The sequence below is a fragment of the Python bivittatus genome, unplaced genomic scaffold (genome assembly GCF_059951505.1).
Source record: "Python bivittatus isolate LINGU-HERP-01145 unplaced genomic scaffold, Pbiv_v1 ctg000700_np1212, whole genome shotgun sequence".
NCBI classification, from domain to species: domain Eukaryota; kingdom Metazoa; phylum Chordata; class Lepidosauria; order Squamata; family Pythonidae; genus Python; species Python bivittatus.
The window spans coordinates 99303598-99375686 of NW_028277098.1; the positions used below are offsets into that span (position 1 = coordinate 99303598).

Below are 72089 nucleotides of genomic sequence, written 5' to 3' on the forward strand. Positions count from 1 at the left end.
TTTTTTTTTTTTTGGGACTAACAAATTTTATTAAAAGGCATAAGCGTTCGTGAACTGCAGCTCCCTTCACCAGATACAGAGTGGCTTGACTCATGACGGATTTAAATTGGGATGAGGTGGGGGAAATGCAGATGTAGGTTGCTAAAATTTGTTAATTGGAAAAGGTGCTACCGGGATCCTTCTGATTCCTCCACAAAAAAGCTTTACAGTGTGGAAGTGATGGATTCCCATCTTCCAGACAAAGTGGTGACATCTTTTACTTCAACAGACCATCTTCCGGGATCTTCTTCTGAGCCTCCAACATCACTTCACGTCACTCTGCAAGTGTTGGCAAGGGCCAAGAGACACTGCAATGGGTCTGCAGAGGAGAATCCAAGGTCTTCTGCCATGCAGCCTTCAAATATTTGTCTCCCATATTTCAACCAGCTGGAAATGAAATCAGTTTAGAAAGCTTTTTCCAGATGTCAATTCTTTTCTTCACCTGAGGGCGTGATGTTCTGTGTGACTGTGTTTACAAAGGCCCTGATCAGTGGATTCCTCTGCTTCTTTGTGCTTTCTAATCCAGGAAAGAAAAGAAGAATTTATTTATTTACTTAGAACACTTATATGGCCTCCTATCATATATGTGAGAATCCTACAGTACGTGGCTCACAAGGACATGAAATAAAAACAGAATCAATATAACTGACCAAACCCCACCACAACACCTTCTAGCCCAATCACAGTACCATAACATCCCACAAACTCTACATACTCTTGCATTTGCTGGGCTTACTTCCATCCTAGCCCAAAGCCTGAGTGAAGACCCAGGTCTTCCAGAAAGCTAAGAGGGTGGGGAGTCCTCCAAATCTCAGGGGGGAGGCTGTTCCAAAGGGTTGGGGCAGCCATGGTGAAGGTGCATCTCTGGGGGCCCACCAGATGGTAACATTTAAGGCAGTGTTGTCCAAACTTGGCCACTTTAAGATGAGTGGACTTCAACTCCCAGAATTTCCCAGCCAGCAGGGCTGGCTGGGGAATTGTCAGAGTTGAAGTCCACTCATCTTAAAGTGGCCAAGTTTGGACAACACTGATTTAAGGGAAGGGACCTGGAGTGTGCCACCACTGTCTAACCTCATATGATGGGCAGATACTGTACCTTCAGGGAGAGGCAGAAGAAGATGAAAGAGGAGAAGGAAAAGGAGAAGGATACCATTTTTTACCATTTTGGTTGGTTTTGATTGTTATCATTGGTTGGGTTTTCTCAGCTGCTATATACTGTTATATGTCTTCATCTTTTCTTAAGTACTGTGAGCCTCCCAAAGTCATGAATTTGAGATAGGTGGCTGTGCAAGTTGAATGAATGAATGAATACGTTTTTCTTGAAGCTTGGGCTAGATGTCAGGTTCGGTCAGCACGGGGCTTCGGGGAAGCTCGTAGCCAGCGAACTCCACCGGCGGCAGCTAGCGAGGAAAAGAGGAACTGAAAGCGCCGCTAATTAACGGGCCACCTGCGCCCAGCCAAACAGGAAAACCGCAGCGGAAGCCAGCAATGAACGGGGCCGCAGGCAGCGAAACAAGATCGCGCGCAGCACAGAACCCGCGGGCTTGCACGTAACGGGGAGGGACCAACCCAAGCCGGGGGGGACTGCCCATCAAGGACAATGGACCCTGACCGAACCTGCCATCATGGACAATCAAGGGGGATTATTGGGGGGCCAATAATCCGCAGCAGCAACGTGATCGCGGGGCGGAAAAAAGCGGGAAGGGGGAATATAACAAGTGATGCAACTGTACCAAGCCAGTCCTGGCTTTGCTTGTGACTACTACGTTACGCATGAGTAAACCTTCTTTGTGAACCACACGTGTCACGAGAGTTTCTCTGTCGAACGGGGCAAATCTCACATAAAGCCAGGACTCACATTGAGTGCTACCCGGTACACACCGAGGAGCGCTCACCTTTCTTTCCCTGCAGCCAAGACCGGAGAGGAATTGATTAACGGCACCAGGAGATGGCAAGCGATGGGGAAACCGCGTGCCAGCTGGGCTACCAGGAGCCCAGATCCGAAGGCGTGATGGCGGGACCAGTCCGGGGCGAATGGCGCACGGACACAGCCAAGAGGGCGCCAGAGGACGGGTGGTCGTTCAGCGGGGGCAGGAGCCCCAACGGGTCGCCAGCATGGGGGGTCGCGACGAGTAGTGACTCAGAACCCGAGGCCCGAGAGCGTGAGGAACGATTCACCCGACTGGAGGCCAAGATCGAGCAGCGGATGGATGCTGTCCAAGTGATGTTGCAGACCATCTTCCGGCGGGGCAAGGCCCCAGGGGCAGAGTCGCAGGCGAAGAAGGAATCGGGCGATACCGGCAGCAGTGAGGATATGACCTCAAGAAACTGCACGGAGCCTAGACCAGAGGTTGCGCAGATGACTCCAGTCCCTAGCGTGAGGAAGAGGGGACCCACAACCACGGCCAGTTCGCGGGGCGCCAAGCGGGCGCTCAGCAGCGGGACAGAGCCAGAGGGCTTGACGGGACGTGCGGTTCCCGGGAGCAGCGGCGCGGGGTCCGGGAGCCAGGAGCCGGAGGAGAGGCTGGACGGGCTGGAGGGCGACCTCCAGCAGCAGACAACAGCTGTACCGGGCATGCGGGAGGCATGGAGTGGCGGACCCAGGGCCCCGGCTGGGGCAGCCGCAGAGGGCGGCGTGGAGACCAGGCTAGCAGAAGTGGTCAGCCTGACGGGGAGCGCGAAGGGAGGTCGGCGGCCAGCAGAAGCGCCCCGATTCAGGAGCTCAAGGAGCGAGCTCTTGGGGCGCCCCAAGCCACTAACCTATCTCCCTGTGCAGGACAGGCTCCACTCAGAGATCCAGGGGGGAGCACCCACTAGGGACGACCTGGAGGCTCTAGTGAAGTGGAGCTGGCTGGTGGAGACGGCGGGGGATGCCGGAGACCCGGGGAAGCGAGAGGCGCGAGCCCCGATACCAGCCACAGTGGACCAAAGTGAGGCAGCACCGGAGGCGAGGCGCAGGAGCCGACGGCAGAGGATCGAGGTTGGAAACGCCCGGCAGACTGCAGGGACCTGCTACCGGTGTGGAGGCAAGGGGCATCGGATGGTGCAGTGCCCCTCGAGGCAGGGGGTCTTGGCGAGCTGCACAAAGGACGGGGGCCGGCGATTCCCGGCTATAAGGGACCCCGACCGATCCTGGGAGGAGACAGCAGCTAGTGGAGCGGTGTGCAGTGGAGCCGGCTGGCTCACGAGGAAGCCCGGCTCTGCGAGGAGGGGAGAGCGAGCCAGCGGGAGGCGATGGCCGACGACGCTGAGGCGCACCCCAGAGCAGCCAACGGAGTGGCAGCATGAGGAAGGGCGGGACAGAAGAAGCTACTCGCCCATGAGGATCAGGGTCCACCTCAAGGGGGTGAGATCAGAAGCAGAGGCGAAAGTCGATGCCTTGCTGGATTCGGGATGCACCCACTGCCTGATCCACCCGGTACTGGCATCCGCGCTGGGGCTCAGCGTGAGGAGACTCAGGAAGCCCCTCGCACTCAGCCAGTTGGATGGATCGACGGCAGGGGGGGAACTGGCGCAGTATCGCACTGAGCCGGTCGGTTTGACAGTGGGGACAAGCCGGGAGGAGCTAGGCTTAGTAGTTGCCCCGGGGGCCGGCCATGCACTAGTGCTGGGGCTGGCATGGCTTACGCGCCAGAACCCGCACATCGATTGGGTGGCCAAGACGGTGCGGTTCGGCGGCACCACCGAGCAGACGGGGTCGAGCTGCGGAGGTGGCACGAGAACAGGGGGCCCCACAGAACCCGGCGAGGTGGCGGCTGGGCGACGGCGAGCCGAGGGCCAGCGAGCTGCGGCAGCGGCGGCAATAGAGCCCGGGAAACCAACTGCACACGCGGCGAGGGCGGCGCCGAGGGAGACCGGCAGAGGAGCCGAGGCGGCAAGCGCACGAGAGAGCGTGGCAGCAGAGACGGTGCGATTCGACGGCACCACCGGGGAAGCCAGGTTGAGCCGCGGAGGCGGCGCGGGAGCTGAGGACCCCACGGAGCTAGGCGAGGTGGCGACTGCGCGACAGAGAGCCGAGGGCCGGCAAGCCGCAGCAGCGACAGCAGCGGGGCCCGGGCGACCAACCGCCCGTCAGGCGAATACGAGGACGGCGCCGAGGGTGACCAACAAACGAGAGGGGTCAGAGACCGCCGAGGTGGCGGGGGCATCGACGACGAAGGGCCCCGCAGCAACGCAGGGGTCGGCTACAGCAGAGACGGTGGCAGCGGGACCCGAGGGCCCCGTGGCAAAGCAGGCGGCGATCACACTGGCATCAAGAGCGGGGGCAGGAGCGGCGCCGGGAGCCGACTGGTCCGCGCCAAGCGTGAGTGAAGCAACCGGCGATAGACCGGGACCTGGCCGCGGCCAGGGGAACCTGGAAGGTTGTAGGACACTGAGGGAGCCGCCACTCGAATTGACAGACCCAACAAGGACGACCCAGCTGGAGGCGAAAGGCGGAGCCCAACCCCCAAGGGAGAAGCAGGGGAAGGGAGCCGAGCCGGAGCTGAGGCGGCGCTGTGCAGAGGCGAGCGAGGGAGACCCCTGGTTAGTAAACAACAAGGACTCCCTGACGAAACAAGGGACCTGCTGGGAGCACAAGGGGAGGCTCTACGTTCCAGAAGCTTGCCGGGTGGATGTGCTCCGGAGAGGGCACACCGAGGACACTACGGGACATATGATGGGCAGATACTGTACCTTCAGGGAGAGGCAGAAGAAGATGAAAGAGGAGAAGGAAAAGGAGAAGGATACCATTTTTTACCATTTTGGTTGGTTTTGATTGTTATCATTGGTTGGGTTTTCTCAGCTGCTATATACTGTTATATGTCTTCATCTTTTCTTAAGTACTGTGAGCCTCCCAAAGTCATGAATTTGAGATAGGTGGCTGTGCAAGTTGAATGAATGAATGAATACGTTTTTCTTGAAGCTTGGGCTAGAAAGGGAAAGTGGCAAAACTCTTGTCAATTTCACCTCGTTTAAGCAAAGGCAGCTCTACAGGTAGTTCTCACTTAACAACCACAATTGGGACCAGAATTTAGGTTGCTAAGCAATGCGGTTGTTAAGCAAAACATCATGTGACCCAACCCGATTTTATGACCTTTTTTGTGGCAGTCATTAAGTGAACCATGTAGTCATTAAGTGAATCACGTGGTTCCCCATTGATTTTGCTTGCTAGAAGCCGGCTGGGAAGGTCTCAAATGGTGATCACGTGATCCCAGGATGCTGCAACCATCTTAAGTGGGCACTGGTCATAAATCACTTTTTTACTGCCATCGTAACTTCAAACACGCTAAATGAATAGTCGTTAAGTGAGGACTACTTGTATTGTTGCATTCTTCAAGGAACTTATTTAAAAAAAGCCAACTTTTCACTGTTCCACCATTTACACCTAGGAGACAAGCAGCTGAAGGATGCAGTGTGGAAAAGCCTTTAGAAACCAGAGGGCAGGTGTTGCTTCATGATCCCACGTCAAGGCCCAGCACTCCCTCAGACATCTGTGGAACCTTCTGCCAAAGGCTAGTAGACCTATCACTAATGGTGATATTGGAAAACTATACCCTGACAGTAAGATAACAACCTGCTAACTCATATTAGACGGTCTTGCTTGGGTTTTGCAGACAACTTCATCTGACGTGGCTAAAATTCCCCTCTCTGTTGCCTTGCCTGTGAATTTCCCTTTGGGCTTCAGTCCTCTTGATGTTCAGTCACCCAACAAGGTGCCTCCCTTTCCATCAGCCTACCTCTCCCCTTTCTGCACTCTTGGTCCCACTGAGAAGACAGTGACAATTTCTGTCCCCAGTCGTGCTTGCTCCTAGGCACGATGAAATGGGATGTGGGAATAGCCTTGAGGAGCAGGAGGAAGAGCCGCAATGAAGACCACGGTCAAATAAAGGAAATTTGAGTCACAGGCAGAAATGTAATTTGAGAAAGCCTCTCAGGCTTGACCCTTCCTGGTTCTCATGAAGATAAAGGGAGGGAGAGGAGAAGTACATTCAGACTGGAAAGATTCTGTAACCTTATAATAACAGTAATATCAGCATTTGCAACTTTGGTTTCCTAGTCTGGACTATCTTGAAGGGCTGATATCAATCTTGTCATCTTCATGAGACCTAGAGAGGGTCAGTCCTGAGACGCTTTCTCAAATGATATTTCTACCTTGGACTCACATTTCTTTTATCTGACCATTGTCTTGGTGGTGCTCTTCCTCCTGCTCCTCAAGGTTATTCCTACAGCCCATTACATACAACCCCCTATCCTAAAATAACCAGACAGGAGGCAGAAGAAGAGGCACAGAACAAAACAGTAGAAGAAGCTGGAGTAGTTGTAGTGGAAGGTGCCTCTGGCGATGCCAGGGAGCCCCTCTTTGTTTTCCCTTGGGGGTGCTGGTTAGAGGAAATGCCTTTGTGTGACTTCTGCAGGACCCAGGGAGGGCTGGAAGGCTGGCACAGGGAATCTAGGAAAGCGAGAGTTGCTTCCCTGCCCTTCTTCCTCTCTCTGCTTGGCACTGGAAAGAATCCAGACTTCTGCCTCTAGGAGGAGCTCTTATACTGGTGGAGACCAGCAAACAGCAGCTCTGTTTGCCGATGACCAACAAGTGGCCTGCTCCATTGTTCGGGACAAACGTGTCTTGGGGCATGCCTGGTGCAGGATGATCCACCAGCTACGTACCCTCCTAGTTCTTCTCCTTCATACCAAAATGTTTTTCTCATCCCAAGAGTGCCAAGGAGGTCCAGCAGGCCCAATGCATCAATTTACCAAGGAATTAAAGTACACCAAGACTTTGGGCTTCTTTTGCATTGCCCTCAATAGGTTTTATTTCCAGGGCAGGATGGGCTGCCTAAGGTGGCAGTCTGCCACCTGAGAATGTGTGTTGCAACCAGGGATGGAACTGGAGGTGAAACCATATCACCTGTTATTGTCGCCTCCCTCCCTCTGGCCAAACACATCAAAATACAGGTACATGGTAGGGTTAAAGTCAACATTCACCAGTCCACTTCCCAAATCCCTTGACATTTGTCCACCACACTGGAGGAGAAACTTACAGCTCGAGCCCTCCTCTTCCTCATTGCTGCCAACTCCATTCCCTGGCACTGCCAGCTTTCTTAGAAAACACATCTGTAGAAGGAGAGACTCAAGGCTGCTGCTGTGAGTTTTCCTTCCTTATGGTTTCAGGTTCCCTGGAACTTTAAGAGAGCAAAGGACCACTTCTGTACTGCAGGGAGATAAAAGAGAAATGCTGAAGGCACCAGGTGTGGGTGTTGGTGGAAGAGAGAAAGGCGACTGAGTTGAAAAATTAAAGGAGGCTAGTAATGCATGGAGGAGGTGAAACAAAAACGGTTGGGGGAGTGAGCAAGGAGGCTCAGAAGCGACTATGGCTGAGAAAGAAATAGCAGAACCTCACAGCTTCACAACCCCTCCAGAGATGCAGACCACCTACAGCCAGCCACAAGTCATTGTTTTCCCCCTCCTACAAACAGATAAGGGCTGAGGGCTGGAGAAGCACCCCATAAAAAGAAGCAATTGCCAGGTGACTTCAAACTTCAAAGGACCTCCTGAAGGATACGGGCTGGTAGATGGAGGATAATAGAGGGCTGAGTGTAAGGTAAAAGGACATTCAACCCTGGGTAAAAGCAACAGAATTCCCAGTCCTTAAAGGTGGAAGCTTGGAAAGAGTTGTGGTGATGCTACATTTATTGCTGGAAAAGGTGGGCAGTTAAGAACACAGGGTAAAAGGGAAACTGGTGATTGAGTCAAGTATTGTAGCTTGTCCCTTACCAATATAATGTTTGCGATGGCTCCCTTATTCATGTTATCCCCTCCTCTTTTGTGTGCTTTTATTTGTAATTATTTTTATATATTTATTCTTTTTCATTGTTGTACACTGCCCAGAGTCGCTTTGTGTGAGATGGGTGGCTGTATAAATACGATGAATAAAATAAAATAAATAGAAGAAATAACATTGTCACTTACAAATAGGTCATGAGGCACAGATAAGTAGGTATAGTGTATATATTAGCCTGAGCACATCAGACATGTATGTTTTGTGTCATGAATCCACACTGTAGACTTATCAAAGGAATAGCATTCAGCCTCCTGGTCCATAGCTTGCACCATAACTTTAATGGTAACCTTGTCACCCCATCCTTTCAGAGCCTTAGCTAAAAAGCACGTTTCTCTGGGAGTTGCATTCACCCAAGGAAGGGAACCTTCTGCTGATTTCTGTGGGTTGGATCTTCACTTGATCAGAAATGGCTTCCAGGAGGCCTTGGGCTGTGCTCTCTTCTTCCGTTTAAAATGACCTTCTGAGCAGCACAGAACTCACCCTTTCTGCAGAGCGTTATACCTGAATGTTCGACACACTGCTCTAGCGCTCTTTCAAAAGAATGCTAAACCCATGTTTAAGATGCTCATGCAAGACTTGATCGACACTAAGAAAACAAGGTTTCTTCATAGTTTCTGGAACAGTCTCCCTTCAGAGATTAGGATGAGCCCGACCCTGTTGGCCTTTCGTAAGGCCCTGAAGACCTGGTTATGTGCCCAGGTCTGGGGCCCTGAATGTGATAAGGGCCCCGTTTCTTGACTATACTGATAATTATGAGATAATTTTTCTCAGCAGCCATATATATTTATTTTGTGCTGTATTGTACTTGTTTTAATTGTTTTCGTGATTGTTCGCCCCCGAGAGTCACTGGGTTGACATGAGTGGCTATAGAAATGAAAATAAATCAATATAAAGAAATAAGTAAGTCAGGAATTATGTGGACAAATGCCTCCGCAGAAGCAGTGTCTTTCCTGTTTTGAATTTATTAAAAATAACCCTGATCACATCAGTCGCCAACTGTCGGTGAAATGTTCCAAATAGATCCACAGGGAAAATTGTAAGAAGAGAAGAGAGAAAACGCTATTATTTTTAAACTGGGATTGCTAAAGACAGCTAAGATGCTCCACTGTGGGTCTGAGATGAGATGGAAGCAGCGTCAGAAAGACATATATGGAAATTCCTAGCCAGGTGGCTGGTGTGGGTCTTCCGGGCTGTGTGGCCATGTTCTGGAAGTTTTGTTTCCTAACGTTTCGCCAGCACCTGTGACCGGCATCTTCAGAGGGCAGGAGCACAGACAGGAGCAGTTCTCTCTGTGCCCAGGATGATGTGACCCTTTTGTGGGTATTTATAGAGATCTGGGGGAGTGGGGTGGGGTTGGGTTACTGAGTGGTTGCTTGTTTTGGTGTCAGAATCTGTGTGTATCTTCCTGGGAATTAGGCAGGGTTTTTTCTTCTATTGAATTGTTAACGAGGGGCTGCTGGGGGTGATTAGCAAGTTCATTGTGTGAAGTGTTCACACGTCCTGGTGGTTGAGTTGAGTTCGTTGACCTTTTGCAGGCTGTATTTTTCAGGATTGGTAGCCAGGTTTTGTTGATTTTTAGACTCTCCTCTTTTTTATTGAAGCTGTGCTGGTGTTTGTGAATCTCAATGGCTTCCCGGTATAGCCTGGTATAGTGGCTGTTGGTGTTGTCCAGTATCTCTGTGTTTTCAGATAGGATTTTGTGTCCAGTGTGCTTGAGAGCATGTTCAGCTACTGCAGATTTTTCTGGTTGCTGTAGTCTGCAGTGTCTTTCGTGTTCTTTTATCCTGGTATGGATGCTGCGTTTTGTGGTCCCGATGTATACTTGCCCGCAACTGCATGGTATGCGGTATACTCCTGCGGCGGTGAGGGGATCCCTTTTGTCTTTTGCTGATTTTAGCACTTCTTGTACTTTTCTGGTGGGTCTGAAGATTGTTTGGAAATTGTGTTTTTCCATCAGTTTTCCCATGCGGTCTGTGAACCCCTTTGATATAGGGCAGAAATACTTTGTTGGTGGGTGGCTGTTTTTCTTCTTCAGTCGCATGTTGCTTTCTTGGTTTGATGGCTCTTTTTATTTCATTCTTGGAGTAGCCATTCGCTTGTAGGACCCAATTAAGGTGGTTAAGTTCAGAGTTTAGGAATGGGGTTTCACAGATCCAATTGGCACGATCCATGAGGGTTTTGATAATGCCTCTTTTCTGACGTGGGTGGTGGTTGGAGTTTTTTTGTAGGTACCGGTCTGTGTGGGTGGGTTTTCTGTAGACTTTGTGTCCTAATTTGAGGTCTGGTTTGCGTATGACCAACGTGTCTAGAAATGGAAGTTGGCCGTCCACTTCTTTTTCCATGGTGAATTGTATATTGGGGTGGACGCTGTTTAGGTGGTTCAGGAACTTCTGTAGGTCTTCTTCATCCTGACTCCAAATTGCGAAGGTGTCATCCACAAATTGGAACCAGACTGTTGGGGTAACGGGTGCGGTTTGTAAAGCCCGTTTTTCAAAATGTTCCATTCCCCCCCCCCCCCAGATCTCTATAAATACCCACAAAAGGGTCACATCACCCTGGGCATAGAGAACTGCTCCTGTCTGTGCTCCTGCACTCTGAAGATGCCGGTCACAGGTGCTGGCGAAATGTTAGGAAACAAAAATTCCAGAACACGGCCACACAGCCCGGAAGACCCACACCAGCCATCGTATGCCGGCCGTGAAAGCCTTCGACAATACATTCCTAGGCAGGTTTGTGCCAAGATGAGCCTTCAGGTTTTCTAAGAAGCCTTTAACCTGAATAAATAGGGCCTATCCTTTTAGATCCTAATAGGTCTTTAGATGTTCTTAATGGGCTTGATGTTATTCACACCTGCTGATGATGGGCTCCCATCAGCCAGCTGGAGGAGTTCGCTTAGCCTTCCTTCAAAATTTCCCCCACCAAGACAGGGAACTCATGTTCTCACATTTCCTTGCAACTCCACCAAGTATGAAGGAAGAATGCCAGCCCAGCTGGCAGACACAGGCACTGATTTCTCCACTTACCAGGGAAGAGAACCCATTGAACTTAACGGAACTAACTTCAAAGTAGGTACAGAGGTAGGATTATGAAGTCAGTGTATTATATATCTGCAAGGGGAAAAGGTGCCTTCTGTGTCTGAGAAAGCTTTATACTAGGCTGGCCTTCTAAGATTTGAATCAATTCTCTTGCACCCTCAATATAAGGTTTGTGTTGGCCATGGATTCCATACTAGATCTTTAAATATTTAAGTTAAACTCCTTAAGTTTAGAATGTCATAGAGCTTCTTCCAAATGAATTGGTTCTTGGATGTGTGTATATGTTTGGGCATGTATGTGTGTGTTTCTTAGATTTATATCCTGCTTTTCTCTCAGGAGCTAAAAGCAGTGTACATAATGCTCCCTACTCCCATTCTTTTCTCTGCAACAACAGCCCTGTGAGGTAAGCTGGACTCAGCGAGAGTGACCCAAAGTCCCCCAGGGTCACCTGTGGCTAAGGGTGGACTTGGACTAGCCCTAGTAGACTCGCGCTCAACACCTAAATTAGTACATCACACTGGTTGTCCTAAGATTAATGGCAGAAATGTGGTGTATTTGAAGCCTGTTGGTTTTGAGATGTAACTGCTAAGCCTTTAAATTGTTCACCACTCTGGAGATTTCTTCTATGGTATAAATCTTTCCAGCGGTAACCAGCCTTGGGTTTACACTTTTACGTGTAATATTTCTTAGAGCATTATGGAATAGTTTGAAACTCTGCTGATAGGTATTATGGTTCCAAAAAGAATTGTGTTTAGTATTTAGATCAGTGTTTCTCAACCTTGGCAACTTTAAGATGGGTGGACTTCAACTCCCAGAATTCCCCAGCCAGCCATGCTGGCTGGGAGATTCTGGGAGTTGAAGTCTACCCATCTTAAAGCTGCCAAGGTTGAGAAACACTGATTTAGATAGTATGCTGTGTAAATTTGTAACACTCTTACATTTATATTAATGAATATCACAATGAAAAGAAGTCCTAAACAGAAAAAGGTCAGGACTGATATCTATATGAGAATGATTTAGTGCTGAGCACCAGGCAAATTTTTCAATTTTACTCTTCTTTCGAAGAGTATATATTCTTCGAAATAATACGAAGAATAACTGGACATTCTATCGATGATGGCTAATAATGTTATATAATGATGCAAAGATAACCCCAGTTCCCCAAACACAGGATTTTATTTGTCTCACAGCACAAATAGTTGCCTAGGAAAACAGCTGTTTGCACAGAGCAACAGTCATAAAAAGCTTGGTCATATCATATCAAAATCACAGATGTTTCAGTACATAATTAAGAATATTGCAATTCAACCAGCTAGTCAAGCACAGTCCATTTAATTCCATAAACATAGAGCAATAAAGCTAGGTTTTCAATCTTTGATGTGTTGTTGCAGCTCCTGGGAAGGGAAGGGAGAAGGAAGAAGAGAAGGGGGGGGGAGGCAGAGGAGGAAGGGAGGGAAAGAAGAATAGAGGAAAGGAAGAGGAAGGAAGAAAAAAAGGAAGGGAAGGAAGAAGGAGAAGAAAGAAGCAGAAGGAGAAGGGAGGGAGGGAGGAGGAAGGGAGGAGGAGGAAGGGAGGGAAAGAAGAGTAAAAGAAAGGAGGAGGAAGGAAGAAAAGAAGGAAGGGAAGGAAGAAGGAGAAGAAAGAAGCAGAAGGAGAAGGAGAAGGAAGGGAGGAGGAAGGGAGGGAAAGGAGAGTAGAAGAAAGGAGAAGGAAGAAAGAAAAGGAGAAGGAAGGGAAGGAAGAAGAAGGAGAAGGAAGAAGGTGAAGGAGGAGGGAAGGAGGGAGGGAGTGAAAGGAGAAGGAAGGGAGGAGGAGAAGGGAGGAGAGGGAGAAGGAGGAGATGTTGAAGGAAAGGCAAGAGGAAGGAGAAGGAAGGGAGAAGGAGAAGAAGAGTCCATATCTCAGAAGGCAAAACTTTCAGGATGGCCTCATAAATGGCACCTGATAAACTATAAGAAAAAGCCGCCCGCTTGCAACATGGTTAAAATGCTCCCTACCATCTCCAAATATGCCCTTGCTTTAGTGTCCTTTGCAGGCCATCCTTCTCAAGATGATCAAGGTTCAGACTGAGGCTTTTGTAACTTCCCAACAGTCCTGTGAAATAGACGAGGCTGAATGCAGATGCCCAAGCTCAACCGCTAAGCTTGCAGGCTTCGAGAAGGATTTAGAGCAGTGTTGTCCAAACTTGGCCACTTTAAGAAGAGTGGACTTCAACTCCCAGAATTCCCCAGCCAGCCATGGCTGGCTGGGGAATTCTGGGAGTTGAAGTCCACTCATCTTAAAGTGGCCAAGTTTGGACAACACTGATTTAGAGGGGAGGCATGTCATGCTTCTGTCTGTGTGTGCCTTGGTGCTTCCTGTCCAGCTCTGCAAATTTTGAGGCAAGTCTGGAATAATGTTGGGTGGAATGGACAATCTTCCCAGCAGACAGTATCTGCCATCAGGGAGTGCAAATTTTTATTGGGCATCACCCATCAAAAGGGAATATTTTTAAGTCTCCCTCTTTTCAGAGAGAGACAACCAACCCCGTCCTTCACTTTCTCATTTAAAACAACAAGCTTTGAAAACGTTCGGCTTCCAGAGGGCTAGAACCATTTGGAATTTAGCTGGATAAATACATTTCAGAAAGGAAATCAAACATGGATTTGGCAAGTTTTACGTATCACGGAACGGGCGTTTTTGTGAAAAACAAAAGAAAAACTCCCACACATTGGATTTAAGATTTGGCATTTTAAACACTGGACCTCGACATCAAATTTTAGAACTGAAACCTAATTATTTTTTAAAAAAATATCGGACTGGGTTTTTCAAACTTCCAGGGCATGTTAAACTAGGGAGAAATCAGGGGGACTAAAATAAAGGTTTAGATTTTTTTTCCCCCAGTCAAAACAGGCAAGGTTGTGGCTGAACTGTGACCCCTTCCATTGTTAAACCTGCATCAGTTCACAAACTAGTTCCCTTAATTCCATGTGACTCTAGGCCAGTGTTTCTCATCCTTGGCAACTTTAAGATATGTGGACTACAATTCCCAGAATTCCCCAGCCAGCCTGGCTGGCTGGGGAATTCTGGGAGTTGAAGTCCACTCATCTTAAAGTGGCCAAGGTTGAGAAACACTGCTCTAGGCCAGTCTGAGGCAGGGGAAAGAGGAGGAATTACAGATAACATGGGGAATAGGCAGGCTTATAAAAACCCGTATAGAGGAGCCATTTTTAAAAAACCAGCTTGCATCATAAGGCTTGCAGTTAGAAGCCCGTTGGTTTTAAGTTTCTTTCTCAGTTCTTACCTAGACCCTCTTGCTGTGAGCTCTTGTCTCATCATGTCTGATCGATCTTTGCTAACTGAACGAGATGATGACTTCCCTGCCGTTCATCAGCCGCAAAGTTTGCACTGCGTTCTTTCTCCAAGCTGCAGTTTTTAATGTCCCTAGCCCCAAGTTTCCCATAAAAATTACAATTCTAATTAAATTGGTGAACAAGAATTAAATTCTCTCCTCCCCCTCCCTTTCTCTCTACCTGTACACGTATACTCTCCCTCTTAAGAGGAGGCTTGCATTTGCTAGCAGGTAAAAATATCTGATCCTCCTATGCAGAAAAAGTGATTTTTGCAATAATTTGACCTGTAAGCTAAAGGATACATTAAGCATTGGCAAGAGCCTCGTTTCCTTGGCCTGATTTGCAATCAGAAACTGCCCTGAATATCTACTTAATGGCTCATACTGAAGATGTCCAGCCTTCCCCCACCATCCCACTGGTCTTTAAAGCAAAAAATATTAAATTCTCAATAAAGTACAGGATTGGTGGAAAATTACTCGGCAAGCATTGTCTTCTGACAGATAGGTAACTCAGAAGCTCTACCAGCCTGGAGATCTTTAAAGGTTCACCAAGGGTCATGGAAACAAGGAAAACGTTGATTGTATTTAAAATCTGATTTCAAGCAGATTGGGCCATATCCCCACTTGCATCAAACCAATACAAACCCACTTTGGAAATATCTTTTGTTCTGCTGGATCCCCCAATGCGGCCTTCATCTCATCCCCAGCCCATGAACGGGACGGGGCCAAGCCATCCTTAGCTGTATGTGTTGAAGTAGTATTTTCCCTCTTATTCCATCTGAGCTGTGTCAAATCTGTTGCGTTTGGTCACTTTGGAGGAATTTCAGCCCCTGGGGAAAGAGGCCATTGAAGCAGGAGAGGAGCTGAACATGGACAGCACATTTGATGCTGGGATTTTGTTTTCGGGCAACTGAAGGGTGGGTAGAAAGCACTGTGTGTCTTGGGAATGGGGAAAGTCCCTTAGAGTTTTAATTCTGAGGCTCAAGGCTTACTGACGTGCAATAGCTAGGAAGAATCATCTTCCCACCATTACTGTCAGAGAGATACCGAGTGACATTCTAAGGTACACTCACGTGCATGCCTTATGTGGAAGTTCTCAATGCTCAATCTCACTGTTTGTTTGTTTTTGGGAAGACAGCAATAATCTTAAACTTGCATGGTATAGTTGCTAAAGCAGTGGAGAGCAGAGATTTCCTCCACTGAGGAGCCTGGAATCAAGTCTGCATCTCAGCCTGGTCCACCACACAGGGTTGCTGTGAAGGGATACCCTCAAGAACACCCATGACATTGAACATCCATGACCAGGGCTCATTTTGTAAAAAAAAAAAACTTTGTAAAATAGTTAGATGATGGTGACAGTAAGAAGATGCACATATGTAAAAATAATTGTAGGGATGTGCAGTGCTTGGGATGTGAAGGCCAAATGGTGTTTCAGAGGGCACAAGAGTACCTATGTAGCACCTTACCCCAAGCACATCTTTTTGTGGAACTGGGAAAGCCACACCCTCCTGGGAAAAGATACAGCTGCTTTAAAGAGCCGCAAACAGGTCTGACATGATCACCCCAAAGTATCTTTTCATCTTCAAATCCCAGGCACTGCCCAGTCATATGAATCACTTCTGTTCAGAAATAATATTATTCATTTAATTCCAGGTAATCATGTGTAGCTAGCCCCAGTTTGGCATTTCCAAATATATGAGGACTGCAACTCCCAGTCTATTTTGAAGGATATATTTCCCTGTGGAAAACCAATGGTGAATTCTGATCAGGGTAACTTCACCTATGAAAGCTTCCAATAAAATGGGGAACAGCTCATTCTCTCCCCTCCTTTCAGCTCCATGCAGCTCCTTGCACCTGTCTTTCCACCTCTCTTTCCTCCCTGCAAGTTGGGGGTCTCTAGAGCCAACTTTGGGAGGCTCAGAGGCTGGGAAAGAAGGGAAGAAAGGAAATTGAGTTGCCTAAGGAGACTTGTGCTACATTGGGTGGAAGGTATGACAGCTGAAGTCATGACCCACTTATTCTCTTGCTTTTGAAAAGATCCACATTCAGCTGAATTAGGTGGGCTTCACTGAACTGGCTTCCTCCCAATCTGATCTTCTGCAGATGGGTTGGGACTTCCACTTGAAACATGGCTCCTGGTGAATGTCATTTAGGAGATGACAGATCAGCCTCATCCCAACTCAGTGGAAATTTAATCTTGTTGGAGATTTCTAATTTTCTGGACACGGAATGACTTCTCAGGGCAAGTTCTGCCTTTTGCCTTCCAAGAAATGAGCTATTCCCACACCCAGTGTTGACCATTCCTGAAAGTTGGGTCAAAAACATGGTTCCTTCTGCTCCTCCCCTCCCCTGTCATATTTCACACAAGGGTGAAGTTGCTCCACGTCTCGCGTGCAGCCCTGGCTCCTTGTTCTTGAAGCCCACTGCAAGGAAGAAGATCTACAGAACACAAAACACAGCAGCTTGTAGTCCGATGGTGGATAGGAAGCGTTGAGACTTCCAGCAAAATCAACGTATTCAGTGAGTGTGGGTATGCGTGTATGCATGTATGTATATATGTATCTCATTTATATATGTATGTGCGTATATATGCAATCATTCATCTCTGGTTATAAGAAATATTTCCCATAAGAAATCTATACAATCAGCAGCAGTCAGAGGAAAAGAGTCTGTTTTTTTTCTGCTGTGGGAATCAAATTTGAAGATCATGTTTTCCTTTGCTTAGCTGAGTTTCAGTGACTTCATTCTTCACCATCTTTTTTTTTTTTTAAAAAAAATCCATTCTCCCCAGGCACAATAATGAAAGAAATTCTGTTTTCTCAGGCACGCTAAGAGCCTAGCTCTGCATTTCACACCGATATAGCTAATGAACGTTCATAGCTGCTTTTTACAAAGGAGCCTAGCCACCCGAGGAGAAGCCGCTGTCATGAGGGAAAGGGGAATAATGTTGCCCTTCTGGCTTCTCCCCACTGAGTCTCGTCCTGGTTAGCCGTGCACAGGGGTTTCAGCTTGCACAAAGATTCCTTGCATTGCCTCCTCTTCTCTCCAACCCTCCTCGACGTCCTACGCCTTCCTTCCAGCACGAGACATTTTTAGCAGCCGTGCTCCCATTACAGCCAAGAAGGGAACCTGCCCCTGAGAAATTATTGGAGAAATTTCCCTCCCGCCTTGGAAAGAGGCAGAGATTTCTCCACCCGCAAATAAGATGGAGCATTGTGAAAGGCCATCGGGGCCTCCTTTCCTTGAATGGGGGAAATGGTCCCCAAGAGGATCAATGGGATCAGACGCATGAGTGGTGGGAACAGGATTAAGGGCAGCTCCTTGGAATTAGCTTTCTTCGCTGGACAGTAACAAGGAAGGGTTGAAGCCCCTGATCTTTGCAGTTTTCCGTTGGGCCTCTGTTGAAGGCTGCTAAGACCTGGGGTAACTCACAGGAAGATTGCAAAAATGCACTCATCAAGAAGGAGAGTCCAACACACCTCTGCAAGTGGTAAAGTGCATCTGGAAAGGTGCATCTTCCTCACTGGTGACCTGCTGGATCTGAACCCCAACAAGTGCAACCCTTCCATATTTCTGCTCCAAACTGCCACCTCTGGGGGGGAACGCCACTGGAATTTTTGGCAGATTACATCAAGCCTGTCCCTAAAACGTGAGCAATTTAAAAGAGTCCGTCATAAACTCTTACCGTTTCTAATTATGACTTTTTTAAAAAAGAAAATAAAAGCACAGGTGATGCAAAAGGGTTTTTTTTGGCGGGGGGGGGGAAATCTGCCAAAAATACAAATCTATACAAGTAGCTATAAAGTGTTTGTGACCCTTGATCAGGAAGATATCTTGATCCCTGAGCACTTTCTTCTTGAGGTGGGGGGGGGGAGAAGACAAATACCATTCCCATTCCTTCTGTAATATCATCTGCAACGCGTGTACTTCTCTAACGGAAAGCTGGCATGCCAGCTCTACAGAACCTCCATGTGCAGGGGAAGTCTACCTCCAAATTCCAAAACTCGGAGCTGTAGAACAGGGGGACAATCCCCACAAACAGCAGAGGGTTGGGGCTATTTAGAAAGGAATACTAAGTCCAGTGGAATCAGGCTTGTTTTGCCAGACCTGATGCTTAGGAGTCCTCATGAGTCAGCGTAGTACCTTTAATTATCTATTTTCACCTCTTGGCCTCCACACCCACAAAGAACTGGCAATTTTTGTTCTTTTTGCCTAAAGTGACTTGAAAAGGTTGAATTAGCTCAATGCTTCGTCTCAGATTTCTGCCAGGAACCCTGAATCCGCTGAGCGATTCAAAAGCAAAAAAGTCAGTTTTCAGAAGCGTTGTCCTCCGATGCTCAGAGCAGGGGGAAGAATTTCATTTTCGTCTTTTGCCATCCCTTGCGCTCACTTTTGGAATGCCTGGTTTTTATGCCTTGACGTTGTTGCCTGCCTCAACAAGTAGCAATTGTTCCACTTCCCACGTCAGATGCTCGTTCTCATTTCTCACTTTAGGGTACTTCCAGGTGAAGAAACGTGCGTGCATCTTTCGTGAAGCAGAGAGAGCAGCACAAGAAATTACTTTCCCCCACGTGATCACTGTACAGGTCTGGAGTCTGCAGCTGCGTACAACTGTCGATCAATGTTTGAAGGGTCGCTGATTTCTGGATCCGGACTCTCATACCAAAGAACGTGTTCCAGCTGACCCAGCCACCGAAGATGGTAGCCTTCAAAAATGAAGCCAATTCAACGCAAGAGACCAATCCCTCTGGGCCTCCGTTGTCCAGAAAACAGCATGAAAAACAAACTTGAAGAAATTCTTCTGTGTCTCCCTTGCCTTTGGCCCATGGGTTCCAGCGAGGATTGTGGTTCTGGAGGGCCCCTGGTGCTGCAGATTTCTCCAATTGGCGAGGCCTGAAGATCTGGGAAAGCCACTGAAGTGTGCAAATAGACACGCTTTCGCTTTTTCAGTTCCTTGCTGCTAGGTTGGTGACAAGGACGCCCAGAGCAGCCAGGTTTGCTGTGAATCTGTAGCCTTGGCTTGACATGTGCAAAACTTGCAGAATCGATGGTGTTAATAGAATGTAAGAAGGCTTCGAGACAAGGTGTTAATGGCAACCGTTACTCAGTCTCATTTACAGACGTTGACATGGAGTCCAAGTATTAGGGTCTTCTGTCAGTACATTTCTCATCTTTTCCCTCCTCTTCTTGAGCGTCTTTTCTGGACAGACACACACACAGGCATGCTTGCATGAGCACGCAAGCACACACATGCACACACACACACACACACACACAAGGTTAAGGAGGAAAAGAGTGAATAATCGCGCGTCTTTCAACAGAAAACTCCAGGAATCTGTCACCTGGAAGCATCCCGGGAGTTAAACCCAAATACAATCGTTGAAGAAGAAGCAGTGAATTCTGCTTCCCGCTGACTCACTTTGCTGAACGATGGGAGTGAGGCTTTAAAATGTTCTAACTCCCCATGGGTCTCCATTTCTGGGTCAAGAGATCTGCCCTTCAAAGAGCCGTTATCTGAGTTAGCTCCGACGTGGGTGTTGTTGGGCTCTGCTGACTGACAGGAACCATGGGGAGTTCCACGCCTAGTCATGCCGGGTTGTTAGTCCCGTCGGAGTTCTTGCACGCATACGCCACGTCCTTGGCAATACTACACATGCGGTTGGACATCTGCAGCTCTTTTCTAAAGGCTGAAGGGAAGCAGAACTTCTTGAAACATGTCTTGAAGTTCTCGTCTAAGAAAGCATAGAGGACGGGGTTCAGGCAGCTGTTGGCATAGCCCAGTGCAGTGCAAAAGTACAAGATGGACAAACTGAGCTCATTATCAGCCTTGGCCCCAAGACTTCGGACCAGGACAAAGATATGGACTGGGGTCCAACAGATAATGAAGACAGCCACCACTACAAGAACCAACCGAGCAATGCGCCGAAGGTTCCTGTCCTTTTCCTTTGATCCAGAGAGGACCCGGACATTTTTCAGGCGCCTGATCATGAGGCTGTAGCAGATAGTGATCACCATCACAGGGATCATGAAGGAGAAAAGAAATATGCAGATTCCAAAAATGGGTTCCCAATAGTCCTCAGGTTCCGGAAGTCTAATGAGACAGTCAATTTCTGCAGGAGCAAAGAAACACAAATGAATAGTTGGAAGGGATGGTGCTATTTCTTCAGTAATGGAGCACCAACCTTTCTCATACTGCCTTTCTCATACTTGGTTTCTGAGAAACAAAATGGAACATTGGTGCAGTAGCACCATGTGATGCAAAGTCAATTCTCAAATCTGCCATTAGATCTGTCAAACCCTGGATCCTTGTCTTCTGGATCATCCCCACTCCATCCTGCCTGCCCTGCCTTTCCTACCTTGATGTCAGCCCACGAATGCTAATCTCTTATGTGAGCTCTGCTTGGGCCCTAGCTCAACCATAGTAGTAGCATCATTCAGAAAGGTACTAGCTCTGGAAGGAAGAACCTTCATGGAGGACAAATCTCACGAAGTCTACTTATTACGGTGGCTGCATGTAAACCATCTCTTTAGAGACTGTATGGCTATAAAGTTCACTAGGAAGCAATTATGGGCATCCATGGGGAGGGGGACTCAAAATCTGCAGTAGTGGCATTGCAGTTGAAGCCCCTCCCCCCTTTTGTTCATGTGCAGATTGTGATACTATCCCTTACAGATGCCACTGGAAGCAATTCTCCTACTTGCACTCTACTCATAGGCATAAGCATCTGCACGACCATCAAAATCATGGAAGCAGCATCACATCTTCACACCCCAAGCTCCATCAGGTTCCTGCAGGGTGCAACTTCAGGATGCACATACCGAAGAAGAAGAGCTTGCAATGCGATGGCAGAAGATGCTTTTGTTATTTATCTCCCCAACCCCCAGGAATCTCGGTCAACAGTGGCTACTGGGGGCTGGGGGACCAATGACAGAACAGATGCTGAAGTATCATGATGCAAATAACATGGCTTCCATACTTGCATCAGATGTTGGGGCACACGTATGTAAGGGCAGGGTTTGTGCAATGATATCACTGCACACATGTCATCATTTCTGGAGAACTGTGGCTTGCTGTAGATCTCACTGTCCTCTCCTGATTTGGAAGAGGTCTACTTCTGAGTCAGATAATGCCGCACATGGATGATGTTTAGCTAATAACCTACCCAAGGCCTAATCCTCTGTAGACTTTTATCTACAAAGCTTTGGGCTTTACAAGAGCACCAAAACTGATTTTCTCTATCCCCTTAATTCTCCAAATCATTCTGGAAACCTGAGTGATATGTCAAGGGTGGTATTAAAACTGCAGCCAAACCCCATGTAAGCTCCAGATTAGTCAGAGTTATTTCACACTTGACAAACAGGAAAGAAAGCATGGCCCCTCTGTGTCTTGCAGGCACATGATGAAAATAGCTTGGGGGGAAGGAAGGAAGGAAGGAAGGAAGGAAGGAAGGAAGGAAGGAAGGAAGGAAGGAAGGAAGGAAGGAAGGAAGGAAGGAAGGAAGGATGGATTTTCTTTGTGTGGAAAAAAAATTGAAATTTCAAGAGGATTTTTTTGGAATAATTAGGTATGTGTGTATTTAGCTACACAAGTAGCAGAAAGTGTACTCCAGCTTGTTATTAAATTTTTAGCTGTGATGTAATTTTTTTCTGTCTACTGACTGAACTAAGATTAAGGGATATGTTAGTATTTTTACATCAGGTATTTTAGGCACAGCTGGGGAAACCTGCACCAAATTCAGAACTATGTTCATAGGTTTTTGTAGATTAAAGACAGCCAACCCAACATTCTTAGTTTCATGTTTCTCACCATCATTTTCCTTCTCTGTTGAGCCCATCACCATGACCGGGATGCCAAAAACAGAAGCTAATGCCCAAATGCCAACGTTAACTACTTTGGCTTTGTGGGGGGTACGGATGTCCAGTGCCTTGATGGGGTGGCAAATGGCAATATAGCGGTCCACGCTCATCATAGTCAGGGTGAAGGTGCTGGTGAACATGTTGTAATAATCAATGGAGATGGCAATCTTGCAGAGGGCATTTCCAAATGGCCAGGAGCCCAAGAAGGTATCTGTGCCTTGAAAAGGTAAAGTCATGAGGCACAAGGTGTCAGCTAAAGCCAAGTTGAAGATGTAGATGTTGGTTGCTGTCTTCATCTTGGTAAATCTAGAGAGAGCCAGGAAGAAAGAAGAAGATGGAGCTGAAATCAACTGTTATCAACATCCAATCCTTTGTAGGACATTTTCAAGCATTTCCAAATTCCACTCATTAAAAGTTAAGCTCTTTTATTTTTAATCATATCTTGGTAATGGGAAAATAATAATATATGGGCTAAATTAAGTGCACTGTGTCTCTACCACCTCCACTTGAAAAATCATAACTGGGAATGTTGGAGGACAAGTGTTTTAAATCCAATTTTTCCCAACCGTAAATCAGCATCTCAGTATAGAAAAAATCATTTACTCCATTTCTATCATCTAATGTAAGAATAGGTAACCATCTTTTGAGCAAGAATAGCTAAAAGTCTTGTTGAGGGTCCTAGTGACCAAAAGAAGCACGCTGAGAAACTCAGATGTAGCCCACAAATTCACGTCCTACACCAATTGTTACTGCTGACCTCATCTTCCAATTTCTTCTCTGTAGGTCAAGAAGCAAAACATGTAGACCAAAATCCACATTGCAAAATTCTGACATCCACATCTGGCTTTCAGATGGAACCCATGGTGGGATGGGACGTGAGTTTGCATGCAAAGGGAGAGTAGATTTACATCAGAAAATGTAAATCTTACATCTCAAGGTGGATTTCTTCATTTCAGGCAAGCTACGTTGCGAAAGTTTGGGAACTGTGGATTTCAAAGGACAATTAAATATCAGGCTATGCAAAAAATGAGAAATTAGATCAGTTCACCTTCTAATGCCAGGTAAACACATTTCTCCCCATCCTTAGTTTTGGTAGACTTCAAAATCACATCACCAAGTTTTCTGCTCTTAAATGTCAGCCAGTAAAAAAAACACCATAAAAGATCTGTTCTCAGTAGCTAATTCCTTCACATGCCCACATGAGATGCTTCTAAATACTAAATGCTATGGCGTATATATTGTATTCAAATATATTCATAAGTGCATACCAAAATAACAATACTCTCCTGTATACTATCTATTGAACAGTGTTGCATGCAGATCATCTAATTATGGCTCACGGCAACAACATTGCGTGTCCGCTGTTAAAGGCTAACAGAAACTAACACAATTTTTGGTTCCCAGTTAGAAAGAGGCATAGGCACTCTGAATTTAAAGAAACCAAAGCTGCTAAAGAAAAATGTTTTAGTTGCATTTTTGCAGAACATTTAATTTGGATTTTTCTCTTTTTCTCTGGTTAGTTTTAGGCTATGCTTTTTGTGAGAAGGGCTACATAAATTTGATGGGATTTAAGGAACAATATTCACCAATTTATGGCAGGATTTTATGTGCCCGCCATCAAAACTGAGCACTTTGATTTTAATGCAATAATAAACCTTAATATTTAGAGAAAATATGTATATTTTCTGGCCTGGGGTGGGGTGGGAATACCTCAAGGATGGGGATGGCTAGCCCCATAGAGGCCTTGTGCCTTCAGCCTCAGATTTTTCATCCTCTTGGACTCTCCTTCTCCTTTTTAGTAATGTTTTTAATTCAGGTTTTATGTATTTATATATTGTAAGTTTTTAATGTTTGTTGTGAATCACCCAGAGTTCCCCCATTGGGGGGAGATGGGCAGTTGAAAAATTTAATAAATAAATAAATAAATAAATAAATAAATAAAAATAAATATTTGAAATGTTGATCTAAAGTCTTTACTGGATTATCTGCTGAAATGGCCTTCAACTTTTAAGATGAGAATGGGTTTCCAGCACATTTCTTGAACATTTAAGTGGCTCAGCATTTTTATATACGGTAAATACTTGTATGGGGGTGGGGGGTGTATGAGAGACAGAGACAAATTCACCTGAGAAGCATTTAAACTGAACTTTGAATTATAAATCCTTTAAAATAGATACATTTAAAAAAAGGATTCCCCTTACTTATCTTCTGCAATCTTCCACGCACACACATAGATACCATTTTTACAAGCTACCCATAATGTTCTTTGACTTCCCCAAACTGGAAAAAGCTCATTCCACGGTAGAAAGTTTCTACAAGTTTCTTGGGCTGAAAAGAACCATTGTCAAAACTGTTCCCATTTCCTAAAGCTGGAGCTGGAGCTTTAAGAAATAGAGAGGCAACATTTTCCATGCGTCCTGCAATCCAGCAATTACAAAGCAGGACTGAAACCATATCGACAGTCTGATGCAACAAGGCTTGGCTATAGTGACCATAATGCAATAATTGAGGAGAGGGGATCGCTCAGGACCAAAGTGAGTGGCATGAGGACATGCCATACATGTGAGCAGAGGTGCGCTTTTCTATTTCTGAACATGTAGAGTTTTCCCAGTTTTGAAAAATGACACAAAGCCTTTTTCGGACTTGCGTGACAGTTCTGGCATCACTAACATTTGACAGTATGGTTGATGGCTCGCCTTTGGGGTCATTTGTGTCCCTGGCCCCCAGAATGGCTTACCCTCGGCTTAAGGGACGCCTTGTCACCAACTCAACAACCACTTTATTTATTTATTTATTTGATTTACATAGCTGTCCATCTCACACACGTGACTCTGGGCAGCTTACAGGGTTCAGAGAGAAACAATACCGCTTAGAGAGATCTTTGAGCAGGAATAGGAAGGAACAGTGATGAATGGCAATTTTTATTCCCCATAACATGGTAGTTTTTATTCCCCATAACATATTTTACAGACCACAACAAATACATTTATGCTCTTGGGAACAGATTTCTGTTTCCACCGAAAGCTTTCTTAATCGTCTAGAACATTTTTGCATAATAGCACATTAAACAGAACATCTTAACTACAGCTTTGTGAAAACATCTTTTCTCACTTTTGCCAGAATATTTCCAAATAGCTAACAAAGAGCAGCTAAAAGTGGAGGGACAAGGAAGTGACAGGGCGAACCATGAACGTTTCCAGCCACCTCTGTCTGCCATCTGCCCAAAATAATTATGATTAATATTGACCCATGTCCTTTGTTTCTTTGCAAGAGCTGGGAAAAGTCACAGTTGTTGGCCTTGTGGGGTAAATCAGATAAGAATCACAACTAGATGAGCTAATTCTACATTATTGTACGGTGAGATTGACAGAATCTTGCAAGTCTGAAAGCACATTTTCCCCCTGTCTCCTTTACAGCCCAAGAAACTAGGGAGGGTCTCTTCTGAGCCTCTTGCCCTGCCCGTTATGCAGCTGCAGGCTAAGCTGCCTCTTATCTGACTGTTCCCTAGGCAGCGTCTCTTGGCCCTGTCTCCCAAGGTCTTTCCCACATACCATTACACGGGGTAAACCCATTATTAGATAATGACACATAAACTTTGAATGGACCTAAATCTAGTTTATAATGAGCGAGAGTCCAGATCTCTTCTTCTGATCACATGCAGCCCATCTCCTCCATGGTTGAAGTCTTCCCCCACTGTGTGTGTGTATTGGGTGGGGAGTCAGCCCCATTGATTGAGTCCTCAGTTAATGATAGGTGAGAAATTGCTTGTAGCATGCAGACATTTAGAATCCAGGCTATAAGGTTCAGAACATAATTTCTGTTTCTCTTTCCAAATAAAGGGGAATCGGGATCACGAATAATTTTGCAGTTGATTAGTTCTGTTCTTCACTCTGTAACTTGTTATTTCCTATTATAGTAATTTAAATGAGCCTGGGTTTTTTTCGGAAAGCAAAGGACCCCCACCCTATCGGCGTTTACTGGTTTGGTTGTTTTGAATTATCTCGTTTTGACAAACTTTCATTCCTACCCACCTGCAGCATTTGCATGTGGTGAAATATCCCCACCCTTTTTCCTGTCTTCAGTAAATATTCTACCAACATACCCAAACTCATCTACTTGCTCAAGTTTTTCTTCATTTATGCATAACTTATAATCATTCAATACATTTCCCCAGTCAACACAACTTCTTTTCTGTGATATTTTAACTGGATCTGTGATGCATTCACACACCTCGTTGCATCATACAATCAAGCTAATATTCACTGCAAATCATTCAGGTTCTCAGCCTACAGCACGGCATTATCTGCATACAAAGATACACATACCTGCATGCCCCTGATCAACAGACCTTGACTGCCATCACAAGTATTCCTTATAGTTTTAACCATAAATACATTAAATAGCCAAGGGACATTATACACCATTTTCTTACTGTCTGCTAAACATTGAACTGCTCACTAAGCATTCCGTTTTTTCTTATGTATACTTAACTTCCATCATATATCGCTCTTATTTCATTCAGCAATAAACCTTCAATTCCATTTTTGTACAAAACATCCCACAATTCAAGCCCATTCAATTTAGTGGGCACTTTTTTTAAATCAGTGTTCCTCAATGTTGGCAACTTTAAGATGTGTGGACTTCAACTCCCAGAATTCCCCAGCCAGCAAGCTGGCTAGGGAATTCTGGGAGTTGAAGTCCACACACCTTAAAGTTGCTAAGGTTGAGGAACACTGCTCTAAATCAACAAATATAGAGGAAACTTCCACAGCTTTGTACCTTTATCAATGACTTGCTAAAGAATGAATTAATTAACCTATGCTTTCACTTTTTTCAGACACGGTCATGCACACACGCACACTCATATCAATTTCCCTTTCTTTCATTTCATTAGTTCATGCAAACTCTTTACCATTTACTCTTCTTACATTGTAAGCCGTGATCTTCTGAATGCTGAGATTGTCACCAGGCGGGCCCAGAGATGTCGACTTCCACCACTCATTGTGGCTTTGATCAACTGAGGATTTCACATAATACTTTTTAGTAGGATACAGGAGGAAGAGAGCAGGTTGAAAGCCTTAGTCAACCCTGTGCCACAACAAGCTAATTTCAAGGACAGTCCTAGCCATTTCTGACATATGTTGGCCAAGGTCCCACAAATGCTTCCAAAGCTCAATTCTACTGTAAGCATGGTGGCACACCATAGAGGCCTCCTGTCTTCAGCCTCAGATTTTTCATCTTCTTGGACTCTCCTTCCCCTCTTTTAGTAATGCTTTTAATTGATGTTTTATGTATTTATATATATTTATGTTTTTATTGTTTGGTGTGAGTCGCCCAGAGTTCCCCCATCGGGAGGAGGTGGGCGGGTGAGAAATGTAATAAATAAATAAATAAAAATAAATTCTATGCAAGTTAAGATCTCTAGTCTAGAGGTTCTCTTGCAAGCTTATATACTGTTGCCTGCATCTCATTAGTTTGGGAATTACTTCCAACCCATTGACACACACTCAAGATGCACGATTCCCTAGTGGAACCATTATCTGAGATTCTCATTTACTGAGGCCTCACAGTGAGAAACCTCTGAGTAATAGCTACTAACTGTTATGACGAAATGACAGTTCCTGGGGAAAACTTATGAAACCACAGCTTCAGGAGAAATTCTATGTTTGCTGGTGGAAGATCAGGAGGAAGAAAAAAGAGAAAGGAAAAGTCGAGACCAGACAATACATGTCCTGTCTAAGACCTGTTGGTGTGCCTATGGACAACGGTAGCATAAAAATGTCCCAATGATGGTCATCTTTGATTGACTGATTGATTGATTGATTGATTATGTGCCATCAAGTCATTTTCAACTCCTAATAATTACATAGATAAAGGAGGAAAAAGTACTTGTGCAGGTAACTATCTAAATCCAAAATTTCAGAAACCGTGGGATCTTCACTGCAGAGAGCTGGCTTCTGAATCTGTGCCTGACCATGAATAGCTTTGCTTTTAACTTCTGCAGTACTGATCCTACAGTCTTTTTTAAAGCTTCTTTAAACGTGGAAGCAAGCATGACCCTTTCTGGAAGACATCATTGTCTCTTCTTTGATCTCAAATACGCTTGTTCTGGGTCAGGTCCAACTGAGACTGTAGTTTGTTTAACAGGGAATCTAGAGCCGTATCTTAGAATAAGTATGCAGATGTCGTCTTGGCGGTCCCTGTTTTCTGAAATGGTTTCCAAGTTTATAATGACAGTTGCTCATTGAATCCAGAATAAGCATTGACTGGTTCATCTATATGTGAAACAGCAAGAGGCAGATGAGTCATCCAGCAAAATCACTGCTGGACCAGAGGAGGGGGAAGCAGAGCCCAGGACATGTCTGACACGTACGAAGGGGCCCGAGTCATCTCCCGGCAGATCCAGCTTGAAAGATTTGAGGGGGCAGCTTTGACCCACAGAAGGTGTCTTGCAGCCTTGGCATCACTGCCCCACTCAGCCTTCTGGTTCTAAGCTCACTTTAACCAGCCACTTTGCTGCAGCAAAAGCAGCTGAGGAGGGAGCCTTTGCTCGCTCTCGGTAGCAATGGTGACCTTGCGAGCTGAAATGCATCCCCAAATTCTCTTCCAATAAGCGTATGTTATGGCCAGACCTGGCGTCTGCATTTATGTAAAATGCATGCATGTTACAGTCCTTTGCTGTTCGCTAGGACATCTGTATCACCAGGCTGCATTTTATTATTATTTTTTAATTTAGCTTGCTTTCCCCTTTCCTTTGTGGTTTTGTATTCTGCATTTTGATCGTGGCTAGCCACCGAATCTTCACTTAAGCAGAAAGGTGGGAGATTGAGGTAATCAATAAAATAAAAAATTCTTTCACCCCATCATATTTTCTTCTCACCAGATCTCTGAGAGACAGGATAGGCTGAGATTTCGTATCACATAGAGTTGGAATATCTGCAGGGAGTGTCAAAAAAACCAAGATGGTGCCCGCAACCATCTGATCAAAGCCCCGCCCTCTTTTTAGGTGCATTGCATAAGTAGCACATGTAAAAAGGGGGTGGGGCTTCAACTGCAATGGTTATGGCCACCATCTTGACCTTTTTGATCCCCCCAGATATCCCTGGATTTGAACCTGGCCTCTTCCATCCTAATCCCATCACTTCCTGCCCTCTCTTGAGAATTAAATTTGATCTGTACACTCTCTGTATTTAGAGAATCTCTTAAGCAGTTCTGTCTGACTGTGCTTTTAATTTTTAATGGATTTTAGTCTTCATTTCAGTATTATGTTTCATTTAGGTTTAAATTTTATTATCTGCCTTGACTTCTTGCCAGAATAGAAAGGAGGGGTGTGAATGAAATGAAATGAAATGAAATGAAATGAAATGAAATGAAATGAAATGAAATGATAGCAGTCTGATCATTATAATTAAAAGTTGGAGCATTCAAAAGCAGGGTTAGACCTCAGATCAGTATTGTGGCTACCTGCCATGGGTGAGAACTGGGGAAGAACATGGCATGGATTCTGTTCCAACTCTGTGTATAGTCTCTACAGGGTGATAGTAACTTAACTGTAAGACTAGAAAACAAATCCTGCTGGATCTTTCCAAAAGCCCATCGAGTTGAGTTGAGTGGTGAACCAGATGCATCTGAGAAGCCTACAAAGAAGGGCCTGAGGGCAAGAGTTCCTTCCTGCTGTGGTTGGCGAGCTTGATAGCTATATGACCCCTTGGGGGTCTGCCTCACATTTCTCAAATTTGTTCTTCCCTCTGTGAATGCAGTTTCTCTTTTTCTATCTCCTAGTCTGAGAAAGTTTGCACATTGCTGGAGGTTTTCAAGAAAAGATTGGACAACCATTTGTTTGAGATGGTATGAGGACTCCTGCCTTGGGCGGGGGCTGGACTAATGCAAGTGCAAAATTTTTATTTTATTTATTTATTCAATTTGCATGAACACCCATCTCCAATTAATGGCTCCAGACTCTAAATGCACTGGACATTATTAGCATTATTTTGTCTGATCCAGATATCACTACTCACTACTTCAGACTCACTACTTGATGCAGAACATGTTGCTATCACTCAGTCTGAGTAAGTAGTCCTAAAGTAACTTTAAAAGTTTATTTTAAAAGAATTATACCTAAAAAATTGTATCCTAAAGAATTATATCCTAAAGTTACTTTAGAATTATACCATTATTCTCCCACTAGTAGTAGTAGTAGTAGTAGTAGTAGTAGTAGTAGTAGTAGCATGCCACCAAATTTTTTCAGCCTTCTGGAAGCGAACAACCAGAAAACATACTGTTAAAAAAAATACAACATAATGTAATGCAACAATTATCAATAAATTACCAATAATGACAATAGCCAATAATAAATTACAACAGAACCACAATACAAACTTATAAAAAAAATTACAGATGATGTACAATCCGGCTGTTTGAACGCTTCATTGTCTGAGTTATAAAGCTAACTGTTCTCAACATTTATGTTTATTGATACAAGTGTTACTAGAATAATTATCTGTTAGTTCCAGGCATAAAAAGAGTATTTCTTCTGGCGTTTAAGAGCTGAATCTAGCAAGGTGAGAACTAGTAGTTTCCAGTTAAAGAGAAACTGTTTGTAAAAATTCCAGCTGATTAAGGCCATCTAATGAACCACCAAGTGTTAATTAACTCAGGCAGGTGGAGGAAGAAACGTAGAACAGCATGGATATGTCCAGAGAGTCGCTAGAAATGCAACCTGACTCACAGGACACCTCATGTGTCTCTCTTTGAAGGCATCTCCTACTTGAGAGTTGGAGAATCACTGGTCCTTCAGATGTTGCTGAAACAGTTCTCAGCAGCCAAGTCAGAAGGCCAGTGGTGAGGAATGGTAGGAGAGGGTGAGCCCTTCAAGGTAGTCCAGACAAGAAGCACAACTACAAGTATGAATTCCATCTTTATTCTAAGGTTACATTAATATGATCTTGCAAGACTGAAAGTGTTTTTGCCCTCCTTTCCTTTTACTCTCTGGAAAACCAGGGAGGACCTATTCTGAAATGCTTCCCACATCTCCTCTCCTTCTGTGGGCTGAGAAATCTTTTACATGCTGGTTAACTAGTTGGCGGCTCTTCCTCCTGTCTCCCAAGGTCATTCCCACAGATCATTACGTCGAGGGAGACCAGCAACCTCTGGACACATACAAGTTATCTTTCCTTTAGTAATAGCTACTCTGAAGATTCTAGTGCTAAGTTTGTCATATTCTCACCACCAAGGATGCTTCAACAGACATTGTTTCTATCATTTCATAACTAGAACATCTTCTGAAATTGGATGACCACCGATTTCCCATTCCTGCTATCCAAAGATTATTCAAATCCTTTTTAAAGATAAAAAGAGAGAGGTGGGTCCTTGAAGAGCCATGGTCACTTTCTAACCACAGTGGGTTTTATCCATCCTCCCATACTACCACAGCCTGTTTTCAGATGGTTTCAGATCTTCCATCTCACTTGAGACTCATTTTGTTCCTCTGCCGTTTCTCTGCTACCTTCTTCCTTAGAAAATAAAAGGCCATTCAGATCTCCGCAAAATAAAATAGATAAGGTGGCTGCATTCCAGAGTTTGTATAAAATCGCACAATAACGTTGGTTAGTTTGCCTCTGCTGTGTATTGTTTTAATACAACACAGCAATGTGAGCATGTAATGCTGTCACTTAATACTTCTACTCTGAAGCTCATTTTCATTGTGTAGAGAGCTCTTTGAGTTATATTCTCACTTCTCTCATTTTTTTTCTGGAAATCAATCTGTGTGAAATTGTAGCAGTACACTTTACTTAAGAACAAAAATGCAATCTCCTTGGATTGGTCCAAAGTTCTACCTAAATCTAGCATCCTATCTTCCAGTGGCTTTTCAGTGCCCTCAGGTTCAGGTTAATATTCTTCCCCTTTGGGGGATCCTTCTATAAGGTATTTAGAGATAAACTGCCAATGAAAAGTAGTGATGTAACATGAACTAACTAGAACATGTTCATTACTACTCAGATGTCCAGATAGTCCTCAACTTACGACCATTCATTTAGTGACTGTTCAAAGTTACGATGGGGCTGAAAAAAGTGACTTACAACCAGTCCTTGCACTTATGACCATCGCAGAGTCCCCATGGTCACATGATCAAAATTCAGGTGCTTGGCTACCAACATGTATTTACAATGTTTGCAGCATCCGTTGGTCCTGTGATCACCATTTGTGACCTTCCCAGCGGGTTTCCAACAAGCAAAATCAATGGAGAACTGTGTGATTCACTTAAAAACTGTGTGATTTGGTTAATGACCACTGCAAAAAATGTCATTAAATCAGGGTGTGGTCATGTGATGCTTCACTTAACGACCACACCACTTAATGACAAATTTTCTAGTCCCTATTGTGGTCGTAAGTTGAGGACTACGTGCACATAGCATGGACTAGCTGTAGCTTCTGAACAGTCCATGTCGTCTGCATCAGAAAGGTCAAACTAGCTCTTAGATAACCGCGTAGAACATTGCCACAATCATCTCAAATGGATTTGCCAAGCCAATGTCCAGTTCTGAGCAAAAATAAGTGATTTTGGTCTTCAAATGCCTTGCAGATTTGTCACATAATTGATTTTCCATCCCATCCTTCTCCAAACAAAGGTCCAGGTCACTCTAAACAGGCTGCTGGATGGCAAACTGTAGATGAATAAGCCTGAGAAGTCTTGAGGCTCTTACCATCACGAAGTAGGCATGTAAGCTGAAACCTGAGCTGATACCTATGTTTGGTCTTCATAGTTTGCTAGCCTTGTTCCACAAGTCTCTTCTGCTGCTGGATCTCCCAGAGTTCCTCAGGATAGAAAGACACTTTATGAATCTGCGCACAGGGAGAGGTCACGGGGCAGTTCTATCCAGAACTACATGGGAGCACCGTTAAAGCTGACGGTCAAAACGTTGGCAACTTCTTAGTGGATGGAGTTCAAAGCATAACATTACATTGTAGGTGTCAAACTTTTAAATCTTCCTCTGCAAGAATCCATCTCTCGGTGTGCCTGTGATTGTGAAACTGTTTTTTTTTTAAAAAAAATTCAGAAATACAAAACATGACCAAATGCAAAAGTCCTGTGAAATGTATATATTTCTTGAAAGGCTATTTTGATTTTTTTTTTTTTAAATGCTGTTTAGAGGCATTGTGGATCCCTGTTTAAAGCATCTTTGTTGGGAATTTGCATAGTTGCCTTAGTGAAATATGAAATGAATGCAGGGACTTCTTCGGAGAAATACCTAAGAATCTTCAAAAGATTTTGAAAGATTTTCACTGACTTCAGTACATCAGGTTAGTTCCATACATCTCATTTCCTAATAATTGTTCATCTGAAAATACCTTCAGGTACCTTATGTAAAAATAGTTTGTTTCTCCACAGTTAGGCAGCCATAAATTTATTATTTTGCTTGTAAAAACCAAGGTAAGCACTGCTTTGACTCCAGGTGGCTACATGGTCACTCCCATGTAGTTTTCTTTGTTAATGATGCAAAGAGTTTGCCACTGACTTCTTCTAAGACTTTTTTTTTCAACTTCCCAGTCTTGAGATCTCCTGGTGGTGTCCCATCCAAAGACTAATCAATCAGGTCCATCCTTGCTTAACTTAGGTCCAGACAAAGTCAGCCAATGCAGCCCCTGCTGGGCACCTTCTCAGAGGCCAACTTTTGATCAGTTGGCATCAAGACGTGGTGCTGATTACATTTCCTTCAGTTCTCTGTCTGAATCTGTGCGGAATGCGAGTTAAAAAGAAGGATCAGCTCAGGATGTTCCCCAACCTTCTCATAAAATATTCATCTTGTCTTAAACTCAAGTTTAATTTAATTTCATTTAATACTTATATCGGGTCGATCACTAGCTCATTTTTTACCATTAGCTGGCCTTTCATTGAGCAGGCTGAGTATTGAAAGAATATTAATTTCATTTGTCTTCCTTTTTACGGCAGGTTTTTTTATTTGCATGCTCAGAGGACCGTGAGGAACGAAAGGGACAGAGGGCGGGAAACGTAATGGACGGAAACGAAGAAAGGCATAATTTGGTATTTTCCATGGGATAAAGATGGCACCGTATTAACTGTTACACTAAATGTTTCATAAAGCCAATTTTTTAATGAAGCGAGGCACCTACTCTGCTGAATTACCTGCAGTGTTTCTATGAAACCAAGACCAGAACATTTTGTGCTGAACATCTTACTAATACACACACAGACACACACACACAGACACACACACATGCCATACATAAATCAGTTCACCTCTGCAAGAATGCTGTCTCACTCCTAACAATGGTTTTGTTAATGTCCCTTTATTACAGTAATTATCACCGTCTCTACCTCCTGTATTTCAGTTCCCTCTCACTTCATTTATTATTATTTTTTTTTAGAAATGTCACCCAAACTTGTAAAATTATGTATCTGGCTCTTAAAACAGTAGTCCTTGTACTAATCTGTTGAATGGGAGCGCGCAAAGAATTATAACATAATAAATGTAGAAGTCCTTAATATGCTTGGATTATGCAACTATCTGGCCATGATTAGAATAATGTATATTCTTTTTTATTTAATGTTTATTGAAAACATTTCTTAGAAATAAAAGGTAAACATGAAATCATGCAGTGCGAGAGTCAAGAAAGGAAAGAGGCAAAAGAAAAATGGGCAGGAAAGAAGTCAAGAAGGTATAGAACGAGATAGAAGGGGGTCTGCAGGGGAGGATTAAAAGAAAAGTCAAAATGGTGGCTGGATCGTGCATCGGAAGCCCCGCCCATTTTTAATGGAACACCTATAAAAAGAGGGTGGGGCTTCACAGCCACCATCTTGATTTTTTTCACCGTTCCCCAAAGGTACCACAGTTGATACAGTCCAACTTCAACTTTACATAAATGGCATATCATTTGAAAGAACGTATATAAAAGTAACAAAGCCAGTTTGTTTTCTGGAACTGAATTAACACGTAAAATAATTTTGTCCAAATAAATTGGGAACCGCTTTCCGAGAACACTCAAAACTCTGCATTGCCATCAATTCGTTGAATAACCAATTTCTTTCTAAAAAGACACAGAACTTTCCAGTAAATGAAAAATAATAATTTTGGTTGGATTAATGATCTTTTTAACTATATAGAAATGTGTACCAAACATTTCAATTCTTTATTCCTGCCTCCTTCTAATCTGTTTAAATAGCCATTACAAACAACCATTTACAAATATCCATTATAGCCCTACAAGGTGGTACTGAATATTTTAATTCCTACAGTGCTAACAAGGGTTTTCGAGCTGCCAGCCCCTATCTGGGCATCACGTTAATATCATTCCGCTCTGCGCACTTTGGCAAATGATACTTCTATTGCAGTTCTTCATATAACGAAATAAAAATTATTATCTGAGGCTATTAATTGATTTTAAGTAAACAGTTCACGTCCTGCCAGGTTCTCCAACGAACAGATTGCCTTGCTAAAGCATCACGCAAGAGTATTAATTTAGCATAAGATGAAAGGGAGTGGTTTGGTGTAGTGGTTAAAGCAATGTTTCTCAACCTTGGGAACTTTAAGATGTGTGGACTTCAACTCCCAGAATCCCCCAGCCAGTGCACTGGCTGGGGGATTCTGGGAGTTGAAGTCCACACGTCTTAAAGTTCCCAAGGTTGAGAAATACTGGGTTAAAGGCATTGGGTTGGAAACCAGGAGAATGTGAGTTGTAGTTCTGCCTTAGGCATGAAAGCTGGTTGGGGGACTGTGGACCAGTCTAGGTCCCTCAACTCCAGGAAGAAGTTAAGGGCAAACAACTTCCAAAAATGTTCCCCAGAAAACTGTAGGGAGCCATCCAGGCAGTTACCAGGAGTCAAGACTGATTGGAAGGCACAATATATATAGTCTTTTTCAGGGGTTATACATTCTTCACTCCCCAGTTTGATTTGGTTTTCACTCAGCAGATTGAAGGTCCCAATTCATAGAATTCAAAAATTTAACACTTAAGTCTTTAAGAGAAGAGGAGCAATGTTTATTTGATCAATGTTAAAATAGATATGTTGTTGATTCTGGTAACTCTTAATGGACTTCTTCTGATCAGGACTGAAATGATGAGGTTTTATGGGTTTGTTTATAGATAAGAGATGGGATATGGGAAGAAGAGGTCCTTTGTTGAATTTTTAGAGAAGGTGATAAGTTGCTAAAATTGTTTATACTTGTGATGAAGGGGGAACTTATATATTTCTTTTCTTTTTCTTTACTATATTCTTATTTTTTCTTTCTTTTCTATTTTTCTTTCTATTTTTCTTTTTTTCTGCACTTTCTGTTTTTTTCTTTTTATTCTTTTCTTTTTTTAGTTTGTATTATTTTTATCTTTCTAACTGTAACTTTTAATAAAATTACTATAAAAAAAAGAAAAGAGGAACGTTAGTGACTAGAAGTCTCCTTTTGGAGCACAGAGCTTCAAAGACTATAAACCTTACAATATAAACTTGATGATGGAAAATTAAAATCTCCTTTAACTGACGATGGAAGATTCCTGGGTGAAAAATTAAGTAGAGCGTTCCTCCAGGCAAACGTCCAAAAAGTTCCTTTAAATGTTGGAAAAAGGATTTTAGGAATATCTATGAAGGAAAGGGTACGTAATAGAAACCAGCTGTGGCAAAACGTTTATTTTTATTATTTTGAGCCCAATGGACTGTTGGGGAAAAAAATAAGTTGAAGCCCCTTGCCTGTTTGGGAATCATGGTTGGTTGTGGAGAAAAAAAAGATGTCCAAGCTATGGGGGGGGGGGGGACAGGAAAATTCTCCCTTTGGGAAAATGCATCTCTATGGGGAAAGCTGCTGACTCCTCCATTCTGAACCCTAAGCAGATACTGACTAGATGTGCTTAGCTTCATTGCAATTCCCATAAGGCCAGGGCATCAGATCCTTGGTGGACCTGGCCCCAACTGCTGTTATTGTATGTAGTAAGACCGTGCGCATCCATGATTTAGCTGCAGATGATGCAGCAGAGCTGACAGGTATAATCAAGATCTGAGTGGGCCTGGAGGGGGGAGTTCCACTCTCACCAAAAGGACCACATTTGGCATCTGCTGCAGGCCCAAAGCAGGGGAGTTGGATGGCACTTGTCATTCAGGACACTTTGATGGCCTTCAGAGGCTCTGGTCCAAAGATAATTTGGTATGAGACCTTCTGACTGAATCTGAACTCCAAGGAGCTGTTGAGTTTGTTGCTGCTGTCCTGGCCTCCCTGTTAAATCATGACATCCCTGCCTAAGCTGCAAGATTCAGTTGGTAAGTTGGCAACGGAGTCTCCAAGACTTATCATTCTTGGGGACCTCAATCTGCCTACAAGTCTCATGGATTCTGAGCAGCTGAGGAGTTTGTGGCCACCGTGGAGACCGTGGACCTGACTCAAGTCATTAAGAGCCTAATACAGACTGGGGGGGAGGGTGGCCTGTTTTTTGTCTCAGGGTAGTTGTGATCTGCGAGTGGAGGATATTACTATCAGTCCTCTGCCATGATCAGATCATTCTCTGATTGCCTTTCAGCTCACCAGTGTTGCCCAGTCCCAACAAGGAGGAACCTATTTAAATCAGTCTGCCCCAGCCAACTGATGGACGTGGCAGAGTTCCCAACAAGGAGGAACCTATTTAAATCAGTCTGCCCCAGCCAACTGATGGATGTGGCAGAGTTCCAGGAGGAACTTGAGGGTTTTTTCCACCAAGGATGGTTTGACTGAATCCTTGATCTCAGCCTGGAATGGACATTTAGAAATCTCATAAAGAAATAACTGAACGTTCTGTATTATTGATTTATTCATCAAACGAGTACCCACCCTGATTGCAATGCTTTTGGTAGCTTAGAGTAATTAAGCCCATACCATAAAATATCCGAAGTATGATTACAATAAAATAAAATTCAAAACACCGACCCTTAAATAAACCAACAGGGCCCCTTCAAATTCTACAAATGGACACAAATTCTAAAAACAAAGAAGTGAAGCTGTGGGTCCAAACGCAAGGACTCAGAAGATAAGAAATTAAGAGAATCCCCGCTGGATTTAGGCCAAGGGTCATCTTAGTCCAGCAATTTGCTTCTCTGAATGGCCAACCTGAAGCATTTCTGATGCTCACAAGGGGGGGACTGAAATAGGACCCCCTCCTACCACTGTTCCTCTGCAGGCTCCCTTCAGTCTTGAAGCAACACTAAACCTTCACATAGCTTTCAACTGACCTCCCTCTAATCCTCTTTAAAAACTATCCAAGTTAGGAGCTGTTACTCCTTCTTGCAACAATGAATTCCAGGGGTTCATTACAGACCGCATGAAGAATGTTTTTCTCTTTTCTATTCTAAATCTCTTTCCAATCAGCTTCACGGGATGAAGTCCTAATGTGGAGAGAGAGAAAAATTCTCTCTGTTCATTTTTTCCAAGCCACGCATGAAGTTATACACTTCAGTTAAAGGTGAAGGAAAAATAGTGCTGCCTGTAAAACTAAGAATACCCAAGACAGATGAAAAAACAGCCACGGGGAATTTAACTTCTCAAATTAATGGATTGCAATGGAAAAAGGAAGATTTTAGTGAATACCTTGGGCAGTTGAAAGGAGAAGAGGGGCTGGTTGGAAGAATAAGAACTGAGGAAAGTGGCACAATTTTTTTCTCACCCACTCCAAACTCAGATGAGACAGAATTAACAAGGAGGAGAAAATGTATGGCAAAAACAAGCCATACAACTCAAAGCATGGTTATTGGAGAGACACTGCTAAACCATTCTCTCCAATTAGAAAGTAACCCGAGGGGTCATTCAATTTTTTTTTCATATCCGCCTTTGTATTTTCCATATACCCCAACATGAAAGCAAAATAATGATATTTTGTAGACAGCCTGCCTGTTTTTCTACAACCCACTGAAGAACAGCTCATGAGGCCCTGAGAAGACCCAGATTTGAACACACTTCCTACTTCCTCTTGGAGACCTAAATATTTTTTTCTAAGACCCAAATATTTTTTCTAAGATTCAGCTCCTTAGTCTGATACATCTGATCACGCTTCTAAAATATCATCATCAAGCAATCAAGATGGATAGGTTTGAAGAGAAGAATTCCATTAAATGCAATGCCTGCAGTCCAAGAAAACGTAAAGACCTAACTGAAAAAACTAGAGGAAAGAGACAGAGGAAGGAAGGAAGGAAGGAAGGAAGGAAGGAAGGAAGGAAGGAAGGAAGGAAGGAAGGGAGGGAGGGAGGGAGGGAGGGAGGGAGGGAGGGAGGGAGGGAGGAAGGAAGGAAGGAAGGAAGGAAGGAAGGAAGGAAGGAAGGAAGGAAGGAAGGAAGGAAGGAAGGAAGGAAGGAAGGAGGAGGAGGAGGAGAAGGAGAAGGAGAAGGAGAAGGAGAAGGAGAAGGAGAAGGAGAAGGAGAAGGAGAAGGAGAAGGAGAAGGAGAAGGAGAAGGAGAAGGAGGAGAGTACTATGCAGTCAAACTGAGGAATCACTTTGAGCTGTCCCTCTTAAGTGAGAACATTTGTAGCTGACTTTTCTGTGTTCTTATAAAGGTATTTAGAAACCAAATGGGGGATGATTACATCTGTATGCAGGCAAACAGATGAACAGTTTGTTTGGAAATGAAATGATTACATCACTGCAAGTATAAGGATGACCTTTGGGTTCTTAGAGAAAATAATTCTCACAGTGCAAAACTACAAATTAATCTCAGGAAAAGTAGAAGGGTTTAACACATACACACATGTATAAAAAAGGCAACTGCTTTCAGCAACCTTCCCACACCTGGTGCATGAGGACTATGAATTCCAGAGTCCCCAACTAGTAATGAAATTTGGTTGGAATTTTGAGAGTTGTGATTCCAACACACCTGGAGGCCCCAGCTTCCATAAAATAGGGGCCAAAACTGAGAAGCAATGCCTCTGGGCCTCAGTTTCCCTCACATCATGAAAGTGGGGATCACAAGCATTTCCCCCCAGGAAGCACTTCTCACATATTGATTCTGGTGGGAGAAAGCAGTCCTTCAGATATCTAGACACCAAGCCATACAGAACTTTATAGGGTAACCTATTAGGCCATGTAAATGTGACAAACAAATAAATAAATAGCATCAGCTCTTTGAATTGTACCCAGAAAGCTACAGAACCTAGAGAAAACCAAGGCAGAGCCCATTTATCTGATATGTGTTCATGATGGTGCACACCCACTAACAAATGGGCCACCTTGTAATTAAATTTAACCAAATAGTCAGTCAAAGTCTGCAGCAACTGCCATTTCTAAGTGATCTTCAAAGGCAATTTCATGTATAATGTATTGCAGTAGTCCAGACAGATGTCAATAATGGCATATGTTACCATTGCAAATTCCTCCTTCTCTGGGTAGGGCTGCAACTTGCACCCCAGTCAGGGAGTAAAGACCCACCACAGCCTCCATCCAGCAGTAGCCATGAGTCCAAGAGGACTCCAAGTCATGGAGCTGCTTCTTTAGAGGTAATGACTCCCCATTCAGAATCAACACTGGGGCTGACAGAAAACCTCTCTGAATAAATAATACCGCTATCTTGCTAGGGTTGAACTTCCACCTGTTTCCTATCCAGGCTCCAAAGCCTCCACACGTTGACTTCAATAGCATTTCCAGATTGATCTGGGATGGTGGTATACAACTGAGTTTCATCAGCGCACCTCAGCAGAAATCAACAGATGACCTGTCCCAGCAGTTCCATGTAAATATTAAGTAGGAAGAAAAGAACTGAACCCTTTGGCACCCCACAGAAGAATGGCCACTGAGCTGAGCTCCAGTGCAACCACTGACTGGAACTCTTCACTAAGGAAGGAATAGGATGGCTGCAAAACATGGCCTCCAGACCCCAGTCCTTTTCATCTACCCAGAAGGATGCCATGGCTGATGATATCAAAAGCTGCTAACAGAACCAGGAGAGGAGTGCTACTGTAAGAAATGGTGGGGATGCTGGGGAAAGAATGGAAGGGAGGGGAGACATAGATAATTGAGAGACAAAAGCGGAGTCTATTGGCAGCTTATCTAAGAAAAGAAACTCAGCCCAGGTGGCAAGGAAGCTGAGAAGAAGCATTTCAAAGCAATCAAAGAGACTGCCCAAATAAACTCACTATAAATAAGGCAGGGAAATTCCTGTTGCTTCCTCTTCTTTTATCCCACCAACATCTCAGCAATCTGTTTTTTCCTGTTGTACTCCTCCCACAGTCATACTGCTTGAGTTGGTGGTCCTACACATCCAATGGATGGATGGATGGATGGATGAAGGCATGGATCTAGGGTCACAGGTAGTAGAGCCCATGCTAGGGAGTACCTATGTACTTCCTTAGGATCCACAAGTCAAAAGAAGACATTGCCCTAGTCATCCTTTCAGACCTTACCCATGAAGAGTCAAGTTCTGTTGGTAGCCTAGTCAACTTCTGGTACTAGTAGGAAACCAGAGGCATCCTGGGATCACCAAACAGTGTAAGGTTGTTTGAGGGCAATCACATCTAGAACTTAAGTTTCCTCCAAGTACCAGAAGTTGACTAGGCTACCAACAGAACTGCTTACTAGACCACTGAGGAAATCTCCAAATGCCTTGCAGTTCCAGATCCATCAGACCCTCAGGGTGGACCATGCAAATAGGCCAATCCCTACCCTACAGAGATCTATCTCATCTCTATCAGGAAGTAAAATCATGGCAAAGGACTAGGTCTAATGTCCTCTACATCTAGATCAGAACCAACTGCTCAGAGGTGAAAACTAGGTCTAATGTACGTCCTTCTGCAAATGTCAGGACAGAGGTGGGCAGCCCATGATTGCCATAGTTGTTTTCAAATCCTAAGCCTTCCTGGACCCAAATCTCAGGGCATTAAAATTGAAGTCACTCAGCACCAAAAGATGAGGGGACTTCAACCCCAGCCCAGAAATTAGGTCCAAAAATTTGGATAGGGATCCCACCAAGCAGAAGATTGGACAATACATCCAAAATATCCCTAACTTGTCTCTGTGATCCAACATAACACAGGCATTTCACATCCTACCACCCTGAGAGCAAGACCTCTGGTCACAACTTAGGTGTCAAAATTATTTTTGGTTAATTGCCAGATTTATTATTGCAAAACTTTGGAATACTGAAATAGACATTTCTATGGGTCAGTGATATATTTTTGGTTACAATAAAAATAACCTGCCCCAACTGGAACAATTCTAGGCAAGGAACAGCAAAATGAACAATAATATAAAAACCATCATTCTTAAAAATGGAAGACAAACATCACCAAATCGATCCAGCTGATAAAAATCATTTACGGATTTCACTTGTTTACAACATGTAAGGGATGGGGTCAAGGGAGGGTGTCCCAAAGACTGGAGACCACCATGGAGAAGACTGCCTAGTCCATGTTGCACTTACTGGGGTGGGGTGGGGATGGGGGAATCCTCAGATATTAAAATCCTTGGAAAATTGGCCGAAAAATTAGTACCAAAGCCAAGATCATTGAAAAACCTTACAATTAAAGTTAGTTTTATTCAAATCCAGTTTCCAGTTCTTAGTTACAATAACAAAGGTTCTCCTAAAAGATTATCTTCGTTTGTACAAATGTCAAATTATTAAATAGAAATGCAAAGAAATTATCTCCCCTTAAGATTATGCATACAAATACATAGGAAGGTAGAGTCATACAGCTATATTTACAAATTATTGTTTGTCGGTTTATTAGTCAACATTTATATAGCCACCCATCTCACACAAAGCGACTCTGGGCAACAATAAAATAAAACAGCAAACAGATAAAAAGCAATCGTTATAAAAAGATAAAAAGTGATTCTTAAAATAAAAATATTATCAACAACTTTAACATACACAAACCCCACAGAGAGAGCCGTTTATTCCTGAAATTCACCAGAAAGTTCAACACTATTTCTCGTAGATCGAAGCTGAGCCAAGATGAGCACATTCCAAATGTTAAATTGATTAGTATGTAGTATTCAATGTAATTTAATATAAAAGTTCCATATCAGACGTTGTGCTGCTCATGTTTGGTCATCTCTGTGGGGAAGGGAAAGGGGAGATGAGTGACCTCATGCATGCCATGACATCACCTTTTTCCCTTCCCACCCCTCCAGACTGCAACTATGACATAAATATGAACGTTATCAAGAGCACGAAGCTCATACAGAGTTCCTCATCTTTGATGGATCACAGGGGTCTTTGAATTGCTTAAAATAAATAAATAAAATAAATAAAATAAAATATTTTATTTATGACCTCCGGGTAAACTATTTTATTCTCGACACCTCTTTTTTCTCCCCTCCTTTCTCCCACATCCTAGAATTATATGTACTTTTAAAATCTCTCTTAGTAATTTGCTCCATTCATAGGATGACCTAGGCTTGATCCAGAACATCTTATGATACAATAAAATAAATTAGTCTTAAAGGTTCCAGGAATCTCTCTCTCTCTGTTTCTAAAGTGGAAAGGAAACAAATCCTTTGCCGTCGCATTTCTTTTTAGTTTCCAAATTTTACAACAGTTTGGCAATTTATTCCATTTATAATTTGTCCTGCCCCTATGCTCTATTCCAATTTACCCCTCCAAACTGCCATTGAAAAGAATACCGTGTGTGCAATCTCGGTGTGATTGAGGATAACGTTCATCATCATCTCTTGTCTCATATTTTACTATGGCATCGGAAGATGTAAATGCAGGGGTAAAGCACTGCATCTCAACCACCAAAAGGCTTCCCAACCCAACTGAAAGGGCTGGTGTTTGTTTTTGAAGTCTTCAGGTTTGGAATAGGATAGTTGATCTTCAACTATGCAGTTACGTTCAAACATTAAGGTCAATTGCCCTTCGGTGCTTCCTGTAACAATACTGAGGTTGTCGTGCATTATTGTGAAATCGTTTTTGGAGAATGGAGCTCTCTATCTAGTGGCTTAAAAATATGAACTCAAAAGAAAGATGGAAAAGGAAATTGTGAACACCATCACCTCCTTCTCCTCCTTCCTTCCAGTAATGGTATGTAAGCTGATCAAACCGTTCACTCAATATGGGTTTGCATCCAATTTGAATAGTTGATTCCATGTGGGTTTGCAATCTGGTTCAGTCTTCTGTAAGTCTTTGAAAGAGTGACCAGGTTTAATTTTGGATCCCCAAACTGAATAATCAGCCTCAGAAGTCATCCAAGCTGCCTGAACTGATTTGGGGGCATCAAATCCGATTCAACCATTGTGATCCAAGAACTGGTTCCATGTGGAAACCCAAACTGGATTGGAGATTTGACTGGAACAATCTACAACTAAATCTGCTAACTGAATATTCCCTTCCCTTATTGGGGATACTTCATCAAGGCCTGAGATCATAGGAGAGAAAGGGACAGGTACAACACAGGAGCTAAGAGTTCCATAGGCTACTGTTCCAAAATTCATTTTGAAATCCGGATGACATTTCAAGGTTTAGAAGGAGTGAAAGTCAGAAATTCAGAACCTGAAGACTAATTCTAGGTCACCAGAAACATTCCTCACTGCAGTCAAATTTCGACAAGTTGAAATGCCTTCCACCCTGTAACCCCCCTCCAATTCATGGGGTTCGCATTTTTAGTGCACTCCCATTTTGAAATGTCAAAGACTGTTCTCAGTGCTCATGGACTCCTTTAGCAGTAAAAGAAAAGGCCCACCCTTAATTGTGCTCCCCCCAGATGGCAACATTTGCTTGAGATAATGGGGTTCAGCCCTCCTTTCCCAACTCTACTGTATTTGAGCTAAAGGATTTTCAGCTGAACCAGGAGCATTTATAGGGAGGTCAAAAAAGTCAGGATGGTAGCCACAACTGAACAACTGAACCCTCACCCCCCCCTTTTTTTTTTACAAGCACAGCAGGATGACCTGTGTATAAAAGGTTAGAGCTCTGATGGTGCAATTGCAGACATCATCTTGACATTTTTCAGCCTATCCCAACCACCAGATGCCCCTGAAATGAATACAACTTGTAAAATTGTATATCCAGTTATTTTATTGCAATTATTGTAAGGAGGGAGGGAGGTAGAAGGAGGCAGGCAAAGTTTTCTCCATTTCTTTCCATCATCAGAAATCTGAAGGCATAATTCACCTCTTGATATAATAGTGCCACTTGACCCGGAGACATCAGAAAAGATAAACTTTTATTTGCAAAACAATGATTGCCAAATAATCTATAAAAAATAATAGAAACCATTGCTACTGTCCAAAAGCAGGTATTATATAATTTTTAAAAAACTCTGACAAATCAAATATTTATATAATCTGCACCTGAATTCTGATGGGAAATACATTGGGAAGTTCTTTTCAAAGGTTTAAGGCTGCCATGAGAGATGACTTGGTTTGAACCTTGGGTTTTACAATGGTAGTAGGGAGGATAAGAGAGGGACCAGTGGCTTAACTTCATCTATGGACTCCAGCTCCCTTCTGTCCAACCATATGGCTCAGAGATTATTGGATTTGGAGTCCAACAATATCTGAAAGGGTAATTATTTCCCATCCCCTTATATCATGCAAAGATTACTCCAAGAAAACAAGTGCTGGTGAAGGTTTCTATGCTGTTGACTTCCCATTAACTAAAGCCGAAAATGGTTTAGGCTGTTAGTTAGTTAGTTAGTTAGTTAGTTAGTTAGTTAGTTAATTAATTTTACTACAGCCAATGACCAGATCATAGATCTTTCATGGTTTTGGTACTTGAGAGAACTTTCCATTCCCACCATTGCTCCTGAAAATGGAAACTCTTACACCTCATTGCTTTTATCAAAAGAAACAAAAAAACTGGAACACCGAAGAAAACAAAATGAACATCGAAAAAATCTTCATAGCCAAAAACCTGGATACCATGAAGGATTTTCAGTTCACAGGAGAATAACAGATGATCAACAACACAATACAATCCCAAAGTACAAGTGGTCATCACATACTTTCTCCAAACATCTTTCCTTCTCTCCTGGACAAATCCACCCCTCACTAGCAGTCTAGAAAAGAATATTTTTTAGACCAAAATAATCTTCATCTTTCTTGTTTTCTTTGTCCTTCAAAAAGAGTTTTCACAGTCTTTGGCTTTGGAAGAAGTATAATGGGTGCAAGTAAAAAAAAAAAAAAGTTGATTGGCATAAACAATCAGCTGTCTCTGAAACAAGTTTCCCCAAATTAGTGGGAAAATTATACCTAAAAGAACAATATATTCATAGGATGGTACAACTACTTTATAATTTTCTACAGTCTGTTCATACAGTTTGGTGAAGGCAACTGCCTTCATTTCCAACTGCTTGATGAAGAAGAAGCCTTGATCGGTCTTGTAAATATAAGCTTCTGCCTTTGGCAATCATACACCAGCCAGGTCACAATGATTACACAATTTTTACCATTAGAAATCTCTGGTATTTTACTCCCATACTGTGTCTGGCTCTTTATTATGATTTGCAAGCTCCCTCTGAGTATAATGAAACAGATTAGTGCAGGTAAACCAGAGACTGCAGGAAATACATTTGGTGGCTTGAGAAAAGAATCTGTTGGCAGGAAGAATGCAAAAAACTGTCAAGATTTAGACTAGTAGTTCATGTTAAGGAAGTTTGATGATACCTTCTGTCCCTATTTTTAAGTTTGATTTGCACCCCGTGGAATAATATAGGAATATTAATAGAGTTTAGCTTTTCCCTGCCTCTCAGTTCTGCAACATAGTTCTCAGGTTTTCTATAATTGCATATAAAATGGTATATATTGGAATAACATGCATGTAGAATGGAATTTTTTGTGGAAACAATAACATTCGAGGACAGTGAATTTTTCTTTCATTTCTCCCCTTTTTTTCTTTAATCTTAGCTTGAAATTAAGGGAAAGAGATGGCTCTACCTCTCTTTAATGTGTTGGTAACTGAACCAAGCACTCTTGACTGATGATCTTGACTTTAGCAAACTTGAGTATCATCTTCATGTTGAACGCTTGTCATTTATTGAATACTGTAGTAGTTTTGATTTATAGCCATCAAGTAAACAGCAAAATAGAAGTCCCTTTGTCTCATGCATTGCTAGAACAGCGAGAAACAGCAGTTTTGATAAAATTGCATGAAGGTTTGATAAGCATATAGGAGAACATGTGTGGATCAGTAAAACACCACACAAAATTGAAGAAATCATGTATATGTAAAATCAAATCCAGCTTAATTTGTTACTGTGTTTCATCTACCTGCAGGCCTGCATGATTCATTTTGGAGGCTAGGGAAGATGCAGAGGAACCTTGGAGCAGAATATGCAGCTCAGATTCTGGAATGAAAGTAGGTATATTTGGTTGGACTGGAACAACATCTGAGTGGGCTGGAAGGCAGGGCAGAGACTTCCAAGCAATGCTGAACTGGAACTCTCAGCAGCCTTCAAGCAGGATGGCCAAGAATGAGGGATGCTGAGAGTTCCAATTCAGCAATGTCTGGAAGGCTACATGTTACTCTTCCCTGTCCTACTGCATTGTTGAAAGGAACATGCAGACTGAGTTCTGAAGCTCTCAGCTTTTGTTTAAACAGATTTCTTGATTTCATTATTGTGGAAAACTGAAATAAACATGGGGAGAGGAATAACACAATTGTGCTTCCAACCCAGTACTTTTCCTTCCTTTTGATCTAATTATACCTGCTCCCTTTCCATCTTTTCTTTAACACCCTTTCACCATTTTTGGTTTTGTACTTCTTTCTTCTCCCTTTTCTGTGTACATGTTGTGCATATGCACAAGTGTCGTTATCTAATGCTACAAGCTAAACACACTTACATGATGTAATTCACTACGTATAAGTAGATGTGAAGTTGGTTTCTTATGAGAACAGAGTATTCACAATATATCTCTTGCTCTTGGAGCAAGCCATCTAAATTCCTCCTGCATATTTCTCCATGTCTTTCTAAATTCAAGGCATGCCCCCACATGGAGACCCGTGAGAATTGTTCATCTACCTCTCATTTCAATTTCTGGATTAATTTAGTTTCTTTCAGGAGACCCCAGAAAGCTGCTCTCATTTAAACCCTTGGGACAAATGAGAGAATTGCCCCAAAGCCTTGGAAACACTGCATTTCTACAGAAGCAGCACCACACTACCTCTTCTTCTACTTTATTCCAGAAATGGAGGGCACTGCATCTAAAAACAAAGCACTTGCAATTTGTAGTGAGAGTATGTGTGAAAAGGCTCATGGGACTGCAGTGGATCAGAAGCTGATCCGAAGTGTGGCATGGGTGTAAAAACAGTGAGGCTGCATCAGTCGAAATAGAGTTTCAGATCCCAGCAAGCGTTAGCACCACTCTGTTGCCATCTCGGTTGGACCTCTTTTCAAGTACTGTGTCTAGTTTGGGGCATCACATTTTCTAAGAAAAGATCAGACAAACTGAAGCAGATGCAAAGAAGGGAAATTAGGGGCCAGAAGATAAGACCTTTAGAGAGGAATTGTAGGAGCTGGGCATGTTCACCCTTGAGAAAAGACAGCTGGTGGGAGGGGGATGAGGGGATCATTCAAACCTCTGGAAGGAAGTCCCACAGAAGATCAAAACCCATTTCTTCTCATTCCAGAGTGTGGGACATGGAGTAATGAAATAATGGATGTATGTGACAGGAAGACAGATTCCTGTTGAATGTTAGGACAAGCATTCCTTTATCTGTGTGTATGTGTGTGTGTGTGGTTTTACAAAGCACATACAAGCTAACACAAACTAATAAAGAGTAGAAACGGGAAAGAAGAAAGGAAAGAAGAGAGAGAGAAAACAGAAGTGCAGAAAACAAGAGCAAAAAAGAAAAAAATAGAAGTTTCTGATTTCCTTTGCACCAAATATAAGTACAATTGCAAAATTATCTCTTACTGTATGATTACCAAAAAAAAGTCCTCACTTTTTCCATTACCCCTATTCTTAGGACAAGCATTCCTAACACAGGGGCATCTAGCACTGGAATCAACGTTCCAGAGAGGTTATGGCAGGGTTCCTCAGCCTCAGCAACTTTAAGATGGGTGGACTTCAACTCCCAGAATGCTGGCTGGGGAATTCTGGGAGTTGAAGTCCACCCATCTTAAAGTTGCTGAGGTTGAGGAACCTTGGGTTATGGGTTTCCCTTCACTCGATGCGTTCAAGCAAAACCATCAGTTGGGGATGTTCTAACTCAGATTCCTGTCCTGAATAGAGAGTTGGATCTGAAAGCTTAATTGGCCCCATCCAACCCTAGAAATTTATGATTTGATAATTCCACTAATTTTGGCCCCTTATGTTTTACTGATGATTGAATGCAGTAATGAAATATGGAGAAAATATGTCCAGGAAAGGGAACAATGAACAGTAATTCTTGAACTGATTTTGGAATTTCTCTTAGTGAAAGAGGGATTTAGGAAGAATAATGCTATGCTGTAAACAATTGTAACAGTATGGATCCCACACAGGGACATTGCATTACGCAGGCCCTATTCAGAGTCTGAAGCAGGCAGCCATGCCATCTTGCAGTTGACTCCATTACTAGTCTCCCACATCCTTTTCTGTCTCTTCCCTCTCTAAAATAATCCATTTTCTATGGTCCTTGAGCTTGCTCAGTTCATCTAGGACATTTTTCATTCCTCTCTTCTCCCCTTGTAATTGGATTTTTTTTTTTAAGGATGGGAGTAAAGATTTTGTTATTCTTCTGCAAAAACTAACAAGGCTGAAGAGAAACATGGGAGCATTCCTCTACCCTTTGAAGGGCTATCACAGGGAAGAAGGTATGGATTGATTCTCCATAGGGCCCCAGAGAAGGATGAGGACTAATAGTTAGAAGCTTGACGGAGGGAGATTCAAACTTGAAAGGAGGAGGAATTTTTTGTGAGAGCTGTGAAGTAGTGGAACAGCCTATCTCCATGATGGAGTCTTGAGCACCCCATCACTTGAGTTTTTCAATCAAAGGTTGGACAGCCATTTTTCTGGGATCATTTGAAGATTCCTGCCCTTGACAGGGCTGGATTAGAAGACTAAGTCCCCTTCCAATTTAATGATTCTATGATTCTACCTCTTTCTTCTGCAAAAGTGGTGCAGCCTTAGCGACTTAGGTGTCCGCACTCATAGGTTTGCTCATAATGTATAGAATTGGCTCACCTTGTGACATAGAGCCCATTTGGTGTAGTGGTTAAAGGCAATGAACTAGCAACCAGGAATCCATGAGTGCTAATCCTGTCTTAGGCATAAAGCTAGCCGAGTGACTTTGGACCAGTCCCTCTCTCTCAGCCATGGGAAGAAGAAGACCATGGCAAAATTCTTCCAGAAAACATTGCCATGGACCTGTTGCTGAAGTCACCAGGATCCTGACTTGAAGGCACCAACTCCCTCCTCCCCAAATATTATGGCAATCTATGCTCACTGTCAACCTCACATATAGGTGGAAAATCGGTCAGTATAACTAGAGCTACGTGTTAGTGTCATGTGATGCTTCACCTCTTCTCAACCCCTTTGTAAGAAATCGGTTCAGTAAAATCTATCCACCCTTGCAACCTGCTGCTTGGAAGGGAGAGTAGAGTGTCAAAGAAGACCTAAGGGGTTGTATCCAAGAAAGAAAGGATGCTTCTATCCAGTGTGGTTTTTGCTCCACCCACTGACTGTTTCATCCCCACCCTCCACGCACCCTCCCCAAGAATGAGCCATGAGAGAAGGTAGACTTTTACAGGAAAAAAAAGCTTGTCCATCAGTTCCAAGAAGCAAATGAACAGAGAGATAAAGGCATACAAACCGAAGTGAGTGAATGAGTAAGGGAGAGAGATTTTATTTGCATTTTAGCACCGATTTCAAGGACTGTCCTCTGATCCTAGCAAAGCCAAGAGGCTGACATGCACCCGAGTCTTTTCTGCTGCACAAGAATCACGCAGTGCTACAGGCTGTTTTGAATGAAAGAGAAGACTTTATCCAGGGCAGATCTTTCGGAGGCACCTGTCTACCCAGAGACTTGGGGTGCAACTTCCTGAGCCCAAAGCGATGTGTCCCCTGCATTGATCATTGCCATTAGGGATGGCCTTCCAGAGCACATTCCTACTGGGGTTAGATGTTTGGAACACATTAACAGCCTTTGTCACATTGATGTCCAAAGGTTCATGCATGGATAAGGCCACTACTTGTCTGCATTACAATTGGCCTCTTTGGTTCCTCACCCCCCCCCCCAAATCTGCCCTAGTTAAATATTGGTATTCAAACCTCCCTTGATCTTATGTTCCATTTTAGTGGTCCTGTGCACAAAGACCTGCCCATTGAACTCCGTGTAACTTAATCTTTGAGTAGTCATGGATAGTGAACTACTGTTTATATTTCTACTGCTATAGCAATATTTTATATTATTTCCATCATACTGGAATTAGCATTATTCCTTGAGAAATCTTCCCACCCACAATTCACTGCATTAGATGCCTTGGAACGGTGTTGCCCCTCCTCAGCCGCGAGAGAAAAGAATTTTGCACATGCTCCGGGGCACCCTTGTCTTTTTAATCACTATGCCTGGAATGCAAATTCTCCACCAAGGAAAGATCCCGAGAGCGAAGTCTAGCGTGCCCTCACTTTGGGGGAGCTCTGTTAGAGCCTGTGCTCATCCTGACTTCGTCCCGCATAGGTGTGCTCACCTGATGATCACATACATGACCGAGCAGTTGCCCACAAGTCCCACGATGCAAACAATGGAGTAGACAATCACAATAGTGACCTTGATCCGCATGGGGAGGAACCCATCGGTTGTCTTGTTGTGGAACCAGTCGCCCAAGCTGAAGTTCCACAGGGATGAATCATTCACCAGCTTCGACATGTAAAGGACATCCCCAACTTGAGTGTGAAAAAACGGGTCCATCCTGAATGCACACGATTGTGAGCTCTGGAGTTAGGAAGGAGAGAGAGGGGGAAGAAAAGAAAGACGGAGTTGAGGAGGGTTATGATACAATAAACCAATTTTCAGGCACCATGACCCACAGAGAGCCAGGTGTTGGAGAAGCACACCAGCGAAGACCGTGCCATTCTTGCGCAATCAGCAGAAGACTGGTTTTCTGACCGCTTCACTGAGCTGACCCCAAGAGAGATGCTTGGATTGGCTAAGACAAACCAAGGTACTTTATAGCCGGACTGTAAGCCGCCACCGCACACCCCTTTGCACAAAGAATGAGATGGCAAATATCTTGGGGGGTGGGGGGGTGAGAAGCTTGGCAGCCTTACTGAGCCAGCTCATTAGTAAACCCTCCTTCCATCTGTACATGTGCAGAATGCATTCCTTGCCCCTTGCTCCCCGCAGCTGAGCCAGCATCTTTCAACGCCAGCAGGTAAATGATCCGATCACGCAAGGACCGAGGAAAGAAATTACTAATCCCTCTTCTTCTTTCCCCCGGATTTATGCATTTGCAGCAAAAAGGGCATCCGGTCTGGTCTTCTGCACCAACAAATCAATCCAGGGGAAACTTAAAAGGACACGCCAGCTTCTCCCTTACCTTGACGGATGCTTCTTTTCAGAAAAAGCAGGTCCCCGTGGTTGGTCTTTTCAGCAACGCCGCTTTGGTCCATGCATGATGTCCAGAAGGGAACGGAGGGAAACAAAGCAAACTGAGGCGGGAGACAGAAATCTCCTTTCTGCTGCCTTTTGCCGGCTCCAAGGAGGCTTCAGTGAGATTTGGATGTGATGCGGAAGAAAATTCCAACTTGCAAGGAGGGAGGGGTATTGGGGGAATGCCAAGAAGAGGAACACATGCACAGCTTCACTCGCTCTTACACACACACACACACACACACACACACACACACACTTCTGACCTAAGTGGCAAGGGAGGATGGGAAACTGCAAAGCAATGCTGGGAGTGCTAGCGATCAAACGCAAAGAGATCACGAGCTGATTGCTGCTTTCCTGCAGAGAGTCTGCCTTGCAGTTTCAGCCCTGCTCAGTTGGAGAGAAAATTTGGAGCCAAGTGTAAGATACCTGAGATGGGGCAGGGGGGGAGGAAAACGAGGGGGGCATCTCTTGTTCTCTTCCCTTCTTTCTAATGTATTTGGTGCAATGGGTGCTTTGATCCACCAAGTGATGGCATCACGGCTTGACCACCCTCCTTAGCAAACCATGTTGGGGAAATGGGTGGGGAGGGTTCGAAGGGACAGGAAGATGGGAACTTCTCCCAAGTCACCAGGTGCTCCTGGACAATGTGCTGTATCAAGCAGGTGAAGAACCAACCTTTGAAAGAGAGGGGGCTTTACATCTCTTTTTGAAATGGCTCTAACTTGGCTTAAATCTTGAGGGCTTCAGCTGAATGGCTGGAAGAGGCATTAAACTGGAAGGGCTCCAGCAGAGTTTAAAGATAACTACGGCCTGTGGAGTGCCAGGAAGGAAAACTGCATTCAACCACATTTGTCTAGCCCATTGTTTCTCAACCTTAGCAACTTTAAGATGAGTGGACTTCAGCTCCCAGAATTCCCCAGCTGGCTGGGGAATTCTGGGAGTTGAAATCCACTCATCTTAAAGTTGCCAAGGTTGAGAAACACTGGGCTAGCCAGTGCAGGAAGGGCAGTCTGTACTTCTTATTCTTCTAATTCCAGAAACCCTTAAAAGCAGACTTTTCTTTCTCTGGGGGAGAAAATAAAACAAGAAGGTGACAGCAACAAGAACATGAGTGCCCTCTCCCACTTTTCTTTCTTAGCTACCACTACAACATGTTGACTGATTATTCTGCCCTGGAAATGCAACTTGAGGCAGAAAAGTTTGTCCCTGTTTGATCTAGTAACTCCGGGGATGTCTGCAGGAGAGGGTAAAATTCAATGCGGCACCCACAACTGCACAACAGTAGGGAGCAATTGGGCTTTAATCACATGGCTGTGGCTGTCAGAGCGATGTTTTTGACCCTCCACCCCCTTGGATAGCCCTCCTTGCACTGAGATGGCCAGCTTATTGTCCCTCAGTTCGACTTTTCTTATGTGCGTGGCAGGAAGAGCCTTGATCACACCGTTACGGCTGCCAACTTGACATTTTTGACCATACCCTGTGGACACCCTGGAGCTGCTAGATCAAACATGGGCAGACATGTCTGCCTCGAGTCGCATTCCCCCACGTAGAACCATTACAGCCACCATCTTGACTTTTTCAATCATAATCTGCAGATACCTCTGAGGAGCTCCCTAGAATTTCAAACTGGACTCTATCTAAACTGCTACCTGAAGAAGCCAAAGACAATGTAGGATGACCTGGAATGATGGTCCTCCTTAAGATGGCAAACATTCTAAAGAAAGCAACGTGGAATTCAAAGGGAGTTTTCTCAATGCAAAATGAGAAGTCCATAGCGCTGGGCACAGAACCAGCTGGAGCAGGGGCATGAAAATAGAGTCAAATGCAGACTTCTTCACTTAGGGAAAGGAAACCAACCAACTTTGTAGTGGATGAGGGAGACTTGCTTTGGTTATAATACTTGTAGGACCACCAACATCAGTCGTCGTCATCATCATCATCAAAAATAAGTCAGCAGTGGGACATGTTTGCCAAGTGGTAAATGCACATCAACAAAAGAAGGCAACTCTTTAGCTCTATTCTGCACTGATCGGTCCCCCCCCCTCAGGTCTTGGGTTCAATTCAGAGCCCACATTTTAAGGATTCAGACTCATCCCCTCACCCTCCTTGGCCTGGTCCCAGCAGCCTCCATAGGGGAAGATGGTCAAAACATCAAGATGGCAGCCATAACTGTACAATTGTAGAAAGGGACTGGGCTGTAATCACATGGTTGTGGCTATCAGTTTGACCACCCACCCACCCATCCCCCTGGATGCCCCTGCTGGGCACTGAGATGGCCTGCTTACTGCCTGGTGTGGACATGTTCTCACCAGAGAGCCTCCATCTTGGAGGAAAGTCCAACTGGGGTTGGAACCAGGCTTCAATTGGTCCAACTGGTCTCCTTCAGGACCTCCCCCATCCAACTATAGGGCTCTGTGTCTCTATAAATGTTTATGCTTTGGCTGCTGGGGAGAACAGGACCTCTCCAACAACCTTTTTTCTTTTCTTTTAGACTCAAGTATGAATGGCCACCAGGTGGAAGACATTCCAGAAGATGGCTACAAGTTACTTCCACTTCTGCATCCCAAAAAGCAGCCTTCTTTCTCTTGTCCTCCAGCCTGCCTGCCTCTTCCCCCACCCAGTGTGAATCCCTTTTCTACACTACTTCGATGAATGTATGCATTTTTGTATAGACATTTCCCTAAATATACATTTTTATTAACTGCAAACCATCTGCATTGCAACATTTGGAGACATGCACATCTGAACAGCAACTAAGTTTTAATTCAGATAAACGCTCCAAAATAGAAAATCATAGAAGCCTGCATTAAAAGTTGACGCAATTTTTTTATTATTACTATTATTAGATTTTTTTATCCTCCTTTTTTAATATTTGGTCCCATGCCTTGCTGGAAGGTCAATCCAATAGAAAGTCAATCTGTGTTACTTTCCATATCATTCTCATTTGCCGGGTACAAGTTTGCTCAATTCAAGTTTGGCCCTGTGATTTTTTTTTTTTTTAAAGATCTCTACACCAACATTTATATGCATTTTTTTGAGAAACTTTTTCACAAATGGACACACAATTTCATTGTCTGTAATATATTGCATTTTTTTCTGCCCAGTTCCCTTAAAGTATGAATTTGGAGGTGCATTTTTAAATTGAAGAATACAAATGCCTTGCTGTAGGGGATATTAACAGAATCTTGAAAGCTGGTCCAAGATTCTTTCTGTCCCAGCTTATACTAAACAAAATCAAGACAGGAATGTTTTGAATTTCTTTCTCATGCTTCCTTCTACCTCTGGAGCATGTAATCTCTTCTGCAAGTCCCTCCTGATCTGCTTGCTCCTTCCTCTCCCCCCCCCCCCCGCCATTAATGGCTCTCTTATAGTTTCCCCAAGGTCAACTCTAAATTCCTTTACAAAACTCAGAAAACAAATTAATTCAGGGACCAAGCTAAATGTGTTGTGCCAACGCAGCCCATGTATCTCACTGCTTCTTTTCAGTCCATTTTTTTCCCAACCTTAATTAAAATTTTCTAGGGCCCTGGGGAAATGATGCAAACTCCATCCATACTCAGCAACCCTGGTCTGTGGAAGGAGACAGTTTTAATGCATGGCTTCAGATGCTGTTTCTTCCCCCAACCCTCCTTGCAGCTCCCGAAAGCATTTTTGTACCCTCCTTCTAAGGAAGACTCTGGAGTCCTTGCAACAAACGCCCTGTAGAAATGCAGTGCATCAAATGCCAAATTGTTAGGGTTTTTCGGAATCAGACGGATGGGTTTCCAAGAAGGATCTTGCCAGCAATTGATGTGCTGGAGCCGGAAACTTCCCAGAAATGGGAAGGGATTTTAAGCAGCAGAAGAAGGATGCTGGCTGTGGTGTGCATTTTTCCCCCCTTCTGGATCACCTCACAACCTGAAAAGATGCCATCAGCTGATCAGTATTCATTGCATGCAAATTTATGCAGCTGATAACGGTGCTACAGAGGTGATTTATTTTGTGGCACCTGTCTGTTTTGATTTGTACAGATATAGGAGGCTGCAGAAAAAGTGGAATCAACCAAGTGGACTGTCAGGTTCCAGGCTCAGTATTTGCAGTAGATGCAAAACACCCTTGCAGGGGTATCGGAGAGAGGAGAGTCAAAAATATCAGGATGACAGCTGCAACCATGTAACCAAAGCCCCGCCCCTTTTGTTATATGTGCTACACATGCAACACACATAAAAAGTGGTGGGGCTTTGATCTCACAGTCACAGACACCGTTGTGACTTTCTTGACTATCGCTGCAGATGTTCTCTACCCCTGGCATGGAGGAAAAGGTGTCATACGCTGGAAAAGGTGACCTTTAATCAGATGCAGATTGGATTCAAATCCTCAATTCAATTTGGATTCCAGATTGGCCACCTTGGAATACGCAGCCCAAAGACATAGGAGGAACACAGAAGTGAAAGCATGCATGCATGCATGAATGAAGGAATCTCCAAGAGCTTATAAAGAGAACATGAGGAGGTAAGCTCTCTTCCATGACTGCTGCCTAGCCATTGATATTTAAAATTGGCTTACTGTGACTCTGGATCTCATGTAGAGCACAAAACTAGTAGCTATTGACAGCCCTCTCTTCCATGCATTTGGCAAGTCCATTTGAGAGCTACACCTGGTCCAGAATATAGCAGCTTAAGCAGTTATGGGTGCTGACCAATTCTCCCATGAAGCCCTACTACATCAAGAAGATCACGGCTTGCAAGTTGGCTTCTGGGTGCAATTCAAGGGGCTGGTTTTAAGAGGGTAAGTTCACTCCATGCCTCTTCATTCAGAGATGGCCATCTTGAAGGATCATGGAGGTGAACCTTCTCAATTGCTGCCCCTCTTCTTTGGAACGACCTTCCCCCAGATATCTGAAGGATGCTTCCTCTCCTGGCTTTTAGGAAGTCCATCATACATGGCTCTTCCATGAGGCCTGGGGTATGTAAAGGTACAATCTGTTCCCTCCAGCAACAGAAACTCTTTTACTTTGCAGTTGTTGAATGACTTTGCTTTCTTTTCTCTATGTTGCTATATATTATTGGTTATGAATTGTGGTTGCTGCTAGTTTATTGTAATATACTTCGTAGGTTTCTAACCTAATTTACAATGGTCGCACAGTATGCCACTCAGAGTCAGCTTCAGTTGGAGCAACCTATGCTCCCAATAAAATAAAGAACAATGAATGAGTCCTAAAACCATCTAAAACCCTCTAAATGGGTGAATTCTTCATTCAGTTATTAAGTATAACTTTATATAAAGTATAACTTCCTTTTACAGTTACCAAATCTCTCCCCATTTAGTTTCAATGCATGAGCCTCTAAAATTGTGCAAAAGGGAGAAAGATGCCCCTCTTTCCACATTTCCCACACCATCCAAGATGTTATATCTCTCTAGCATGTCTTAAGCAGCAGAAGAAGAATCCGTAAAGGTTCTGCCCAAACTATGCAGCAAAGGTGAAGAATGACACAGTAGCCAACCAATTGGAAGAGGTCAGTCTATATACCAATACCAAAGAAAGGAGACTTAGCAGACTATGCAAACTATCATACAATATCCTTAATTTCACATCCTTACACAATAATGCTTAGGAAGATCATCCAACACGGATTAGAGCCCTAATGGAAACAGAAATGCCAGATGTTCAAGCTGGCTTGAGAAAAGGCTGCGAAACAAGAGTTATTTTTGCTGGTGCACGTTGGATAATTGAGAAAAAACAAACAGTGTCCAAAAGAAGTCAATGTGTTCTTTGTTGATTAAAGAAAGGCCTTCAGCCGTGTTGATTATGTCAAACTGTGGAATGTCCTTAGAAAAATGGGAATCCCAAAACATCTCATTGTCTTTGTGCAAAACGTAAATGCAGATCAGGAAGCTACAGTACAGACAGAACATGGCGAAACAGTCTGGCTCCAGGTTGGCAAAAGAGTGAGACAAGACTATATGCTCTCCCTTATTTATTCAACCTATATGCTGAATATATATTAAGGGAAGCTGGATTGGAAGAAGATGAGTGTGGTTTTAAAGCTGGAGGAAGAAACATCAATAACCTGTGCTATGCTGATGGCATTACTCTGAGAGCTGAAAGTGGAAATGATCTGCAAACTCTAGTAATGGAAGTCAAGTGGGGATGCAAAAAAATTGGATTAAGATTAAATATAAAATATATAAAAATGAAAACAGGAACAGCAACCAGCCTTAGCACTGACGATGAAGATACTGAAGTGGTGGATAGCTTCTGCCTTTTAGGGTTGACTATCAACAGCAAAAGAGAGCCAGTTCGGTGTAGTGGTTAAGGCATCAGGCTACAAACCGAGAGTCCATGAGTTCTAGTCCAGCCTAGGCACAAAGCCAGCTGGGTGACCTTGGGCCATTCACTTTCTCTCAGCCCTAGAAAGGAGGCAATGGCAAACCACTTCTGAAAAACCTTGCCAAGAAAACTGCAGGGACTGGTCCAGGCCATCTTCAAGAATCGGACACGATTGAATGGATTAAAAAAAAAATCAATAGTAAAGGAGCCAGCAATCAAGAAATAAGCCACCAACCAGCCCTTAGTAGAATAACAATGAAGGCCTTGCAATAGATATTCAGATGCAGTGATATGTCTATGCCTACAAAGATCAGAATCATGCAGGCAGTGGTTTTTCCTGTGACACTTATAGAAGCAAAAGTTGGAGTTTAAAGAAGCAGTATAGAAAGAGTATTGACATTTTTAAATGTTGTTGTTAGAGAAGATTTCTGAGAATACCATAGATAGCCAAGAAAACAAATGGAACATCAAACAAATTACTTCTCTGGAGAAGTCTGTAATGTTAGGGAAGATGGAAGGAAAGAGAAGAAGACGACCAACAGTGAGGTGAATAAATTGGATTACAACAGTGATTGGGACCTGCAGGGCCAGGTTAGAATAGATCAGTGTTGTCCAAACTTGGCCACTTTAAGATGAGTGGACTTCAACTCCCAGAATTCTGGGAGTTGAAGTCCACTCATCTTAAAATGGCCAAGTTTGGACAACACTGGAGTAGATCATTCTGGAGAAGGTCTATCTCTGTGGTTGCTAGGAGTCAACACCAACTTGATGGCATACAATCAATCAAACATTACTTAAGTTTGATCTAAGTTTGAGAAAGCCAGGCAACAGAGCTGGAACAAATTAGATGTGACTTGAAGCTGGATCAAGTCAATGACCCATCTAATCCAATAGTTCTGCCCCAAACTGGTCAACCAAGTGCATTCAGGAAGTTCACACGCATGGTCAGCAGTCTTACGGGTTTTCTTCTCTCCCCTACCTGATCAAGAATGAACCAACAATCTTTCAATAATTGATAAGAAGGCTCACCTGACTATCATGTTGCATCAAACACTACTATCTGAGTAGTCCATTCCAAAGTAAGGTCAGCGTTCCGGTAGGGTGAATCACTGTGGTCCAGTGGCATCTCCTTGACCTCCTGTGGTCAGAACAATGAAAGTAATGTTGCAGTACGACAACACAAGCTCTACCTCTTTTCCTCATGCATCACGATGTCACACTGGAAAGGGGCAGACCTTGAGGCATAATGTCGCAATGCTGTTCTGTCATTCTGATGAAAGCAAAATTTGAGGGACCGCTTCTCCCCAATTATCTTTATCTGTCCTGTTAGTTCTGGCAGGAGAACCATGCTACAGGTCCCATCTATTAGGGAATTACAACTAGCAGGGGCCAAGAAGAGAACCTTTTCTGTCATGACACACTCACACCTTTAGAACATCATCCCCCCAGAAATTAGATTAGTCCCAACCCTGTTGGCTATTTGCAAAGCCTTAAAGACATGGTTTTGTCATCAGGCTTGGGGATCTGGAACCCATGCGGTAGTTGTGTTAATCTGTGAGCTTTTTACCTCTGCTGCTGATTGTATTTGTGCTGTTTTTCATCTTGTTCTATGTTTTTGTATAGTTTTTAACTGTTGTTAGCGGCCCGAGTCATGAATTTCAGATGGGCAGCCATATACATTGAAATAACTAATACAATAAATAAAAATCCTACAAATAGTGCTGCTGTGGCCCACAGGTGTATTCAATCCAAAACAGAGCACATGCTGAAAGTTTGCTGGCCAGGCTATGGTATTTTAGATGTCTCCCAGCAGTCTCAGATCTTTCATCCAGTTATCCTTGTCCAATGGTGAGAGATGATGGGAATTACAACTTCCGCAGAGTTAACTCTTCCCACTCTTGCCTGAAATTAACTGGATGAAATTGACCAGAGTTCTTCCAGTTTCCTTCTCCTGCTCCAAAGATAAGGATGTGTCAGGTTCAGCCCAAAGAACTCCATAAGACAGTACAGGTCTAGTCCGATAGCTTTTATTAGCTTTCAGCCACAAGACAGAATCTCTCCAGACTGAACCTAAACTTCCCAAGCCAGCAAGCAAAACACCGTGAATTCCTTAGGGTGGTGCCAGTCTCATCCTCTTAACCTTCCCATGCTCCTGCTGGGGACTAAGGCAATGTTTATCTCCCCGAGCACGGCCTTCATCAAACCATTCCATCACAGGATGGAAGTAAAATGGTGTGTGCTGTCTTCCCCACAGTTCCACCACTGCTCTCACCCAACAGGAAGGTGTCAAATATGACGGGGAGCAGAGATCGCTGGAGGAAGAGTCCAGATGGTGGCCCTGGCCTTACAACTGAAGGACCAACTCCATTTTTATGTGTTGTATATGACCCAATAACAACAGCCACACAGTCAATGGCCACGGTCTTGATTTTGTGGACATCCTTGAAGCAGAGTCTACACAGAAGGTCATATCAAAGGTTTACCAGTGGAAATGACAGGACCTCAAAAATTTGGCTGATGGAAAGGAAAGTGATTGGTGCTTGCTTTCCCAGCACAGGTGGGAAGAGTAAAGCAAGGCATCTATCAACCAGCATCCATGGTAACCCTTATCCAGACAGAACAACTGGCCAATATTTCTGCCAAAGCTGAAGAAAGTGTTAGGTCTGCCCAATAGGTTACTTCCCTGCCTCTGATTAAAGAAAACTCAGGAGAAGGTTTGGAGTAAAAAGAAAAACAGCTCTTTATTTGGCCAAACAAAGCAACCGGGTGGACCACTCCTCGGAGACAACAGGTCTCGAGAATGCCACACCCAAAAAGGTGACAACAGCAGTATTTATACTAGTAGCAGACCATAGCAACAACTGTTATGCAAATTGGATGTCAATCATTTTTGCCCGCAAATCCCAGACATCCTATATGTGTCTGTCATGCCTTAAGCTAATGGTGTTTCTAGCACAAGCGTGGTTTACAAAAGCAAAATTGTGACAGGCTAAAATGATCTGCATCCCTTTTAAAAGGAAGGGAGGAGACCTATTCATAGTCTCAGGTGCACATGCTCCAAAATCTTTGATGGGAAGAGATGGGGAAGAAACCCAGTTATTCAGAAATCCCTTGTCCTCAACTCAGAAATTAGTGGCACTGTCTTTATTTACACTGATCCCTCTAAATCTTTTCTATATTTCATTCTGTCCTGTACACACATGTGCATAAACATTACCTAGCTTTGCATTGTAAGATCTAAACATAGGAATTGCTGATCACTTCTTAGCATTTGATACTGCATTATAAATAATAAATAATATCAGACAAATGGGGGATGATAGTCTGTCAAAATTTGGTCCCAGAAAAAGAGGTTTATAGTTTGGAAAAACAAGTTAAGAATCAGGTTTTGATTAGCCAGGCTGTGAATTACCATGTCACGATAATGACAATTTTTATGGCCTTGACTTAGGTGAAAATTTCACCCAGCCCTTTCCTATCACATCTAGCATTCTTTGCTGAAATGTCTCATTAAAGGGGTCAGGAGGGAATAATTCATTTCCAAAGAAGTCAGGTCATTTTTAAACCAGGTCGGAGAACAATCAAAACAATTTCGCAGGCATCAGAGACATTTTGAGAAAAAGATCAACCTGTACAGCTACTGCCTGCAGACCAACAGCCAATCACAGATCTTGCTGAGACACCTAATTAAAATTAAAATACTGGACCTGTAACTGCACTGGATTGCGGGCGTTATTAATCATAATTATCACCCACTCAGAGTTTTGCAGATGAGATAAATCTGCAGCCATGCAATCAACTCCTCTTTGCAGTAATTTGAGGTAATAAGAAGGTTTTTGACTTGCTGAAATTCCATAACCTTTTATTATGAAAATGGAAAGATGCAAAGGAGGATATGTGAATTATCCCAAATGAAATTCAGGCTGTTGACTCAATTTGTAACTTGTTTCAGTTTGAACTTTTCATTTGAGAATTTCAGAGTTCCAAATCAATTGTGCAGACTCAAAGCCTATCAGATCGTTAAACTGGGTTCAGGCCTTACCATATTAATTTGAGGCATTTGATTTGATTTGATTCAGTGACTTGATTTGATTCACGGACTCTATTTAATTCAGAAACTGGAACATGATCAATTGAATCCCCTTTGAATTAGAGTTCCAGACTAAACATTTGCACATCCCTAACAACTGGTACTTGCTTAACCTCATGTAATAAAATTCTGAATGAAAGGAAATAGAGACCTATTTGTTGATATATCTTATTGCTGGCCAATCCATGGTGTGGTACAACTGCAATCAAACCCTTGTACGGTGGAAAAGTTTCAAATATCACTAAACTGGCAGCATGGAAAGTTACTTTGGGCCATGGCAAAAGTTCACTGAAATTTGAACAGGCAAAATCTGCTACATAAGGTTGAGAAACAGAATTCTCCTCCTTACGCCTCACAGACACACAGAAAAGAATTGCATAGCCTCTAACTCCAAGACAGTGGTGATTGATCTTTGCTTCTGGCACACTTATTTTTCCTGAGCCCCCCAATTCTATCCACTATGGCAATTTCTCAGTTCATTTTTTGTAGAGAGCTTCTTAGTGGCCGCCACCCTAAAAGAGTGCCCTTAAAGAGGGAAGTGGTAGAGGGGAGGGGATGAAGAAGGCAGCAGGCAGGGGAGAGCAATGGGCAGGCTGCAAGGGGCAAGGGAGGGAGAAATGGAGAGCTGGGAGGGGTGGGAGGCAGGGGGTAACAGGCATCCAGGAGTAGGTGAGTGAATAGTGAAGGGGAAGTAGCAGGAGCCAGTAGTGATGGGAAGTGTGGTGGACAGAGAGTTGTGGGGGAGGTAGACATGGATGGGTCAGGTGCTCAAAGCCCCTTGCCCAAAGACCTACTGTAACTGCCTCTGCCTCATTCAGCAGCAGTTCTGTAGTACAAACACTCCAAAAGGAGCAGAAATGCTCGTTACAAAGTTCTAAGGGTATAGCTAATTGCCTTGGGCACCATGTCGGAAGCACAGGGCTGTATAGGAATGTTTTGTTTTTGCTATTCTCACTATTACTACAGCTTCTACTCCAATGTGCAATGGGCTTTAGAAGTTTGGAAGAGGATGGGATGTCACCCTGCAGGGTGTACATTCTGAAATGTGCCCCTGTGTGTCTGTGTGTGTGCTTCTGGGGTGGAATGGGTGGGGAGATAGCTGAGAACCAAGGCTAAAATATTAGAAGTGCTATGAGGTCAACAAATGCCAATTGTGTGTATGCAAAACTCACACTAGGTCTAGCAGGTGTTTTCCTTTGCAGAGGAGTATCACTTGGTCATAATTCCCTGGCATGAAGCACTTCACAGAAGGAAGTTCTCCACCTTCCTAAAGTATCATGGTCAATCTATCCCAGTCAGCTACTTTGCTTGGCTCTGCTCTGCCAAACACCTGTGGGACACTGCGATGCTTCCATTCCAGCTTTTGTAGGAAGAGCTTGGGCTCTTCCATATGGCAGTCTTAAACTGCTTGCCTCCCATGCTGAAACCATCAGAAGATGAAGGCAGCTTAAGAAGCTGCTCTCCAGATTTCAATCCATTCCTCAGCTTTGGCCACAGTGCTGGTCAGGTGTCCTGTCCAGATGGCAGGGACCATGGTCCCTGATTGGTGGATTCTATACCCCTCCCACCTGTGCTGAGAAAATGAGCACCAATCACTTTCCTTTGCAGGGGCAGGTCTGTGGGCTTGTCATGTTCATTGAGAGGCGTTTGGTATGAGACCCTTCTATTGACTTCTCCCTACTAGATGTCTTCCCATCTGGTACAGCCATGTGCCTTGCCTAAGACTGTGGAGATACAGACCTACTGCCAGTGGGACATCATATTCAGCACTGGTTTCTTGTGGCTTAAATCAAAAGAGAAAACAGAAACAAATTATGTGTCTGATGGCACTATCTTCCTTTCTTCCCACCACTTTAAGCCAGTCTGTTCCCTTTGGCTTCCTCTCAGACCTGCTCTCCTGGGGGAGAGGATGTAATCATCTAATGGATGTTCCAAGACCTTGGCCAGATGTCTGTTTGTCTTCCTCTGCCTTCTGTTTCCTCGTACCCATCCCTGCTGCAAACCACTCATGGATTTGCAGAGGCAGCAACAGCAGTTAGGAGACAATCAAGCAATTTATTACAAAGGTACAGCAGATCCCAAGGGGTCAGCTTGGCAACGCTACTCCATCTCCATTGATTCCTATTTCTCAGGGCAGTGAATCAGGTGGGTCATTCACCAGCTCCTGCCTTACAGCTTCATCAACCATGCGTCCTCTCTTCTTTTTGAAGGGGGAAAGGAAAAGTTGCGGTGCAAGAAAGTGTATCTAGTTCACACACCGAGGGGGAAAGCATTCTAGCATTTGGAATTTAGTCTTGTTCAGAGATGGTGGAGTAAAGTGACCTCGTGGGAAACTCCTCCCTAGAAGGATCCGGCATCCTCAGAGGAGGTCAAAAAAGGCAAGAAGACCGTCAAGGAGCATGAGTGGAAGTCCCACTCCTTTTGTGCCTGCGTTGATGTTGCACGCACTTCCAAAGGGACGGGAATTCAGTCACGCTGTCGCAATTGCCTTCTTGCCATTTTGGACCTTCATGTAGCCACTGGTGCCTAAAGCAGGTATCCGGAACAGCATTAAAAATAGAGAGGAAATCAAGAGCAGAGTAGTGCATGCGCATACACGACCAGAGAGAACAGAAAGGAAGAGAATATTCCACAATCCTCCCATCTTCTCATTTACCTGAGTCTGGACATGCTCTTCTGTACAGTGGCCACCCAGCAAAAAAAGATCTTCCAGACAGAAGGTAACGCGGCAGCTACTTTTCATATATTTTCTTTACTTGATTGGCTACGGGGTATGGGCAGGTGGGGGATCTGCCCTTCCAACCTGCTCTTTTCTGGGCTTCGTGGTTTGTTTCTCTCTTATTGGTTAAAGGGAGCAGGAGGGGCTAGTGGAAGCACTGCCCTCCCTGGCTTGCAACAATTTAGCCTTCCAGAGGGCTGTGAAGACCTGGATCTTCCCCCAAGCACTGGGCTAGGATGGGGGGTTAACTGGGAGGATGTGTGGTCTGGTGCCTGGGGGGAAGAGTACTTTTGTTTTTAACCATGATTTTATGGATTGCTGTGAGCCACCTAGAGTCGTATATGAGATAGGTGGCCAAATCCTGTAAATAAGTAAGTAAGTAAGTAAGTAAGTAAGTAAGTAAGTAAGTAAATAAATAAATAAATAAATAACTGCAGAGGGAAGGGGAAAGAGAAAAGAAGGAGCTAGAGGTCTGCTAGAGGCAGGTGAAAGATACCCCAAAATAAATAAGAGTTTTGAAGATAAGCAGTAGTCAGTAGTGTAGTCCTGGTGAAGAGGACAGAGGGAATGGCCTTGAAGGATAGAAGAAAGAGCTGTAACAAGGCAATGGTCAGATAAGAGGGGCCTGAGCCTAGGACAAGAACATAAGGTGAGTAAACGTCTCAGACAAGCCCCTCCCTAGTTCACACAGAGATAAAGGGAGGGAGGGGAGAGCACATTCAGACTTGCAAGATTCTGTTACTACAGCAGTTACAATAAAAGTACTCCTGACCTACATAGCATTTGTTTCTTAGTCTGGTCTACCTGGTAGGGCTGACAACTGGTCTCTGCATGATGGGAGCAAGGCAAGCGACCCTTATTCACAAGACTCCTTCATTGGGTATTTGTACACTTGGGTATTTCTACAAGACGGATCCGTGTCTGGTAGGAAATGGTACATATAGGTCAAGGGGGGAAATCTAATTTGAGAAATATGATGGGGTGTCTGCAGGGGGTTCAAAAAAATCATGATGGCAGCCATAACCACGTAATCAAAGCCCCACAGTGGACATAAAAAGGGGGGTTGGGCCTCAATTGCATGCCCATGTTTCCTAATTTTTATCACCTACCCTGCAGAAACTCATAAAATGAGATTTTTTTTTTAATAATCAGTCATTATTTATTCTACTGTCTCTTTTTTTGGTCTTAGTGGGGCCTTTAGGGAGTGGGAAGCATGCTTTTTGTCAGTCCCCCCAATACACACATACTTTGGCATACACATATATCCGTTTTTGGTGAGAGGGGTAAAATCTCCTGCCTTGATTTCATCTGGAGTTGGCAACCCTACGGAAGGCTGAGTACAGCACAAGGTTTTTTTCTTCTATCTCTACACACAGGGACAGTGTGCCTAAACAGTGACATTCCAAAAACTAGACCAGTGTTTCTCAACCTTGGGAAAGTGTAGACTTCAGCTCCCAGAATTCCCCAGCCAGCATGGCTGGCTGGGGAATTCTGGGAGCTGAAGTCCACACATCTTAAAGTTCCCAAGGTTGAGAAACACTGAACTAGAGGTTTCTCAAGGAAGCTAATCTAACTTAACCTTCTTTAGATGTTTGAAAAGAACATTTGCTTTGTGGTGGGGGATCTCCCTCCCTCTCAGCCTAGTAAATCGAGTTAGAAGGAGCACCTAAACATTTTAGCCCCTTTTCCAGGGTGGGAAAATCCTTCTCTACAATTATTGAATATGATTTTTCATGAATCAGTTCCCTGATTTATTTTTTTTCCATTTCAAATTTAGGGACAGAGAAGTCTACACGGCACTAATTCTCTGTTTTGCTTCAAGGATGGTTCATTTGTGTCTACCTGGAAATCATTGATGCTTCATGTAGGGGATGGCATCTAATGTGAGATTAGGTTTTATCTGTATGCCTGGTAGGAGAATTCTGACTTTCTGTCTGGAGAAGGTTGATGTCTGAGCCTCCTCAGGCAAGTTCAACCAAGCTCATGGTAGCAGGTTAGAAAACTGGCAGAAGTAGGAACTGTCATTCTCCATTTTGGTTCTCTTGTTGGGAGTATTTCTTTATTATGATGTTAAGGGCCCCATGAAAAGGTTTGAAAAACCTGGCTCTGTCTATTTTGAGGGTGTTTTTGGCTGAGAGAAGTGGCTGTGATCCATGTTCTGGAATAAGCTCATCACACCCACCGTCTGCAGATACTGTGTGGAGATACATTTATCGTGACTGAATCACAGGGAATAGCTGGAAATTAGTGCAAAGTAAAAGTAAAGCCTTTCTGTATTTCGTAAAGCAAAGCAAAGCCTTTACATATTTTGTCAGCAAAAGATGGAAGACCATATTTGCGCCTAGGCCCATGTGATCCATAGAGGATTTGGGATGAACTTTTCACCTCAGTGCTAATATGGGTTCTTTGAGAAGCCACATTTAACATCTGCATAATTTTTCCACCCAATGCCAGCTCAATATTTTATTTTATTTTATTTTATTTTATTTTATTTTATTTTATTTTATTTTATTATTTTATTTTAAATTGGTGTTTTCAGGTCAGTTTTGACTCCTGGTGGCTACATGGACAAGTCCATGCAACATATTTGGAAGTGGTTTTCCCTTGCATCCTTCTTCCTAGGGCTGAGGGAGGGGGACTGGCCCAAAGTCACCCAGTTAGATTCTGTGCCTGAGCGAGCACTAGAACTCAGAGTCTCCCAGTTTCTAGCCCAGTGCCTTTAACCACTATGCCACGCTGACGCTCAGCATCCTTAAGCACCTCCTAATGCCTGAATATTGATTTGAGGAAGCTTCATTTCTGCATAGTCCAAGAAAGCTCATGTATTTCTGAACAAAAACAACCACCATCTTAAAATATAGCCAACACTATTCCCAACGTATCTTCGTTCCTAACACATTGAATGCGATCGCTAAGAGCCAACACAACCTGATGGCACATAATCAATCAATCAATCAATCAATCAATTCCGAACATATAGCAAGGAATAAACAATTCTGGGGTTGTATATCAGGTACCAAATGCTTTTGCCTTTCCTAACTTGTTATGGTTGCTGTGCACCACAAAACTGAATTATCACAATGAACCGATGGATGATAATTTGCAATATCTTTATATCTGGGTAAAAGAATACAGTATATTGGTGAGAACTTTATTGTTTTACATTACGTATTCATGCTGTATGTGTGTCAGACCCCAAAGAATTCCAAAAAGATCAGTGTTATTTGCATTGTCCAGGAATTGGCACCACTAGACTCTTCAATCAGGGTTCTGAGAAGTCTGTGAGTGAAGAACCCCTTGTGGAATGATTCATTTATTTGCTAATAAATTGCACAGATTCAGTTGGTGAGCCCTTACTCACAGTCACTCATGCCTTGGCCACTTCACACATGGACTACTGCAATGCACTCTACATGGAGCTGCCCTTGAAGACCACTTGGAAGATGCAGCTAGTCCAGAAGGTGGTGACATGAGCAGTTATAAGCATGCCACACCATGGCCATGTAACTTCTTTCCTTCATGAGTTAGACTGGTTGCCACCTGGTGCAATTCAAGGTGCTGGTCATCATCTATAAAGCCCTATATGGCATAGGGCTTCATCACTCAAGGAACTCTCTGTCTCTTATTATTTTTGAGATCTGAGAAGATCTGAGAAGGTTCGTATATTTTTGGCCCCATCTATTATCTAGGGTCATCTTGGGTGACCCAAGAGGCTGCGTTTTCTGTTAATTCTTTCAAAACAGCCCTGAATACCTGGTTCTTTCCATGGCTATTTGGTCAAAGTGTTATATGAACCCATTCCTGCATCCATTTTTATTCATTGTTGTGTTCCCCTAACCCCACCCCACATGGCCACTGTATACTGTTTTAAGTTGTTCATTCTGTTGTTTTAAATCTTGTAAATTGCCCAGAATACATGTAGATGGCTGTAGAAACTGGATGTAGAAAAAAATAGTGAACTTTGCAATATCTGGAGAGAGCAGAATAGAAGAGAAAAAACTGGAGAAAATCACAAAATACAAAGACGTGCAAACAGAAATAGAACAACTGTGAAGAAAGCAGAGATAGTACCAATAGTAATAGGTGCCTTGGGTGCAATCCCAAAACATCTGGAGCACCCCTTGAAGACCATTGGCACTGACAAAATCACCATCAATCAATTGCAAAAGGGAGCTTTATTTGGAACAGCTTCTATCCTGCGATGATACCTTTAATGTTATTGAACAACAGCATCACCCTATCCCAGGTCCTTGGGAAGGATTTGATAGGTGGATAAAAATGCCAAATCCAGTCTAAACATCTGGCTGACTGTGTGACTAACAATAATTTGAATAATAATAATTATTATTATTATTATTTAGAATAATATTTCAGTACCTCCCCAAAACCAAGGTAAAACTGCACATTTAAAGCAAATCTGTAAAAGTTATAGCAGCTCAAAATACTTCCCAAACATAAGGTAAACTGAAACCCTCAGTAATGCAAAAAATGTATTTTATTTTATTTTATTTTATTTTATTTCATTTTATTTTATTTTATTATTTATTTCATGGATTTACAGGGCACCCAACTCAAACAGTGTCTCTGGATGGCATCTGAAAACAAATAATAAACAAAAATAACCATACAATGTTAAAAAAGAACAACCCAAGATATAAAATATAAAATAGCAACCAAACAGGCTAATTAGATAATGGCGAAACAAGGATAAACTTTTCATTAAAAAAAAGAAAGCTGACATTAAAAAGGGGAACCATAAAAATATTTTCCCCAGTGCCAAAAACAGAAACAAAAATGCTGTAAGAAAGTATTAATGAAACTTCTTTTCAAACACTTGAACATCTTACAAACTCTACTGTCTTTCTCCAGACTTCTCAACCAGCCTTTTCCAACCTAGACAATGCTAGCTATTGCTTACAGCAGCTAAAGCTGGACATGCCAAAAAGGCAGTTATCTGGAGAAAATAGATTGTAGTTTAAAATCTCTCTCCACTCTTTCTCAATGCTACCCATCTTCTACCCTGGATTATCTATCTATCTATCTATCTATCTATCTATCTATCTATCTATCTATCTATCTATCTATCTATCTATCTATCTATCTATTAAACGAATTTATATAGCCACCCATCTCACCACAGGCGACACTGGGCAGTGTACAGCAAAGCTAAAAACACTCAATAAATACATGAAAAATATAAAAAGCAAAATAAAACGGAGAATAAAAGGATGTTAAAAAGAAGGGAGCCACCTCACTAATTCCCCCATCCCCTGGAGTCCCTGGGGATCACCGAGTCTTAAGGGACCTCTGGAAGCTCAGCAAGGATGAGGCCAACCTCACCTCAGAGGTAGAAGATTCCACAGGGCGGGCACCACAGCAGAAAAGGCCCACCGCCTGGGGCCTGCCAAATGTATCTCCCTAGGGAAGTGTTGTCCAAACTTGGCCACTTTAAGATGAGCAGTCTTCAACTCCCAGAATTCCCCAGCTGGCTGGGGAATTCTGGGAGTTGAAGTCCACTCATCTTAAAGTGGCCAAGTTTGGACAACACTGCCCTAGGCAATGGAACCCATAACATGCCCTCTCTGCTGGATCTGGTGGGACAGGCAGATGAAATCGGGGAAAGGCAGTCCCTCAGATAGCCCAGCCCCATGCCACGAAGGGCTTGGAAGGTCAACACCAGCACCTTGAATTGGACCCAGAAACAAACTGGTCACCAGTGCAGCTCACGAAATTAACTAAGAAAACAAAGCTACTACGGTATCCGATATCTCAAAACATCGTCTTTCCATTTTGTCCTCACAACAATCCAATGGGTATTACAGTCCTTTCTGGACCATATGCAGCGTCTAAGTATCCCACCATGAAGGTTTTACTAACAAGATAGAAGCACAATCAGCCCGTTTTTAACATGTATTAGCGTATACGCAACACATACATTAATAAACCACTCTTAGATCATACATTCTGTGACCTTGTTATTGTTGGCCAGATAAACAGAAGAAAGTCAGGAGTTCTAGATCATCTAGGACAGTGTTTCTCAACCTTGGCAGCTTTCAGAGGTGTGGACCTCAACTCCCAGAATTCCCCAGCCAGCCTTGCTGGCTGAGGAATCTTGGGAGTTGAAGTCTACACCTCTGAAAGTTGCCAAGGTTGAGAAACACTAACTTAGAAGCTCTAGCAAACCAGCTCTTTGTCCTAAGGGAACTTAGGAGGTATGGAGTTAGATCTCAGCCTCTAAGCAAACTCTTCATTTTTTGTCCTTGCAAGCTATCATTTGTCTGGTCTAAATGGCACACAGTCTGCCCACTTGGTTCCTTCTGCCTTGTCTAATAGTTGCTTGATAGCATCCATAATTGTTGGCATCAGGATTTTTCCACATTTCTTCTTGTTTGCAGTACTTTCTTTCATTGCACCCAT

At 43.5% G+C, this 72089-nt stretch overlaps 1 protein-coding gene across 1 annotated transcript; it reads right to left on the reverse strand.

The window, feature by feature from the left end:
- Positions 1–19810: 19810 nt before the first annotated feature.
- Positions 19811–51872, reverse strand: OPRL1 (opioid related nociceptin receptor 1). Its single transcript, XM_007438886.3, has 3 exons — positions 51649–51872; positions 22032–22387; positions 19811–20334 (listed from the first exon to the last, which is right to left on the reverse strand). The coding sequence occupies exons 1-3, from the start codon at positions 51867–51869 to the stop codon at positions 19811–19813; spliced, it is 1101 nt and encodes a 366-aa protein (XP_007438948.2). The 5' UTR covers positions 51870–51872.
- Positions 51873–72089: the final 20217 nt, after the last annotated feature.

Bases quoted from the DNA above. Each gene is read 5' to 3' on its own strand.
- OPRL1 (XM_007438886.3), bottom strand. From the start codon at position 51,869: ATGGACCCGTTTTTTCACACTCAAGTTGGGGATGTCCTTTACATGTCG. The intron at 22,388-51,648 runs GTGAGCACACCT...GGCTCTCTCTAG, and splicing joins GTCATGTATGTGATCATCAG to ATTTACCAAGATGAAGACAG. The intron at 20,335-22,031 runs GTGAGAAACATG...TTGCTCCTGCAG, and splicing joins AACAGAGAAGGAAAATGATG to AAATTGACTGTCTCATTAGA.